This window comes from Podarcis muralis, chromosome 3, assembly GCF_964188315.1.
Source record: "Podarcis muralis chromosome 3, rPodMur119.hap1.1, whole genome shotgun sequence".
Lineage (NCBI taxonomy): Eukaryota > Metazoa > Chordata > Lepidosauria > Squamata > Lacertidae > Podarcis > Podarcis muralis.
Window position 1 is genome coordinate 25,825,447 of NC_135657.1, and position 70,797 is coordinate 25,896,243.

The 70,797-nt window shown below is 44.0% G+C and overlaps 3 protein-coding genes across 6 annotated transcripts; 1 reads left to right on the forward strand and 2 right to left on the reverse strand.

The window, feature by feature from the left end:
• Window positions 1-12,497: 12,497 nt before the first annotated feature.
• Window positions 12,498-25,540, reverse strand: BATF3 (basic leucine zipper ATF-like transcription factor 3). Its single transcript, XM_028724694.2, has 3 exons — window positions 25,171-25,540; window positions 20,326-20,430; window positions 12,498-13,287 (listed from the first exon to the last, which is right to left on the reverse strand). Exons 1-3 carry the CDS (start codon window positions 25,234-25,236, stop codon window positions 13,102-13,104), a joined length of 357 nt encoding a protein of 118 aa, XP_028580527.2. The 5' UTR covers window positions 25,237-25,540; the 3' UTR covers window positions 12,498-13,101.
• Window positions 25,541-30,626: 5,086 nt separating this feature from the next.
• Window positions 30,627-49,731, reverse strand: NSL1 (NSL1 component of MIS12 kinetochore complex). The gene is made up of 6 exons (XM_028724693.2): window positions 49,469-49,731; window positions 46,423-46,501; window positions 43,896-44,026; window positions 41,937-41,991; window positions 34,154-34,221; window positions 30,627-33,012 (listed from the first exon to the last, which is right to left on the reverse strand). The coding sequence occupies exons 1-6, from the start codon at window positions 49,649-49,651 to the stop codon at window positions 32,737-32,739; spliced, it is 792 nt and encodes a 263-aa protein (XP_028580526.2). The 5' UTR covers window positions 49,652-49,731; the 3' UTR covers window positions 30,627-32,736.
• Window positions 49,732-49,743: 12 nt separating this feature from the next.
• On the forward strand, window positions 49,744-59,890 carry TATDN3 (TatD DNase domain containing 3). Of its 4 annotated transcripts, none has more exons than XM_028724687.2 (10): window positions 49,745-49,886; window positions 51,278-51,310; window positions 51,916-51,989; window positions 53,125-53,209; window positions 54,860-54,922; window positions 55,372-55,481; window positions 56,017-56,072; window positions 57,742-57,854; window positions 58,284-58,364; window positions 59,480-59,890. In XM_028724687.2, the coding sequence occupies exons 1-10, from the start codon at window positions 49,836-49,838 to the stop codon at window positions 59,615-59,617; spliced, it is 804 nt and encodes a 267-aa protein (XP_028580520.2). In that variant the 5' UTR covers window positions 49,745-49,835; the 3' UTR covers window positions 59,618-59,890. The 4 variants fall into 4 exon arrangements, with proteins under 4 accessions (XP_028580525.2, XP_028580520.2, XP_028580521.2 ...); XM_028724688.2 differs by having other exon boundaries at window positions 58,287-58,364; XM_028724690.2 differs by lacking the exon at window positions 49,745-49,886 and adding an exon at window positions 50,711-50,733 and having other exon boundaries at window positions 51,278-51,309; window positions 51,914-51,989.
• Window positions 59,891-70,797: the final 10,907 nt, after the last annotated feature.

Sequence of the window (70,797 nt, forward strand, 5' to 3'; positions counted from 1 at the left end):
GCAAGCCCTAGGCTCTGTGGTTTAACCCACATCGCCACCCGTGTCCCTTAAACTGCTCTAACCCACTTTGCTGGTATGTGACTGAATCACTCCTGCAAAATACTTGATCACCATTACGTTCGAATGGCGCATCTATCATATTAAATATTCGTATTGATTTTTATTTTCTATTTTGGCTGTGTTTATTTCTTTTGCTTAATTTTACTGCATTGCAATTTGAATTCTGTGGAATGCTTATGTGAGAGTGAGCACAATGCTGAGGCTGAATCATCATGCTAGGTTAAAAAAAAAATGAAGTTGGAGAACTCCCATAGATATGTAATAAAAAAATCTCATGAGAAGACTCAAAACAGGTCAAGTTAGATCTTCATTGGATACAATTCTGTAGGCAGAGCATTCCACCTTTCGAGTGAGGTGGGACTTTGTGGGGCAAGGCAAACGTGTGAATTTTATATTTTCACAGGCCCAGTAACCACAGTGTGAAAACTTGAAATCCAAGTGTGAGTGTTAAGGGTATCTTTATTGTGGACATTTCTAGTAAATAGAAAGCGAAAGGATGTTAAACTCTAGAGTCACGTTACCCTTGGAAATTACTGGACACCATTTCCCAAAGAGTTGATACGCCAACTTGAAAGTTGCAAGACTAAAGTGAGACCACTTTGGTTTTTACATTAGAAAGAACACCACAAATGGTAAAGCTTTGTGCCGCTCACCGACAAAAAGTGAACTGGACGTACGAGAAGGACAAAATGAAGAAAATATTTTGCTCTATTTCATGGGTATTTTATATCTCCCCATAAACTGGGGTGCGGAGGGGCAATAGGGAAAAGGTTGTAGGCTTTGGTGGAATTTAGTGGAAGAATTTGAAAGAAAACTTCATGAAGATGCATCATAGATGGTATATGTCACCAGATAGGTTGGCAAAAATGAAAAAAATAAATAAATTGGGTGATAACAAGTGCTGGAGGTGTAATAGAATGATTGGAACCTTACACCATATGTGGTGGTCCTGTCCGGAAATTAAGAATTATTGGAATATGATACATGAGGAAATTAAAAAAGCTAATAAAAACATCACATAATAAAAGAGCAGAATCATATTTATTAGGAATTTTGAACGGAGACATCCCGAATGACAAAATTAATATTTTCTTATACGTGACAACAGCAGCGAGAATGTTGATAGCCAATAATTGGGAAGGAAATTATTTTCCAACCAAAGAAGAATGGTTGAATAAAATATGCGAATACTTGGAATTATCAAAGTTGACTGATTTGATAAAACAAAAACCAAAAAATATAATCCAGAAACAATGGAAATGTTTAAATGAGTATTTATGTAGACAAGGATTAAATGTAAGGTATTGGTTGTGTTTATAATAGATTTATGAGAGATTGAGAAAACTTATTGTTTAGAATATTTGTGTGAGATTGTATGGGAAAAATACAGAATAACAGACATAATCTTGCTTAAAATGCATATAGGAAGTGCAGTGTAAGCGATGGAAGTCAATCAATGAAATTTTATTATTATTTTCATATTAAGATATTTGTAGAATAAACTTGGGAGAAATTCTTCCAACTTTTCTTCTTTCCCCCCTCTTTATTATTTTTCTTCTTTTTTTCTTTTGTTCCTTTTTTAATGTATATGTGCTTATTTGAAATATATTTGTATGTATGTATGTATGTATTTAGGGACGCGGGTGGCGCTGTGGGTAAAAGCCTCAGCGCCTAGGGCTTGCCGATCGAAAGGTCGGCGGTTCGAATCCCTGTGGCGGGGTGCGCTCCCGCTGCTCGGTCCCAGCGCCTGCCAACCTAGCAGTTCGAAAGCACCCCCGGGTGCAAGTAGATAAATAGGGACCGCTTACTGGCGGGAAGGTAAACGGCGTTTCCGTGTGCTGCACTGGCTTGCCAGATGCAGCTTTGTCACGCTGGCCACGTGACCCGGAAGTGTCTTCGGACAGCGCTGGCCCCCGGCCTCTTAAGTGAGATGGGCGCACAACCCTAGAGTCTGTCAAGACTGGCCCGTACGGGCAGGGGTACCTTTACCTTTTTATGTATGTATTTGCAATATTTTGTAACAATTATGTTAAATAAACAATAAAATTATTAATTAAAAAAATAGAGGAAGGATTTGAAATGCTTCCAAAACTCTTCAGCTTCCTTTCCATCCATTTGCTATGATATTCAGGAAAGCACGTCACACAACATACAAAACTATGGCAAATTATTGTCCCCTCCAGATGTTGCTGAACTCTAGCTCCCATCAGTTCCTGCCAGTTTGGCCAATAGTCAGGGATGATGGGAGTTGTAGTCCACCATATCTGAAGAGCACCAGGTTGTGGAAAGCTGGATGGTGGAAATCAGTGTTACAAGAACATGTTGGAGGCTACTGGTAGTCTGGTGTGGCTTTTGAAAAGGAGCAGACAATTAACGGAGGCTTAGTCCCATGGACTGCAAGAAGATCAAACCTCTCCATTCTTAAGGAAATCAGCCCTGAGTGCTCACTGGAAGGACAGATCGTGAAGCTGAGGCTCCAGTACTTTGGCCACCTCATGAGAAGAGAAGACTCCCTGGAAAAGACCCTGATGTTGGGAAAGATTGAGGGCACAAGGAGAAGGGGATGACAGAGGACGAGATGGTTGGATAGTGTTCTCAAAGCTACCAGTATGATTTTGACCAAACTGCGGGAGGCAGTGGAAGACAGGAGTGCCTGGCATGCTCTGGTCCATGGGGTCACGAAGAGTCGGACCCAACTAAACGACTAAACAACAACAACAAATTACTAGGGACACATAGAGCCTCCAAGTTTGGGGGCAGTATATATTTGAGGCACAGCTGACGAGGGCAAAGAGCAGGGGAGGGAAATTGCCTTTATGTTCTGCTTGTGTACTTCCCAGAAATGTATGGCTGGAATCAGTCCTTTATCTATTTACCTATCCTTTTGGATTCAATATTGTGTACTTCTAAGGCAGTCCCATTCCAATACTGCAGATCAGTGTTTCCCAAAGTTGGGTCTCCAGCTGTTTTTTAGACTACAACTCCCATCATCCCTAACTTGCAAGATCCAGTGGTCAAGGATGATGGGAGTTGTAGTCCAAAAACAGCTGGAGACCAAAATTTGGGGAACACTGCTGTAGATGAACTTTGGACTGATCTAGCAAGGCATAGGGCATGAGAAATTGTCTTGTACCAAGTCAGATCACTGCTCTATTTAGCTCTGTACAGCTTACACACTGACTGGCAGTGACTTTTCATATAGAAGACTTTTCCAGCTCTACCAGTGAATGCTGGATACAGAACCTGCCACCCTCTGCATGGAAAAAAAAAAGTCATATCATACTCAGCTATGGCTTATCCTGTTAGCATTTGGAGTTAAATACATGGTGGAGACAGGCAGTCCTTTGTAAACTGCTTAGAGTGTCTTTTTACTGTTGGAAGTGGCATACAAATTTGTTAAATAAATAAAGAAAACCACAATTTGTCAGAGTTCTGTGGACAGTTTCTCCTAAATCCCAGGCATTAAAAGAAAAAGTTGCGCATCATCTTAATTTCCCTCAAGACCGTAACAGCTTCGTAAATCTTCTTTCCTACTTCTTCCTGTGAGAGAAATGACGCCTCAAGACTGATGGGAAGAAGAGAGGAGGGTAGTTTTTGGTGTGTTTTTTTTTTTAAGTTTCAAAGTACTAGTGCTTTCTGCACTAGTTTTCCTTTGGTACTTCAATCTACTCTAGGCTGATTCACCAGCGGAAACCCCAGACACGGTATGCCACAGCGGTTGCCTGAAGAGACCAGAAGTCTTGTGGTTTTTAAAAGAAGAGAGTTCCATGCAGAAATCAATTCCTCACTAGATGGTGATACACTGCTCACAGGCTTTGGCTTGTGCACACATTACTGGCTTGAAACACATCTGGCTTCTTCTTTTTCTCTGTTCAGATCAATGCTGGTTTGGGGGGGAATGCATCAAAACACAGTACAGTGGTGCCCTGCAAGACGAATGCCTCGCAAGACGAAAAACCCGCTAGACGAAAGGGTTTTCCGTTTTTGAGTTGCTTCGCAAGACGAATTTCCCTATGGGCTTGCTTTGCAAGACGAAAACGTCTTGCGAGTCTTGCGATTTTTTTCCGCTCCCCCCCCTTTTTCTAAGCCGCTAAGCCGCTAATAGCCTTTTAGCCGCTAAGCCGCTAAGCCTTTAATAGCCACTAAGCCGCTAAACCGCTAATAGCGCTAAGCCGCTAAGCCGCTAATAGGGTTGCTTCGCAAGACGAAAAAACCGCTAGACGAAGAGACTCACGGAACGGATTATTTTCGTCTTGCGAGGCACCACTGTAGTTCCTCAGAAATTACAGGATATATATGGACTGTGGGAGAGTGCACTAGATGCAAAGACGTGTGTGTACACAGCCTTGTTTATTTACGTGACCATTACTCCAACAGGCCAGAAGTGTAATATGAGGGGCTGGGGGGGGCATCGCCCCACGGCACATGTTTTTTTTGGGGGGGGGGAAGGGCAGGGCTTCATGAACTGTTGCGTCCTTCTAGGCCGCCCCCTGCCTGAGAAGGATGCAGCAGCTCAGGTGCTCTGCAAGTTGAGCGCCGTTTCTGCAAGTCTCCCAAGTGACAATGGGCTCGCAGGGTGCCGTGAACGCGCCCCTCAAAGCCAGCTGTCCAGTGGGCGGGGCTTGCTCCCAGATCAGTGGGGTAAGGATTGATGCCTTAGACAAACTCAATAATAGTCCTTTTGAAGCTTTTACATGAAAAATTCACTCCCTACCACTGACCTATGACCCTTCGCCAACGTGATGAAATGTTGTTGTTGTTATTTAGTCGTTTAGTCGTGTCCAACTCTTCGTGACCCCATGGACCAGAGCACGCCAGGCACTTAACCAATTAAAACTACTCATTTCAGTGGGTTTAATCTGAATATGACTTTGTCATCTACAACATTTATTGCCTTCATAACTGTTGCGAGCAGTCTTTAAAGCTTCTGGGGGGGGAAAGGTTGAATAAAAATGTTTTGCATAAGTTGTTGGCATCCAATCTGTCTCAGGAGACAATGGAAGAGTGTGCCTTCAGGTTAAAGCAGGCTTCCTCAACCTTGGCCCTCCAGATGTTTTTGGCCTACAACTCCCATGATCCCTAGCTAGTAGGACCACTGGTCAGGGATGATGGGAACTGTAGTCTCAAAACATCTGGAAGGCCAAAGCTGAGGAAGCCTGGGTTAAAGACAAACTGCTGGAGAGTTACAGTGCCTGCTGTGGCTGTAGAGACTGATACAGGAGAGACATGTTTTGTTACAGCTGGGGCAGATGAAGGCATCCTGTTTTGCTGCTACAGGCACACCATGGCATTTCTACTCTCTGCACTCCTTCCAGCGGCCATTCCTCCTCTGTTCTCTGCTGTGGATACATGACCTGTCTGCTTCCAGGCACTGCAATTGTCTGCAAGGGATTCCCACACAGTGGGAATGTTAATGTTACCAGTCTTCTCATCATATTCACAGACATCTTTGTAACGCAGAGTTGGTTGCTCAAGGGCCTAGTGCCTGAAGCCCACTCTCTGCCATCTTCCATTCTGTGGACATGACCAAGCCAGCATAGACGTCATTGAGACAGAAGTGTGAACATGCTGGGAATGTGGGCTTCGGAGAGCACATCTCTGTTTGAGACTCTGTCTGCCATGTGATGCCCAAGATCTTCTTGATGCAACGCATGTGGAAGGCATTGAGATGTCGCTCTTGGCCACTATAAGTTGGTCACGACTCACTTCTGTAAAGTTTCATGCTCAACACACAGGCCTAGTAGACCTTCATATTCCTCATTACATAAGTAAATACATTTTAAAAGGTGATGATTTGGGGATCATCTAGTGCTGTCGATACTTTTATACTTCTAATTTTTTTGTTTTTGTTTTTTAGAAAAAGACTATGAATACCATGATGCAGTGCTACACAAGGCAAGCTCTATGTGTCTGAGAACCGCTGCTTATGGAGGTCTGAGGCTTTAAAAACCCATGCTGCTGTGTGACTGACCATGATTGGACCTGTTAAGAGCACAGCAGCGGCTGAGACCTAGATTACATCCACCTATTCAGAAGAAAATTAATTTGAAAAGAAGTGCATGTTGATTATGTACGGGCAGAAATTTGCCTTTTGGGGTCTGAAACGACAGGAATGATTCTTGCAGGTTTCGCATGTAAGTAATCCAGGATGTGGAGAATAATGACTATGAGATGTGTCAGAGTTAGGGCATCAGCATGCATTTTGGACCACAGTAGGCACAGTCCGTGATGCACAGGAGAGTCAACTTTTTTTTTTTTTAAGTGCTTCCTCCACTAGTATTTTCCATTGTGCAAACCCATGAGATGTTCACTTTAGGAGGCAGGCAAACATGCAGGAAGTAGTGTTAGATATTCCCGAAATTGTTTCTTACAAAGAAGCACCTTTTTTTTTTTTTTTTTTTGCACAGTCTTGCTGTCCAGGAGAAGAATCTTTTAAAAGATATAAGGTGTGAGATTCTTCTGTAGTAAAGCCATGAAACTCTTTTCTTGAGGTGGAGAGCTCCTTCATTTCTGCACAAGGGATTGCAATTGCAATGACTCTAAAAAATTCTCCACAGGTTTCAGTGAACAAGAAGGAAAGAAGGGGAACTTGGGGAAGTTGTAGATGAGACGTACTTTAGACTCATATCCTGGGAGCATGCCAATTCCCTTTGGGGGTGGGGGAATGTGGGTATCTGAAGGGCACCCCTAGACAATGAGGACCAATTGGCAGGCTGTAGGGGGCATATGTTTTGAACCGTGTGTTAAAACATATACGATGGAGAACCTCAGGCCCGGGGGCCAAATGCAGCCCTCCAAGTTTCTCTGCCTGGCCCTTGGGACTCTCCCCAGGGCACACAGCTTACCACCTTATGCTCCTTGAGTGTTTATGCCTGGCTGCAATGTATCCCTGAACTCTGATCATTCTTCTTGCTCTCCTGCAAGGATACAGGGGTCTGTGTGAGTGCATGAGGACACTAGCCTACTTTCCAGTTAAAATCTACACCCATTGCTGCGCCCACTTTTGCTTCTGGTCCTGACCAGCATTGGCAGGTGGCGCCTGGGAGGCTACCCAGAAGGGAATGAAGCCCTCAGCCTAAAAAAAAGGTTCCCCGTCCTGGTTCACATCCTGTTGATGGTGCCATATCTAGTTCATCGCACAAGAGGAAATCACAGGAAGGGCTGTGTGTCTTGGCCTTCTATTCTAACCAGGCAGCTGAAGTGGGAACACACAACCGCTCCCTACTCAAGTGAAGTGAGGTGACTTCGGTTTACTTTGCTTGCTTGCCATTCTGGCTTTGAGGGAGTGTTCACATCATACAACCTCTCCCTTGGACATTGAGATATACGAGGTACATGTTAAGGACAGCAGAGCTAAATTTGCTTACTGCAGTATGTGGATGTGGCCACAAAACTGGGTGGCTTTAAGCAGTGCTATTGAGGGAATGAACACCTCCCTCTTGGAATGGTAATGGTGCCCACCTGAGAGGTGCCAGAACCGAGTTCCTGTGAGTTCCTCCTGAAAAAGCCCTGGCTTTAAGAGGGGATAAGATAAATTCATGGAGGATACAGACCATCAATGGCTACTAGTCATGGTGACTATATCACTGAATACCAGCTCCTGAGAGCAGTAGCTGGAAAGGGTGACTCTACCTGTGAGCATCTGGTTAGTTACTGTGGGAACATAGGAGACCTGCTGGATATTGTTATATTTGGGGGGGGGGATCCTCCCCTAAACCCTAGAAATTATTAAATGTCAGGGTTTTGATTATTTGGATTATTGAGGGGAAGACTGGAGGTCAGTGGAAAATAACAGGCTAAGCTTTCTTTCCAAGCCAGGGACTCAGCTGGAATAGAGGCATTAACATGAGAAAAGCCAAAGTTACAGGGAACCAGGCAGAGGGCCTTCTCGGTAGTGGCGCCTTCCCTGTGGAACGCCCTCCCACCAGATGTCAAAGAGAACAACAACTACCAGACTTTTAGAAGATATCTGAAGGCAGCCCTGTTTAGGGAAGCTTTTAATGTTTGATGTATTATAGTATTTTAATATTTTTTTGGAAGCCGCTCAGAGTGGCTGAGGAAGCCCAGCCAGATGGACGGGGTATTAATAATAATAATAATAATAATAATAATAATAATAATAATTATTATTATTATATAAAAGGGTCCAGTGACTCCTCTGAGAGCCTGGGCCTGGGCAGAGAGCGGTTGCCATGGTGATGAAGTGAGGTGTGGGTTCAAAGTGGGGGGGGGAGTCTTTAGCAAGGTGTGCTGGGAAGAAGAAGCGGACAATCTCTGTTTTCCAGGTGGAAGGGAAAGATGGAAAAATACATTGTAATAATGCAATATTTGAAGTACCATCTCTTGAAAATCATGCTTTACTTACTATTACTCACATTTGGACCCCATCCTTCCTCCAAGGAACAGTGGCAGGTGCATCTAAAAGGACTACCCCACATTTCCCTCACAACAACCCTGTGAAGTAGGTTATGCTGGCTGACAGCAGTGATCTTGGATTTGAATCTGGGTCCCACCACTTGTCAACACATGGGATCTGAATGTTCATGAGAGCCTTGGGCTTAGAGCAGAAGGACAAGACAGATGCATTTATGGTTTCCCTGAAACCGGTCAACAGAAAATGACAAGGCATGTTTACCCTCACAACTGTCTTCTCCTCTCCTTTAAAAGCTACAAAAGCAAGAGATTCTGAAATGGTCTAGCTCAAAGATGAGGGATCTGTAACCCTCCAAATGTCGCTGGACACTACCTGTGGCTTATAGCTTGTGATTTAAAAGCTGTTCAACCTGCCCTGGGACCTTAGGGTGAAGGGTGGGTAATCAATTGCAATATTAACCGTCCCAGCCACTGTGGCCAATTGTCAGGGCTGATGGGAGTTGTGGTCCAGCAATACCTGGGGAGGGGCACAGGTTCCCCATACTTGTTATAATACCAGAGGACCAGTACTGCCTTGGCCCCAAGCCCAGGAAGTTGTTATCATTATTCTTAGCTGAAAGCCGACACCCTGCATTTCGTGATTTGTACTATATGCTTATATAGGCCCCGTTCCAATGATGTAACAGCTCCCAAACAATTGAGCACCCTTCAGAGACTGAGTGTCCCTCAGGCCTCCCTTCCTCTTCTTTCTCACTTGACTTCCCCCAGAAGTGCTGCGGGGACACAGCTTTTTGTTTGTTTATTTTATTTATTAAATTTATATTCCTCCCTTCCTAGGGTAGCAAATAACAAATGATAAAACAATTTAACAAAAAAATATTTAAAACATATCCAGTACAAGTGCATACCAGGGAAGATCTCTACTTAAATGGCTTGCTGGAAGAGGGAGAGTTTCCAGTAGACACCGCCAAGGAAACAGAGATGGCGCCTGTCTAATATTCAAGGCGACGGAATTCCAAAGGGCTGGTGCCACCACAACTAAAGGCCCAATTCCTATATTGTAAGGTATGAACAAGGACGCGGGTGGCGCTGTGGGTTAAAGCCTCAACGCCTAGGACTTGCCGATCAAAAGGTCGGCGGTTTGAATCCCCGCGGCAGGGTGCGCTCCCGTCGTTCGGTCCCAGCGCCTGCCAACCTAGCAGTTCGAAAGCACCTTCAGGTGCAAGTAGATAAATAGGGACCGCTTACCAGCGGGAAGGTAAACGGCGTTCCGTGTGCTGCGCTGGCTCGCCAGATGCAGCTTGTCACGCTGGCCACGTGACCCGGAAGTGTCTGCGGACAGCGCTGGCTCCCGGCCTATAGAGTGAGATGAGCGCACAACCCTAGAGTCTGGCAAGACTGGCCCGTATGGGCAGGGGTACCTTTACCTTTACCTTTAAGGTATGAACCTCCTTATCAGATGGCATCTGTCGGAGGCCTCACTGGCAGAGCACAGCAATTGGGTAGGTATATAAGGGGTGAGACAATGTTTTGCGCTTAGGTCTGGTGCCTACTCAGCTGAATGAGCATCAGGGTCCCCAAAAACACAAGGCTTGGCTCAAAAGTATCTCATAGGGTGGACTGGAGCCGCTATGCTACTTTTGTAGCAGGTGAGTTGTTGTTGCTTACTGGGAGAGAGAGTGGTGAGGTGGCAGAGAGGCTGGTGCAGTGCAAACACGCAAGCAGGAACACTGGGTTGGCTCTGCTGGTGCATTTGCTCCCCACTAACCCCCCCCCCCGTCTGTCTTCCTTCCAATAAGCAACAGTAAAGATGTCAAAGAATTCTGACAAAAATGAGAAAGGAATAGTTTGCCTCTCCTTCTGTGGTCAGGAACAGAAATCCATTCATGTTGTTGTTGTTGCTGCTGCTGCCAATCCACAAACGATATGTAATTAATGACATGGGACCCTCCGCCCTCCACATTGTTTTGACGTTTTCTTTGCATTGAAATGAATGTAAGTTCAGAGTTTCATAAGCTGTGCAAGTCATGCTAAATGGCAGGTGGAGAGGTGAATAATGTCGCATTTCATGGAAACGGAACTGCAGAAGAACAGAACCAGCACCGATTGCGACAAATACATGTTAGAACGGAAATCACCGCCATTCTACAACCCCAAGGAATGGTGGTCCACATGCCAGGAAGCTAAAATAGCAGATCCACCCCACCCAGCAAGCTGTTTCTGGATTGACTTGTCATATTTTGAAGTGAAGTAACACAATCATAGTACCATAGAGTTGTAGGGTTGGAAGGGACACAAAGGTCTAAAGAGGCGGGGGTGGGGGAGGGGATATGTGCTTCAGTCCACAATCTAATATTACCTAAGTGCCCCCCCAAATCCCCCTTCCCTTTTCAGCAGTAACAGCAATGCAGGAGGGTGAGTCGAGAAAGTAACTGTCAGAGTTGAAAACCAGCAGCATTCTTAAAATGCTCTCTCTTAGTTCATCCAGTCAGGACATGCCATTCGCAGAAGTACAGAATGGCTATTTAAGTATCCTCACTTCAGAACCAAAAGTGTACTTTAGAAAAGGGGGTTAAAAGTATCCTGTTGCATAAGTGATGAGAAACCAAAAGGTCCTCTTTGAAAAAGTCATGAACTTCCCTTTTTGGAGAATCCCAGATCCTCATTGCTGTAAGCGTTGAAAAATGTGGCTATGTGGTAAACGCATATTTCCCTGGCTCAAGGACTTGAAAATGGAAGCAAAACCATATAAATCAGAACTTTGTTTTCAGATGTCCTTGAGTTTCCTTTAGTCATCTCGCAGAAGTTCTGCCTCCCTCCATGCACTGTGAACGAATATGGCCTTTCTACTATTTTAACCCACAGCTATGTAAGGCACCAAAGAGAGGAGGCATGTGGGGAAGATGCCTCCCTCCTGATGTTGTGACTCCAGCTTTCATCTGCCTGACCAATGGTCAGGGATGATGCAAGATGGATTCTCAAAAGTTCTGGAGATGTTTCCCATCTCTGTTTTAGAGTGTAAGCTCCAATGAACACTGAGCTTGAACGTTCATTAGATCACAGGGTCAGCTTTTCCTGCTCTGAAAACAGCAGAGAAATCCCAGAGGAAGCGGTATGGCTCCATGGTAGGACATCTGCTTTGATTGCAGAAGGTCCCAGGTTGAATCTGCAGCATCTCCAGGTAGGGCTGGCTGTGTCTGAAACGCTGGAGCGCCCATGCGGGTCAGTGCAGAGGATGGTGAGCTAGATGGCTCAGTGGTCCATCTCAGTACAAGACAGCTTCGCATGTTCCCAGTCCTATGAACATGGGCAGAAAATGGTGAAACTGTGTTCCTGAAACGAAACTCAGCAAGGATTTGTGGTTTTCATGAGTGGTGATGCACATTCACCCTCCACAAAGGAAGGGGAAACAGATATTTTCATGCAGGTCTCGGAGTCATTCAGCAAACATGCCGAAAATGTGATTAGCTTTAAACTTTGGCTCTGATCCATAATAAAGCAGGAAATTCGCCATCCAGATAAATGATTTTTCCCCCTTATGGGGTGGGGGTGGCATGGAAGGGGCTCATGAAGATGAAGAACAGTGCAAATAAAAGGGGGGCGTCAATATGTTCTCTGTAGAATGGGGTTCAAAAGAAGGAGGAAATAAAAGGGTATCAATGCTGGAGGCACAGTTCAACAACGTAGCCAAACTATAGGCTCATTATTTGGTACTTTCTAAAGGAATGAAAGAACATACATGCCATACATTTAAAGCATGTGGCTTTCCCCGGAGCATCCTAGGAGCCATAGTTAGCCCCTCATGGAGCTACAGTAAACTAGAGTTCCTAGGAATCTTTGGAGGAGCTCATGTGCTTTAAATTCATGGTGTGCTTCACAGTCAAGAAAGCCCAGGGTACTGCTCAAGAGAGGGGAATCTTCCTCTCTTCTTCCCTCTGCCATCCTCTGCATGCTTTCCTCAGGCCTCTCCTGAAAGCTGGGAACCTCCGCTGCCCCCACCGCCTCCAAAAAGAAGGAGAAAAAAGGCCTAGGATGTGGGCTACCCAATCACCAGGGAAGATGGCTGCATTTGTATCACTGAATTTATGTATGACTACAACAAGCCCAAAAAGTATACATGCAATGTTTGGATTTTCACAGAACTTGACAGAGAGTAGAAGAGGAGAAGCCCAAGGCACAGAGGGAACAAAGAATCTGGTAGGTAGGCAAGAGATGCAGAAGTGGCAATCCTTGGCTCCAGGATGTGCCCACTATCCCTTTTGGTTTCAAGCTCCAGAACAGGCTCTTCCCCTTTCCTCATCATCGCCAGCACATTTCTTAGCAACAATGAGGACAAGAAAGTTGTGTCTTTAAAAATAAATGTGATGACGTTATTTGCATTCAAGGCCACATTTCAGATTCCTTGCTGGACAAACAGCACACAGTGGAATCACGCACACACACACACACAGACCACTTTGTCCAAAGATTTTCCCACAAGGCTGCAGCCCATCCATGTTTTCCATCCTCAAGACAGTATCCTGATTATTTACTAGACTTTCGCGGTGGGAAACCAGTCGCAAGTTGCAAGAGTGCTTGTCACGTCCATGAAGCATGGTGGAAAAGAAAGAGTCTCTCAAAAACTCTCTCATATCAGTAGAACTTGCAGATCCTCTGAAGGTGGCCTCCTCATCTTGGCAAGGGGCCACTGAGGACATCGTGTCTCGGAATCAAGCCAAAGTTTAAAGAGCAGTGTAACAGAGGGCAGACTTTTTCGTGGTTCCTCAAGACTTCGCTCAAGTGTTTCATTTCGTCGGTCAGCTTTCCAATTTCTTTTTTCAGGGAGATATTCTCTTGCTCAAGGCACTCGTATTCCTGAAACGGATTATCACATGAGTTAAGCATGCAACCCAGCCAGCCACTGCCAGGCACATTTCCCCCACTTCGCTATTTCCTCATTGCAAAGTAAATAAAAACAGGGCAAGGGGAAGAAATCAGATAAAAGCAAACTTGGTATCACTATCAGCTATCAGCTTTGTTAGTTTAAGAACATTTTTAAAGTCTGCTGGATCAGGTCAATGGCCAATCTAGTCCAGCATCCTATTCCCAGTGGCCAATTACATGCCTATGAGAAGCATGTAAGCAGCATCTGAACACAACAGCACTTTTCCCTCCTATGGTTTCCAACAACTTGCAGTCAGAAGCATACTGGTAAGTAGCCACTGACAGTAATTTATGGGGTAAGGCAAGTTTGATATGTAAATGACTGCACCTTGAGGCAACAGAGTAAGCTTCACGACATCTGGGTCCAGACCTCAGATTCTGGCTGCACACATATTATGACATTTTATGCAGCAACCAATGGAGAATGAGTTCTTGCTTTCCCTACAAAGTCCACACATAACCTAGTGCATATTTTTGGCCCTACAAAAAGTGCTTCTTGAGAAACCTGTTCTGAAAATAAAGCCCATTTTGGAACGATTGCTATGTACAGTGGTACCTCGGGTTACATACGCTTCAGGTTACAGACTCCACTAACCCAGAAATTGTACCTCGGGTTAAGAACTTTGCTTCAGGATGAGAACACAAATCGCGCAGCAGCAGTGGGAGGCCCCATTAGCTCAAGTGGTACCTCAGGTTAAGGACAGTTTTAGGTTAAGAACAGACCTCCGGAACAAATTAAGTTCTTAACCCGATGTACCACTGTACCTATTTAAAAACAGATGTAGACGATAATGACAATAAATGAGTGGGTGGGCAGTCACAATGACCATTTCCTTCTTCGTTCCCCTGGGATACGGTATATGTAAACAGGAAAAGTTGTGGAAATGGCAGGATTTAGAATCAATCTTGACAGAAGCCACCATGTTGAGGATGAGCATGAATAATTCCCGACTGAGAAAAACTACATTTTTTTGTGCTATGAACAAGATTAGTGTGTACGCAGCCCTCAATTACTGCGGCCTTCACCAATGCAAATCTACTGTTTGCATATCAGAGGCGTTGGCCCTTTGTGGTAGCTCAGAGGGGATAGACACATTCATGGCAGGCAGACCTATCCCCAAACTATTAGCCATGACAGAGAAATGACGATACAGTGGGAATCTACCACCCAAGCAAGAGAAGACGCATGAAGGCACTGATTTGCATTAAAATGTACATGTGCTAATTTATACATGTAGATGAGCCTGCACAATCTGCGGCCCAGATGCCGCTAACTGTTGACGTGCAACTTCAAGGTCCTTCCTGCTCTCCCTTCTTCTCTTGAAACTGGACTAGGACCAGGCAGCAGCCCTTTAAGACAGAGGACACCTTCAAACGGAGGCCTGTCCTCTGCAAGCAAGAAACACAGCCCCCCTAAATCTGTCCATATTACAATAGTCTTGTGAAAATAGCTGTGAACACACTGTATTTCCAGTGCCGGGTTTTTAATTCACATCCACACATGAGAGCCATCAAAACACATATGGATCCTGTCCTCTCTTATTTTTATTTTTATAGATTTTCTTGGTTTACAAAAGTACACGCCTTGCCTCTTTTTTCAAGTTGTACAGTCTTTTCTACAGATCAGTTGCATTTGTTATGAGACATTAGTGTTGAGTTCCTGTCCCCTCTTATAAAATAATACTGCTTGATGCACTGTTTCTCAAATTAGCCGCACACCAATTAAGATGTTTCTACTTCACCTCTAGACAAGGTATGAACACCTCTGCATGGGGAGAAGACATTCCTCCCCCCCCCAGTCAATGACCCCGGTACATTCACAAATAGAAACGAATCTGACACTGATGAAGCTGTGCTGATGTGAACAGCCAGGGGAAGAGCTGTGAAACAAACACAGACGCACAACGCAAAATACAACTTCGTTGTGCACTAAGTAATGGGAACACCCCCCCAAATCAAACCACTGGCTCATCTAGTTCAGTGTTCCCTACACTGGTGGACAGCAGCACTCCAGGTGTTCAGAACATGCCCTACAGTACCTAGTGATAGCTGGGACCTTCTGTATGCAAAAGCAGATGTTCTCTCACTGAGCTATGACCCTTCCCTTTCAGCTGCTGGCGGGGGAAAGGCAACAATTGCTGTCCTCCCATGTTCTGAAAACCTAGCAGTTACTTGCATCTGCTGCCATCAGAAACTGACGCACACAAACATGTCTATTATGAGGAGAGGAACCAACTGGAAATAAAGAAACACTCGTAACACAACCAAATATCCATATCTTGTGATCTGTCAGTTTTTGTGTTGTTGTTTTTTAAAAGAACAGGTGAAAATCAGGAGGCAGGAAAGTTTATTAAGCCCCCTGGTGAGCTCTGCACATATCACTCTCCTCTTTCAAATCCTTCCACAAAACCCACATCATTTGCAAACCCTTTCCTGGATCATCACAGCTTCCATTTTTAAAATGAAACAATCTTAATAATCTGCACTTCCTGTAGTCTCCCATCCTCTCTGCTCCTTTATCAAACATTATCTGCTTTCTTTATCGGTGTGATTGTCAAATGAAACATAGACGCAAAGCTGCTTTTAAAATTATTATTTTTTAAGTGCAGGTGGGGAAAAGAGAGGTGGCTTAGGCACCAATGCAAAATGTACAGCAGGTTGCTGGTTCCCCCCCTGATTTGAATGTGGCTAGGAGAAATTATAGCAATACACCTTAAAAAAGAAAAGTAGATAGAAGCAGTTGCCCGGAACAGCTGCTATGGTCACTAAGTTCATTACCTGCTTGAAGCGTGCCACGTACCACACATGGAGGGGATGAATAATTTGCTCTCTTCTATGGAAATGTCACATTAATCTCTCTGCTTCTCCCCCCTAATTTCCTAAAATGCATTCAGGACTGCTCATAAGAAAGCTTTGAAGCACCAAATGATAAAACTCACAGTAGTTGTTATGACCTCATTGTGCACAGTCTTGGCCAACACCCTTCTTATTCCAGTTTTGAGCCTCTCTTCTAAAGAAAATCAGCTTTACAGTAATTAGTTACAGGAGTGAAAGGGAAAGGAGAGTTAAAAGGAATGCAGAAATGTATTCCAGGGGAATGCGAGACTAAAGAAACTACTACTTTAAAGTTGCAACATGGTCCTAGCCAGGGGCTCTCAAACGACAGACCATTCAGGTAGTCTGCAGGAAGTTTGTAGAACAATGAAGAATATATGTTCTTGGCCTGACATTTGATTGATTGATTTTTTCTGATAAAGGAGATTGGGACCGCTTTGATCAGGGACAGCTTATTGACTAGTCTCTGTGATTTTCATAATATAGTGGTACCTCGGGTTACAGACACTTCAGGTTACAGAGGCTTCAGGTTACAGACTCCACCAACCCAGAAACAGTACCTCAGGTTAAGAACTTTGCTTCAGGATAAGAACAGAAATCGCACAGCAGCAGTGAGGCAGCCCCCATTAGCTAAAGTGGTGCTTCAGGTTAAGAACAGTTTCAGGTTAAGAACAGACCTCCAGCACAAATTAAGTTCTTAACCCGAGGTACCACTGTACAGTACTGATGCAGCCTTAAACTGATGATGACCGCAGTACCTCAAGGACCACCTCTTCCCATATAAACCATCCCAGACTCTGCGTTCATCATCTGAGGCCCTTTTCTGCGTGCCTCCTCCACGTGAAGTCCAAAGGGTAGCATCTAGGGCTGGGCAATATCAGCTTTTCAACATCGCGGTATATCACCAGTCAAACATCGTGGTCTGGCGATATACTGTGATGTTGAAAAAACAAGCTGCATTGGCCTCAGCCTGCGAGGCGCCGGGAGAATTTGTCGCAGCTCTCACTGCGGAAGCTGAGGCGGTTTCACCCCAGTGCCTAGCAGGCTGGGACAACGCAGCTTGTTTGTCTGGCTCAGCTGGGGTGTGGGAGGGCTCCCCAATCGCAGAACAGCCATCCCTGGTCCTCCCCTCCAACTTGCGCAGGAGCCAGCGCTGGGCTGGGGGATCCTTCAACTGCTCGGCTGAGGGGAGTGGCAACCACACACTCTTCAGCCAAGCAATTTAAAGATGCAGAGAGAGGCGCAAGCTGCATTGGCGCCTCACCGATGCAGCTGTTTTCTTCCTCTGCGCAGTATGAGGGCAGAGTGGGATGGCGGTTTCACTCAGTGATATATCGCTGGTGAAACCGCCACTGCTCCTGAGTCCCTCTGCTAGTAACGCTCACCGGAGGAAGTCACAGCAGAGGGACTCAGGAGCGGTGGCGGTTTCACCAGCGATATATCACTGAGTGAAGCGGACATTGCAGTCTGCTCCACATACCGGTCCTGGGCGATATATTGATATATCACCCAGGCCTAGTGGCAACACAAGACTGGGCCTTTTCTGCAGTGGCTCCCCGTCTGTGGAATGCTCTCCCCAGAGAGGTTCACTTGGCACCTTCATTATATATTTTTAGGCCCCAGGCAAAAACATTCCTCTTCAACCAGGCCATTGGCTGATTTATATCCTACAGCCTTTTAAATGTTGTCTGTGAGAAGGGGGGTGGTTATTGTTTTGCTGCTTTGTTTAATTATTTACATGTTTCTATCCTGTATTTTATTCTGTGAACTGCTCTGAGATCTTATGATAAAGTGTGGGATTATTATTATTATTATTATTATTCCCCTTTATGTTACTAGATAAAGGGATATTTTCATACCAAAGCAATAATTTTGACAACAATACCAACACTGAAGGAGAAATGTTATTAAAATCTGAAATCTATGTTTTGATTTGTAGAATAACAAAGGATTTACTAAATGGTCTCCTGAGGGGCCACTCTCACGCCAGTTAGTGGCCTGCAAAAAAAAATTTATGTTGGAGAACTGCCATGACTCTGGTAAAAAATAGTTTCCACACAAGCTACACCTGTTGAAAGCTCCTTTTCTGTACACCAGTTAAAGTGTAGGAGCCCTGTCTTCTTCTGCTATACTTGTTACATAGAAGACACATAGAAAAGAGCAAAGGAAAAGCCTTTGGCAATTGGGGCTTTATAGCCCTGAAAGACAAGCAACAGCAAGAAGGGCTGTGGCACAGACTTCTAATATCATGAACATTGCAGAGAGAGTGAATAGTGAAAAACCCACCGATTCTGACTCAAAACATGACATGCTCCAGGATCTTCTGAACCTGGCAGGGTGTGTAAGATGCAGGCCAGTCAAAACTGTACTTCATGTGGTTTGTAATTATTATGCAGAATTCACTGCCCCAGGCTGCATTGAGAACCATGAGGTTAAGCATCCTTGAAAATGTGTTTGCAGAGGAAAGAACCACCTAGGAGCCTCAAGGGTGAAGCATGGAACAGCTGTGATCAGAGGCAGTCTACCACTGATCACCAATGCCCTCTTCAAACAACTGGGGTTGTTCAGCTCCACTGCACCTTGCCTTCTCAGCATCCTGCTAGCCTCCCTGTCAGAAACAGAATGCAGAAATAGATGGGCCTGAGGTTTTCTGACACACCAAAGCTGAGCTCCTTCAGGAAAACTGGCAACGGCTAAATGCTACCTCCAAGATGAGAGGCAGCTTGCCTCTGAATGCCAGCTGCTGGGGAACAAAAATGGAAGAGGGTTTCTGCACTCATGCCCTGCATCTGGGTTTCCCATAGGCACCTGGTTGGCCACTCTGGGATAACATATGACAGACATTGCACATCACATCATGGACTGCCTGGTCACAGGATTGACTGACTGACTCCAGCTGCAGAAGCTGAAGCTGCTGAAGAGACCAGAGACCATCTTGGCTGTGAGTCGTGGAAGACCTGCTCCCTGCCTTGCAGGCCTTTTCCCACCTGGCTGGGATGCTGGGGCCCTGACTGACTCCAGCTACAAAAGCTGAGGCTGCTGAACAGACTCTTGGGCTAGGGTATTGTTTTGTTGCGGGGAGAAGAGTGAGAGGTTGTTGCTGCTACTGATATTAATTTTTGTATCTTTACTCTTCAATCTTGTTGTGATTTAATGTGGAAGTTGTTCAGTTTAGTTCTGTACTTTTAATGTGTTTCATTTACAGTATTGTTTATGACCATTTTGATTATATTTGCAATTATGTAATGGTTTGAACACTAGAAATATGGCATACAAATAAAATGATGTATTTATGTATGATCATTTATAATAATTTAAAAACGTCATCCACTCCAGTCACGCAAGGCAGTGTTTGCCACATCACCAAACTGCTAACAGGGTAGTGAATGAACAGATGCAAAATGGCAGAAGGAGACCATTAATTCCACAGGCGTTTGCATGTGAACATCATAGAATCATAGAACTGGAAGGAACCTTGTAGGTCATCCAATCTGTTGCTCAAAGCAGGATCTATAGTGCAGGATGCAATTGCTGCCTCCCTGACAGATGGTTGTCTACAACCTCTGCTACACTACCACCAGCAAAGGAGAACCCAACCCCTCCCAAGGCCAGCTGTTCCACTGTCAAACAACCCGTAACCATTTGGATGTCTCACCTAAATGTTGAAGCCAAAATCCGCTTCCCTGCAATTTCCACCCATCAGTTCTAGTGCCACCCTTGCAAGTAACAGAGAACACATCGGCTCTCTCTTCAGATTGACAGCCCTTCAGATACTGCAAGGCAAGTGATTCCCCTGCCTGTTCCTTCTCCATACAACACCTCCCCCCAGCTGCTTCTCTTCCAGACTCATGTTTGCTGCATCCAAGGAAAAAGCAGCAGCGTGGGGTGGGAGGACTGTAGTACCAGTAGGCAGAGAAAGGGTTAAGTACCCCCTCCCACCAGCTGCTTTTCCGCTACAAAACACACACTCCCCTTTGCTACTTTACAGCTGCTCAACAACAAGCCAAGTTCCCCAGCCCTGACAAATGCTGCCATTTTGTTCAGCCCTTAAACAAGTATGAAGAGGGCCTTCATTTGCACTCGGGAGTGATATTACTGCTCTTCCCTCCCTCAGGGATCCACAGCAATGTTCACCTCGTGGAGTTTATCTGCTTTCTGTGTTTGTTTCTTTCTGCTCCTCTGGGCCGCAACTCTGTTCTTCTCTCTCCGTCGTACTTTCCTTTCATCGTCTTCATGACCCTGGCCAACAAAATCAGATGTCTTAGTTAGGGTTCACCTACAAAGGAGTTTAATGTGGATTTGAAGCTCCTTGTGTCTCCATTCCCCACCCCCACCCTGCAGCGTCCACATCATTCATCCAACCAACCAACCAACCAACCAACCAACCAACCGGCAGCCAGTTAATTTGCCCCCCCCCCTGAGTTAATTAAGATTTTTCCAATCCATGGCTAATCCAGTTTGTAGAAGTATCCAGTATAAAATCACATGCACTGACTGTGGATGCAATGAAGCACATTGTGTAGGTGTGTGGGTTTGTGTGTAGTGAAGTTTTGCAGTGTGGTGCTGGAGGAGACTCTTGAGAGTCCCATGGACTGCAAGAAGATCAAACCTCTCCATTCTTAGGGAAATCAGCCCTGAGTGCTCCCTGGAAGGACAGATCGTGAAGCTGAGGCTCCAATACTTTGGCCACCTCATGAGAAGAGAAGACTCCCTGGAAAAGACACTGATGTTGGGAAAGATGGAGGGCACAAGGAGAAGGGGACGACAGAGGACGAGAATGCTGGACAGTGTTCTCGAAGCTACCAGCATGAGTTTGACCAAACTGCAGGAGGCAGTGGAAGACAGGAGTGCCTGGTGTGCTCTGGTCCATGGGGTCACGAAGAGTCGGACACGACTAAACGACAACAACATGCAATCTATTGTTGCACCCTCTGCTGTCATTTGCTCCTTGCCTGAGCACAGCCTAGCCATTCTGTTTCCATCAGCCAAAAGGAAAGGATGTATCATGCCTATTTCGACCAACTGTGACTGAAGGTAGAGAAATCATATTATTATTATTTTTAAACTGCTCTTCTGCAAAACAGCAGTATTAAGAATAAAATTAAAACTGCGCTTCAGTTGCCGACACATTTCCAAACATGCCTACTTCCAACTTCTGAATGCTGGGGGTATGTTTGCCGAACATAACTAAACCTTTATATTTCTTAAATTTTAATACAGAGGCTTGTGTAAGAGGAGTCTTGTGCAAAACCTACACACACACACACACACACACACACACACACACACACACACTCAACTACAACATGTAAACATTAATTGGGAGTGGAGGGAGATGGGAATGTGGACACAAAAAGGTGAAGGACTAACCTAAGAACACGAAAAGAAGGAAGAATCACCGGAGCATTGGGGGCTAGATGGACTAGAACCTTGTTTATTTCTTAATTCAAATCCCTTTCCCAATTCACAACTCTTCATTTTGACCATTGTGAAATACGCCACTAACCTTTGTTCTTGCACACTTCCTGGTGTGTGCGCTATTTTTTAAATTTTTTTAAAAGGTGCACTGGTAAAGAAACACCTGCTGTTTGCAAAAATGGGAATGGAGGGTAGATTGGCTGCTGCTGTAGCATCTGCAGCTTAACATAAGAGGAGCCAGTGGCCCATTGAGTCCAGCATCCTGTTCTCACAGTGGCCAACCAGAGAGCTGTTGGAAACCCACAAGTGCAACCCGAGCACAAGAGCACTCTCCCCTCTGGTGGTTTCCAGCAGCTGGTATTCAGATGCATGGCATGGCCCCTTCGCTCTGCTTAATGGGCCCTGGAAGGCTTTGGTGTGCTTAAAAAATGTAAAGGGACCCCTGACTGTTAGGTCCAGTCACGGACAACTCTCGGGTTGTGGTGCTCATCTCGCTTTACTGGCCGAGGGAGCTGGCACACAGCTTCTGGGTCATGTGGCCAGCATGACTAAGCCGCTTCTGGCGAAGCAGAGCAGCGCACGGTAACGCTGTTCACCTTCCTGCCAGAGCGGTACCTATTTATCTACTTGCACGACGTGCTTTCGAACTGCTAGGTTGGCAGGAGCAGGGACCGAGCAATGGGAGCTCACCCCGTCATGGGGATTCGAACCGCCGACCTTCTGATCGGCAAGCCCTAGCTTAATGGGTCCTGAAGGCTTTGGTGTGCTTGGGTCGCAGCAAAATCACTGAAGCGGACCTGGGTCTTCTCTCTGCTTTTCCCTTAGGGGTATGATCTGCTCGCTGAGGCTTCCCACTGTCTTCTGTGATGGTAAGCACTTTGCATGTGCGCGGGAGTTCCCCCACTGAGAATGCATCGAATTTCCAATCTAACTCACTCCTTCTCCCCCCATTGCCCCCCACCCCCACTCCTTCTCCTTCTCTTTGAAAAGCAATTTTTAAAAAACACACAAGACAGTGCAGCTGACGGTACCCACTGCCTTCCGGCAAGACATGACCAACGAGTCGCTTATGACCACTGGTGGGTTTTGATTTAGAGAATTATGCAGTGGGTACTGCAACAAAATTTTGCAGTATGAAGTGCAATTTTGTTCTGGGTTCCAGTCACTCCCCATGCCATCCCCCTACCCCAAGATCCACTCCTAATAGATGGAAATCCATGCCCACCGAGAATAGGGTTGCCATATTTCAAAAAGCGAAAATCTAGACAGAAAAGTTCTTTTAGTTTTTTTAATTGCAAAATTGCAGGGAAATTGGATGTTTTCGAGCTACCGTATTTCTGAGGGAAATCTACAAAAACGACACTCCTGTCATGGGCTGCCATACGTCCGGATTTTCCCGGACATTTTTGACGATTTCCGCACAGACACTGCTTGTGGCCGTATGCCAACCCTAACTGAGGATGCTCCACTCCAATGTGGTTTTCTACTCCCTGCTTTGGGAAGGGCGAAATGGACATGCTTGTGCCCGATCCTAGTTATATCAGATTGTTTAATTTCCCCATTGATGTCTATGGGTAATTCTCGCCTCCTTCCCTGGAGACTTTTAAAAATCAGCATTTCAGGGTGAACAAGGATGTGGCCTATCTATATAAAGAGATTGTCCTTTCTGCCCTTCCCTGTTCCTTTCTCTTTCCATCCACTCTGATTCATTCCCTCCTTCCACCTAACAGTCAGTTTCTTTCTTCTCACTCTCTCAGTCACTGATCTGTTAGTTATTGTTACGCAATTTAAATTCAGGCCCATCTAAGCTTAGCATCCTCTTCTCACAGTGGCCAACCAGATGCCTGTGCGAAGAGCCCTCCCCCCCCCTCTGGTGGTTTCCATCAACTGGCATTGAGAAGCTCTGCTGCCTCCAAGCTGTGGAGGCAGAGCAGGGCAATCATGGCTTGTAGCCACAGAAGGATAGGGCTGTTGTTCAATGGGGAAATTCAAGCTGCGTGCCTTTGCTCTGTTAGTGTCAAATGGACAAACAGAGCAGCTTGTTCTAAGTTTGTTCTGAAATGTATAGTCCCATAGGAGATCCCTGGCAGGCACAGTCCACCAGGGTTCCTTTCAGTGGTGCCAAGTGGGGTGGGGTGGGTGGGGTCCCAGTCGCATAAAGATTGAGAATATCCAAGTTGGCAACCTGTAACTTATAAGTCATAGACCTTAGAATCATAGAATTGCAGAGTTGGAATGGTCGTGAGCGTCATCTGCCATGCAGGAAACTTTCACCCAGAATTATTTCTGTGCACACCTGTTCCTCAAACCTTACCTGCTTCACAGATTTCTTCTAAAACATACCCCATGAGATTTTGTTTATTTATTAAATTCGTAAACTGCCCTTTGCCTGAAGATCTCAGGGCAGTTCACAGCCGAAAAATACAAGATTAAAAACACAAAATATGTAATAAAAACAAGGAAAAGACAAAACCCCATAGCCTTTCCTGGTAAGTAAACCGTTCCACACACACCTCTGTCATTTTGGCTGCCCTGCTCCTCCACCCCCATATATTTTTTATTTGATCTGATTTTGGTTTTTGAGACTGCACAGCAGCACCAAACCTCTGCAGCCCTGCTCGGTGGTTTTATTTCTGATCCCTCAGAAGCATGGGGAAGATTTACTATGAAACTAAATGAAGCTCAAGCTTTAGGGTCTTGAATTCCAGAGGAGCCCCAGAAGTGACTTCAGTCCACTTTGCTTAAAATTTTTGCGTCTAGTAGCACAAATCAAATAGATATTTTTTTTGCTGCATACATTTCAACGACGTTTGAGAGTAAGTAGCACAGTAAGCTGGCTGTTCGGCTGTGGCTAATATAACCCCTTCCCTTTTTTGGAAAAAAACAGACCCTAGAGAGGAAACTAAGCTAAGGGTCTGGAAACTAAGTCTTATGAGGAGCTGGGTATGTTTAGCCTGGAAAAGAGGAGACTGAGAGGAGATATGATAGCCACCTCCAAATATCTTAACGGTTGTCACATGGAAGAGGGAACATGCTCGCTTTCTCTGGAGGGTGGGACTCGAGGCAATGGCTTAAAGTTACCAGAAAGGCCATTCCGACTAAACATTCGGAAAAACTTTCTGACAGTCAGAGCTGTTTGTCAGTGGAACAGACACCCACGAGAGGTGATGGACTCTCCTTCCTTGGAGGTTTTGAAGCAGAGGTTAGATGACCATCCTGTCATGGGTGCTTTCAGCTGAGATTCCTGCACTAGATGATCCTCGAGGTCTTTCCCAACTCTTAAGATTCTGATGATTCTATGAATTTTGGATACCCAAAAAACGCAAATTGTGGTGATCTGCCGTGGAGCAACCCCATGGAAGAAGAAGAGATCCGTGGTTGGACCTCGTTGCTGGTTGTGAAGGGGCCCCCATAGCAGCTCAAGCTTCAAGCCCCCCCACCCCATGTAGGTCCGCCACTGCTGGGAAGGAGCGCGCAAGGGCGACTCGGCGCAACCCTTTTCTCCCCCCCGCGTCCCCTTTCCAGCCCACTTCCTGGCCTCGGTCCCTCTCCCTGGCTTACCTGCTGCGTCCCCTCCGAAGAGGAGCTCCTTCGCAAAGTGCTCGCCGCCGGCGCGCCCTGAGACATCCCGCCGAGGCGGCGCTGGCGCTCCTCCTTGTGCGCGCAGCCGGCAGGAGGCGGCGGCCAAAGCGCATCGGGGGAGCCCCGGAGAGGTGGAGCGTCGTCGTCGCCGCGCTGCGCCGGACGAATGCCTGCCTGCCTGCCTGGCTTGCTTTGCCTCTCAGCCTAGGCGGAAAGCCCAGCCAGGGACATCCCGGCAGCTGCCGGCAACCGCGAGGCGCGCGTGGTTCCCCGGCCGCTCGCCGCCTTGCTGGGGCAGAACCCGGCCGGGAAGAGAGCAGAGGCAGGCAGGCAGGCTCCCGCTCCCGCGCTCGCCTGACTGGGGCGCCCGGGCTGCTGCGGCGGCGGCGGCGCCTTCCGAGGCGGGCTTCGTGGAAATCACGTGGCGCCCCGGATGAAACTTCGGAGGGAACTGGCTGCGCGACCACAGGCCGGGGGGCGGCGAGGGAGCCGCCCGAGGGGGAAGCGAGGCCACGGGGGCTTTTCCCTCGCCCTTTCCCCACCGCCGCGTCTCGGCCAGAGCAGCGGCCCCAGCCAGAACCGCTCCCCGCCTGCCCGCCCGCCTGCCATCCCGGGCCGGATCAGCGCGGAGGGGTCGTGTGAAACCAGAAGTTCCTCAGCTCGCCACCACACGCCGCCCACGCGCCGCTTGAAAAAAGAATCGCCTTGTTATTAATTTCACGCTTCCAGTACTTATAGACTTATATTTCGTATTGCATTACAAATTCAAGTTTTTTTAAAAAAAAATTCTTTTTGTGATTATATTTTTTCCTTTCACTTTGTATTGGCACCGAAAATTTTCAACAAAGAATCGTATTTTATGCAAACAGCAGATGGAAAATTGGAAGTTCCTCTTCTGTATTTTCTGCTAATGTCTTCCATATATATATCTCTTATTAAGTTTCAACTTTTTAAACATATGCAGTTAAAACAAAAACACACTTCTGTCTTTTCTCATATTTTTGTCGCCTTCCCACCCCTTTCCCCATGGAGTTGTTGCTTCTCCTCTTCTGCTGCACCCTGTCTTTTATCTATCAAATCATAACCACAATATTACCATCTAGTTACTTTTGTTGCTCATAGCTCGAATCCTGCTAGCGAGTTCATCATACTATTTCTTTAAATAGTCAGAAAAAGGCATCCATTCATTTATCTTTTTCATCCCCTCCTTCTTTTTCATCCCTCTAATATATTCCCCCCCCCTGCTTTGCTTTTGCTTTTATCCTCTACTCTGGGTTAAAGTGGAGATGAAGCGGATGAATGGTTGGTGCAGGACCCTGTGTGAGAGGCAGCGAAAGGAAGATTTCCAAGGGTGAGAGGCTGGGGTAAGAAAGGGAAGCTCCCAGGTGAGAGCCAGGAGAGGCCACCTCTCTGTGTGGGATAAGAGTCCTATCAGAGAGGACTTTGTATTTTCCTTTTTTCTATTTGTTTAGATTAGTTGGATTTTTATTGCAATGTATTCTGAAAAGTGTCCACAAAACTTTCCAAAAAAAGGAAAACTTCCCAATAAAACATAAATATTAAAAAATAAAAATTGCCAAGGGTCTTGGCAGACCCCTGAATAGTTAACACCCCCTTCCCTTTGTTTGTTCAGTTTATATATATGCCTCCCTTCATCCAAAGATCACAGGTTGCCTTACAGCAGAGACAGATCTAGATGACCCTCAAGGTCGCCTCCAACTCTACAACTGATGCAAAGATGCAACACAGGAACCCATCTTATACCAAGATAGAGCATTTGTCCATCTAGCTAAGTGTTGTGTACACTTACCCAGCTTGGGGATGCCAGGGATTGAACTGGGAAACTTTTACATTAAAAATTCACTCCCTACCACTGACCTATGACCCTTCGCCAAAGTGATGAAATAGTGTCACCTATTCTGGTTTCCCCATCTAGCCATAACTTGGTAATTCCAGAATGCCATACTGTGTGCATGAAATGAAGGCATAATTTTCTATTCTGTACTATATTTATTGCATGCAACACTGTTTTCTTTCTGCTGCAGTTCATTAGTCTTTCCAAAGCACAGTCCTCCTGCCTATTTCAGTCTCAGCAATGTACCACACTATCAAGCCCAGATGCACACAAGGATCACGCAGCCGTCTTTTTATTAGGTGTCCCTCGGAGAACTTGATGAGCTATATTAAGAAAACAGCCAGACGCCTTCTGATGCAACACCAGTTTATGCCCAAGTTAAAAATAAAAATGTTGAATGTTGTAATGTTTCAAGTAAAAGGAGATTTTAGATTTCCCTTTTACAACAATCAGATTTCCTGTAAGTTAGAAGGCAAAATAATTACACATAGCTAAGAGATAGAATTTACTTAATATAATTCACTTCAAAAACGCAACAATTATACCACTGGATCAATCCACCACGAATGCTTCTAGGAAAAACTACTGTCACCTTGCCTTCTTTACAAGATCCTTAAATGTAAAGGACTGACTGGCTGAAGAGCATCAGCTGGAAGGAAATGCCACCCCTATCAAAACTGGGTCTCCTAGAGTGATAGCTTAAAAAACCCCACACCTGAGCACAATCCTTTTCCCAAAGCAAACATTGCATTACTTCACCTGTCAGCTTTATATATTGTTCTCCAGAAAACAAAAAAGGTCACTCTATTCTAAGAGTCAGGTCAGAAAGAATGCCCATGCCTCAGTTTACAAAAACATGTCTTAAAATGCCACCCTGTTTACTCAGCATCGTAAATCGGACTGCTGCAGTTTTGAAGGATAGGCTGCAATAAAGAAGAAATATTGTGTTTAAAGAAAGTGGAAAGAACTTCGTGAAATGGATTCCACCTCAAAACATGCTCATTCTGAAATATATCTTCCATATTTCATGCATTACATGCAGCTTCTCCAGCATTTAGGTGAGGTTCCTGGGTGCATCAGTGCTAGCTTCCATGGTGTTAAAGGTAAAGGTACCCCTGCCCGAAGGCCAGTGATGTCCGACTCTAGGGTTGTGCGCCCATCTCACTTAAGAGGCCGGGGGCCAGCGCTGTCTGGAGACACTTCCGGGTCACGTGGCCAGCGTGACAAAGCTACTCTGGCGAGCCGGCACCAGCGCAGCACACGGAAACACCGTTTACCTTCCCGCTATAAAGCGGTACCTATTTATCTACTTGCACTTAATTGTGCTTTCGAACTGCTAGGTGGGCAGGAGCTGGGACGGAAGACGGGAGCTCACCCCACCGCGGGGATTCGAACCGCCGACCATGCGAGCGGCAAGCCCTAGGCGCTGAGGATTTACCCACAGCGCCACCCACATCCCACTCCATGGTGTTTTTGTTGTTGTTTAGTCGTTTAGTCGTGTCCGACTCTTCGTGACCCCATGGACCAGAGCACGCCAGGCACCTGTCCTCCACTACCTCCCGCAGTTTGGTCAAACTCATGCTGGTAGCTTCAAGAACACCATCCAACCATCTCGTCCTCTGTCACCCCCTTCTCCTTGTGCCCTCCATCTTTCCCAGCATCAGTGTCTTCTCCAGGGAGTCTTCTCTTCTCAGGAGGTGGCCAAAGTATTGGAGCCTCAGCTTCACGATCTGTCCTTCCAGTGAGCACTCAGGGCTGATTTTAACCATGGTGTTAGGTACCACCTATTGTAGATACCATTCCTTTGCTGTATCCCTCTGCTGTCAAGAGGAGCTTTCCAAAGTTAGTCAGTGGCCTAGTGGCTGCTGCCAGGTTGTTTAAGGTGGTGATGGATGAGCCAAGGCATTAGGGTGTCCTCTAACTTATCTTGTTTCTCCCTTACTGGTATGAGGTTGCCATTCTTGTAGAAGTCTGTTAGGTGGTGTAGGACTTTGGTCTGCCCAATTCTTACTTGGATGCTTTGGGATGCATGGCAGAATAGTGCATTGTAAGCCAGGGTTATCAGTGAGGATGGGGACTGTTTTCCTGTTTTTCCTTTCCATGCTTTAAGCATAGACTGTGTCAGGGCTTCTTTTCCCCAGAGGGAACTCACAGGAACTCATTTCCAGCACCTCTCAGCTGGGGACCATTGCCATTCTAAGAGAACGAGGGAGGTGTTCATGGTGAGTTCTGCCACCTGTTTTTCTAGAAAAATAGCGCTGGACTGCCTGAACATGTTTAAGCATTGTGGAGGTTTCCATTACTTTGTTTTGAAGATATGGGTACACTGAGGTGGGGGTGTTTCTGATTGTCTCCATGTACTGGAAACAACCTACATGTAGCTTGTTTCCCGCTGGAAAACCTACATGTAATTCAACCAATTCTTGTTCACTGTGCTGACATTTGAAAGGAACTCAATATTATTAGTACAATTATTCTCAATGGCATTTGACACCTATAGAGACTACGGCTGAGATCTAAGATTAATCCAAGTGAGTGTCTGCTTGTGCAATAGGGCTTTTCCTTTCTCTCCTCTACAGCCCCTCACATATCCCACATCTGTTCTGGGGGGACTCTTTAGAGCTGATTTTGAATACTTGCAGTGGGCTAGAGCATGGGTAGGCAAACTAAGGCCCAGGGGCCAGATCTGGCCCAATCGCTTTCTCAATCTGGCCTGCAGACGGTCCAGGAATCAGCGTAGTTTTACATGAGTAGAATGTGTCCTTTTATTTAAAATGCATCTCTGGGTTATTTGTGGGACATAGGAATTCGCTTACCCCCCCAAAAAAAATACAGTCCGGCCCCCCCAAAAGGTCTGAGGGACAGTGGACCAGCCCCCTGCTGAAAAAGTTTGCTGCCCCCTGGGCTAGAGGGAAGAGAAACCAAAAGTCTTGTGCTGTGCAGATGGTATCATGAGATGGAACTGTTCAGGTCATACAGTAATACTAATTTTATGCACAGATGAGGGGCATCTCCATCATGTCAGAAATACTGACAAGTCATACTGCTCGTTTTCAAAATGAATGGGCACACAACTACTATTGGACCCCAAGTTGTTTTGTTTTAGGCATTTTGAAAACAGAATAAGTAATTATTTCTCCTAATTGCAGAAAGACAAGAACAAAGAAAAGCACCTAGATTACCAAATACAGGTCCCAAAGCAAAGCACAAAAAACAATGTATTATTAATAAAATTATGGACAAGAGAAATTACTACAAGGAGGGAAATTACTACTCTTATCTGTGTAATGAGAGGACTGGTTGGTACTGAAAGTATGTTTTAAACACTCATCCAAATGTAAAATGTAAAACTTCATCATGGGCGGATTTGAAACATGACTGGGTTTTTAATATCTACTTTAAGGGATGCTTGGTAACTTTTGCTTTGATCAGCAAACCCCTATTCTCTAAAAATGTTTCAGACGCACTTGAATTGCAACTGTTTTGAAAACATGACTCAGAACTGCTTTGCAAAAAAAACAAAACTGGTAAAGCAAGCAAAAAATGGAGCATAAATCCAGAAATCTCAATTTGATGAATGTGGTGTACAAAAAATGTATTTTATATACAAATATACATTTTACAAAGGAGACAAGGCAAGTGTACATGTTCACTGTGCAAGGCCTATTCCACAAGCACAATCTTTAAAAATAGAATTTCAAGAGCAGAGTTAAATATGTTTATAGGGTGATGTTAAGTATGTTAGACATACTTAAGAGGAGACCTATTGACATTAATGAGCATGTCTAATGACTACCAACCATTCAGATACCACTCCTAGTATTTTGGCCAGACTGTTTAATGAATATTTTTAAAAAGAAACAGGATGGATTCCAACTAGGTCATATTTAGAGTAAACCCATTGAAATAAACATGATTAGCTTGAATCCATTGATTTTAATGAGTCTACTCCAAATATGATTTAGATGGATTCACCCCACAATAATTAACATTGAGGCAAGCATTTCCCCCCCATTTTCAGGGGGGGAAATGCAATTCTCAGTAAATTTCAACTAGGAAAAAAAGAAAACAATACCTGATAATAACATTGATTTAGGTACTTCATAAATAAGCCTCACCAATGTAGTCTTGTTTTAAACTGTACATATATTGTTTCTGAAATGGTGGGAATTTCACAGGCGGGGGAAGCTAAGTAAGTGTAGTAATGTATTTACTAATGTACACACTGACCAAGCATTCTGTGGCAAAGCAAGCGTGCATACAAGTCCTGCACCCCCAAATTCAAAATAGCTTTTTTACAAGCTCTCCTTGAATATACGCTGCCAGGTTCAGAACAAACAATTCTGTTTCAGCTCACTCCACTCCTTTCAGCAGGCAGATGCAACTCAAAAGTACATTCCCCTCTGGCTTTAGGTGATCAGCAGTCAAACTGCCCGTCAAGCAAGCGCCATCTATGATCAGGCACTGTGTTTTAAAGAGACCCCTAAAAGAAGCCATCTCTTCCACTTTTTGTGAGAACGGCAAACATAGATGTACTGGCAAGTTTGACAGAAAAGCAGCATGGCTCAAAATTAATTTATGAGAATTCTAGATTTATACTGTGATCTAAACACTTTCAATCTACTACATGGATTAGTAATCCTAAACCTTGTACGCTTGAGGTACAGATGAGGGCAGTACTCAAGAGACCATAAGAAGGTTAACGCCAGACGTATATACACACCATACTGAACACTGTCTCAAGATGTCACAACACATGCAAGCCAAGAATTCCCTTACAATTCCAAATGTTGCATATATTCCAGGTTACTTTTCAGGACAAAACAAGACATCTGGTGGCAGACCTATGTTTTGGTACCTGCGTCGCCATTCAACATTTAAACAGTTTTGGAAGGAAGAAATGGTGGGCATGCAACAGATCCTTAGTCGTTTCCTCACTTGCTATTTGTCCCCTACATAACCTTTGCCCAGCAGGAATCCTCAATGCATTAGTTCTGCAACTAAGAGAAAAGCAGTTGGGAAAGGGAATGCAGAGGAGAAGAAGCAAGTGTGGAATGGCTTAAACACTCCTGCCAACCTCCAAACTGGATCCTTCCTCCATCATTTCCTAGATGTTTAGTGGAGACTGATTCTGCAACCAAACATCCAGTTCTGCCTGCACCTATCTCCTGATGTTCGCAACAAACCTGTGCAAATAAACTATATGCTGAAGCAATACTGACACACAATTGCAAACTGTTGCTGTGATCCACCAGCCCTTCTATGTCAAAAGACTTGGACGTTTGAAGCGGGGTTTTGTTTTTTTAGCTTTCTTCTTTGCTCCCCATAGCATGGAGTCTTCTGCTTGAACTGAGCTTTACTAGAGCACAGCTTCCTGCACGTACGCCCTGGAGATCCCTGGCCATTCAGAAGTTGTAAGCAGCTCAAGACGTTGTAGCTGGATCAGTCTGCTATAATACAGCAAAAGTATAGCAGCCTCAGGTTTCAAAGAACAATGCTCAAAATTAGTAAGAAATGGTCCAGCGAAGTATTCAGAGCTATATGAGAGGACCCAACTTCCAGATAAGATCGGTTTGGTGGTATGGATTCCAGGAGACATCACTATTGATGCTTTTGCGAACCAGTCTAAGTTTATGTGGAGAGATTTGGGGGCAGGGGAGGCTACACAGTAGTCCCCCACAAAAAAGTTTTCATGTATCAAGATTAATGACCCCTGCTCGAAGTGGGTAGTGTTTCTGTGGGGAATAAGATCGTCTCCTTTTTTTCAGTAGAATGGAATTACTGGTACCACTTTCTGGGGGTGTGACTTCCACTTGCAACAAAAGATCTTTGACTTCAATGTTATCCGCCTTTTTCACTTCTGAGCCAGAGCAGATTTCTTGATGGAGTTTGCATAATCCCAAAGTTGGTTGCATAGACAATGCTTCTGAGAAACCCTCTGCTTTTTCTACAAGGGATGACAGAGACTGGGGTGGGGAGAACAGAACAGGTTTTAAGTTAGTGAAAAAGGAACAAGTATGAATTGCAGTACTGCAAACTCAACAACAGTCGGATTCAAAGATTAACGCGCCCACCATGGATGCCAAAACCTTCACTGATACTGATTCACAATTTCAGCATTCCTTTACAAGGCTCAAAAGAATATTTCACATCTCCTAGAGTTGCAAAAACGATTGCCTACTTTTATCTTTGACCCCATTACCTTAATAATGTATCTTAATTCCCACACTGCACTATACCATGGTCAAACAACAAGAACACAGAGGCCCTGCTATAAAACTCTACTCAAAACATTCAAATGTTTAAAGACAAAGGGCTTGTATCCAATGTTATTCCTACTCCAAGTAGACTCAATGACATTAATGATATCTGTTAATTTAGGCTCATTCATTTCAATGTGTCTACTTTGAAAAAGCCTTAGTTGGATACAACCCAAAACATGTAAGTTCCATTTCGCCTCCTACAAATTCCATTTCACCTACTGTTTAGTGGCAAAGAGCTAAGCCAAAAGGGAGTTAATTTAGCTTCTATTTGTTATCCAATCTGTTATCAGTACTAAATGTCCAATACATAAGAGCATACGTGATTATTATTTTAGATTTAGAAGACTGAAGCTGAAAGAACATACTTTTAAATTTATCCCATGTAAAAATATAGTACTAGTGGCTTACTAATGATAGAGGGGACCCACAGGAGGACATAATTACCATGCAAATAAACTCACTCATAAACTTACCAGGCCAGCAATGAACATGGGGACAGTAAATCCTAAGGAGCTAAGACACCTTTAGTGTCTAAGCTGAAATGCTAAATGCAGCAGGGAGAACAGGGCCATTTTGGAGAACTAGAAACTACTGCAGAAAATTAATAAAATAAAGTTGTCTCCCTGAAACGCAGAGAATTTGGAAGCCTTCCACCTTAGCTCAGTTGTGTCCAAATGAACAATCTTATCTTACCTAATACAATGACAGATTTGTATATAATAATTAAAGAGGTCAGTCTTATTTCCTAGGTTTCTGCTTCAGCACTGTTCTATGGCAGTGTCTGAAAATAAGTATAAATGCTCCTAGCTGATTGTGTAGTCTTGCTTCCCCTTCCAGATCTCACCTTAAACAACTCTCCAATGTCCCTGGATGCAGTTTTTGTTGAAAGCCTCAAGTCGGCCATATGAGAATCTGCAAAGAAACAAAATGATTTCATATCCTATACAAGGGAGAGAAAATTCATTTGCCCACAACCAAGTACAAAAAAAGGATTGCAAGAGCACTATTACAGGTAGTCTCCACTATTTCACATCATTTTAAAATACTTTATTTCACTGAGAAAGCATCAAAAGTTTTCAGCATGAAGGAATGGTACCGAATAGGTTTCGGCAGTGATCTTTCTACATTGGCCAGATTACTGAACAATTTAAGAGGAAAAAAATCCATGAACATGTACAGGATGCATCTCTTGAAATTGAGCAAACTTCTATTCACTCAGCATATAAGTAAAGAAACAATGTGATATAGAGTTCAAGAGTTGTACTAGACCAGGGAGATTTGAGTTGAGCCATGAAGTTGACTATGTATCCTTTAGCTGGTCACAGTATCTCGCCTGATTGCTGTGTGGATACAATGGACAGAGAGAGAGCCTGGGCTCCTTGGATAAAGAGCTGGCTTAAAATGTAAGATATAAAGTATACTGTATATAAAAAAATGAAAGCATGCTTGTACATGGCTATCTGTGATAAGTAACTATCATTTCCTGTTGACCAGACAGGGAAACATTACAGACTGCTCACGGTCACAAATCACAAATGACCAGCATAAGTACAATGTGGACAGGTGGGTTGATTCAAGTTTTTATGGGTTAGTAAATTATGTGGGTTTATTTACAAGATTAGGCATAATAACAAGTTTAGGTTTGTTTGTTTGTTTGCTTGCTTGCTATTTGCAAACCCTCCGCAAAGATTCTCTGAGTCAAGCCTGTGATATTAAACTGTCATGTTATAAATCTAGGTTGCTTACTTCCTGCCTGAAATCATACTTTCTTTGCCATAAACACAAAGCTGCTTAATCCAACTCTAGTATAACCTTTATTTATCTAGTACAACCCTAACTCTTCCCACCGGCTCATATAAGATCAGCACAAATAGCTAAGACTCACACAAATAACACAAATGGAAGAGTTGGGGCCTGGTGCACACTTAATATTCCCAACCCCTATAGTTATAATTCGTGGGTTGCCATTCTGATCTTAATTTGATTTTAAGCTGTATTTTAATCAATTGTTTGATTTTTGTGATTTTAATGTATTGTGTGTTTTGATGTTAGCCTTCCTGAGCCCGGTCCTGGCCGGCGAGGGCGTGGTATTAATAATAAAATAATAAAATAATAATAATAATAATAAATTAATATTATTATTTATTTAAAGCTTTTAAAACTGAAAATGGGTAAATGTTAATTGAGTTCCACTAAATGTCTACCTGCGATGGAACAGAATTGTAAAGACTGCTTCACAATTATGGTTGTGGGTTTTTTTAATTACTAGAGATAATTTAAAGGTGAAGGTAAAGGGACCCCTGACCATTAGGTCCAGTCGTGGCTGACTCTGGGGTTGCGGCGCTCATCTGACTTTACTGGCCGCAGGAGCCAGCATACAGCTTCCGGGTCATATGGCCAGCATGACTAAGCCGCTTCTGGCGAACCAGAGCAGTGCACGGAAACGCCGTTTACCTTCCCGCTGGAGTGGTACCTATTTATCTACTTGCACTTTGATATGCTTTCGAACTGCTAGGTTGGTAGGAGCAGGGACTGAGCAACGGGAGCTCACCCCGTCGCGGGGATTCGAACCACCGACCTTCTTATCAGCAAGCCCTAGGCTCAATGGTTTAAACCACAGAGCCCCCCATGTACCAAAGATCATTTATAAGTGCATAATTACTACATGTACAACACATAACAGGCACAGAGGACCTAAACTCAAAACATGTACATAAGAGAAAACTGAGTAAAGCATAAAATAACTTGTGCTCCAGAGAGCATTCGATCCAACCAACGTTTCAAATTCCCCTGTGAAGTGGCCTGTTACTACTGTGCAGGTAAAGTTAACATATGAACAAGGCAAATACAATTCTTGCAAAAGGCCCCCTCACATGATTTCACTCAGGCAGAGAGAACTCATGTAATCAGGCCCCTGGGGAAATAGGTATTGGTTCCTAAAGATATGAGCCAGGGCTAAGAGACTTATTTCTACTAGCAATGCAATTTATGCAAATCAGATTGCCCCATTTGCAATATTGGGTCAGCTTGCCTTTTATGTGGAAAGTGTGTTTGCATCAGGAAGCCTCCTAAAGCACAGACGCATGTTTGTAAGCTCGCTGACTTGAGGTGAACAGGTGCTGGGAACTCTGATCTACAGAGGTTCCTCAGCACATGTCCGCTGAGTGTTTACAAATGCACACTTCACACTTAATGTTGTTAAACACGTTTGCTGCACAAAATGTGAATCCGCTCTGACTCATGAATACCCTTTCCCAATTCGCAGAGTAACTTGCGAGAGCAGTTCTGTGAGCAAATGCTGGGCGAGGCATCCTCAAGTGGCAGAGATTGTAAAGAGAAGGGGCAAGCGTCACAAAACAACCCCCGAAATACAGCCATCGGCTGCAGCCCAGGACACTAAGCAACGACATTTGCATTGTCAACTGGTAGACAAATGGATTTCGCACAACCCCCTTGAGAAGGCAAACCTTTGCAGTTTTCTTTGCAGGCAAATGTAAGCCTGGGCGCTTGCTGTTTTTTGGGATAACAGCTGCCCTGTTCAACAGAAATCAAGATGATTGCCATAATTGCAACGGGATGTTTTCTTAAAGGCCCTCAGCTGCGTTTTGTGGATTTGGTGCATTATTGTGCTGAATCTTGCCCTTTCAACAGGGTGGACCATTTCTCCGAATCCATGAACAGGCTCATGAACAAAAAATGTTCGTGCCTCAAGACTCCCCAAGCGATTTGGCCGTTTCCCAGCTAGCTAGGGGACTGCACAACTCGCTCAGCTGACCTCAGCAAAAGCAAAAGCATGCAAGAAGTTCCAGCTCAGCCCTAGTTTTCACTTTGTGAAGTTGCAACTGCATGCTTTCCTGTCAACAGAAACCTAGCAAGTGAAAAAAAAAGCTAAGCCAGAAACAAAGAAGTGGAAATCCCACCTGCTGCAGAACAAGAACTTTCACTGTTGGGTCAAACTCAGTAAGAAATAAGAAATTATAAGAAATGTGATGATCACGTTAAAAGCATTTTTTAAAAAGTTGATATTGTAGTAATAATAAAATGAAAATGAAATTAGCTAGAAATGACTCCTTGAGTACTTTCCCATACATTAAAAGGGCAAACACACAAAGAATTGACACAAAGGTAACACTTCACTTGAGAAAGAATACTAGGAGTAGGGAACTTATAAAGACAGTCTGAAGTCCACTAGCAGTGGAGAAGGCAGACAGGACATAATCTATGAAGGATTAACATCGCAATGGTTTATTGACTAACTAAGAAATGCAATGTGATATTAGACGATCAGCACTTCGTGAAATTCAGAGCATGGGAAGTCACCCAAAGATATATAATTTGGCATTTATATTTGGCTTTCTTGATTGTACTGTAATTTGGAATGTTTTAATGTGGTTTTTATTGGATTATAAATATGGAAAACATAATAAATATTAATTCTTTTAAAAAAAGAACATCTATGTGGGAATAAAAGCCACCCTAAGGAGCGTTCGCCTGTGAACCCTTGCTCAAAGGTACAATGGTTTTCCAATAAGGAGCCTTGATAGGACAATACAACGTAGTGACCTTGTGGGCAAGTGTGTCACAATTCCCCCACAAGTTCTGAGCCAGAAAACAGCAACAGTTACTGGATAAGTTTGATGGACTGGCTCCATGTGTCTGGGAGGTTGCCACAGAGTTGGAGTACCCTACTTGGTCAGCTCACATCTTCTGATAGTCCTCTGTGAATTGGGCAGGAGGGCAAGAATTGCATGGTTTTTGCACCCCAGAATTTCTGTGGGAGACTACAATCCTGCCTATGATCTTTTTAAACAGGCCTTTGGTTGATTTGATTGACATCCTATGTCCTTTTAAAATGTGGGTTTTTTCGGGAGGGGATATTGGGTTGTTTTTATTTTGATTATGTATTTTGTGGTTTTATATTTTGATTTTATTCTGTGAACCGCCCTGAGACCTCCAGGTATAGGGCGGTATGTAAATTAAATTAAATTTAAAAAATTCCTTCTTCTCCTCAGTTTTCAATCTGAAAAGTGGGACCACTAATAACAGGAGCTGCAGCAAGCTAGAGCAGCAGTGGGCAGACTTCAGGCTTACAAGATCTACTAGGTATTTTACTAGCACCCCAAGATCCACATGCTTGAAGCTGCAGCAAAACTGAATAATGTAGAGCAAAACAATTTGTTGTCAGCACCAGAACTGAATAAATCTTCCACTGCTTCCAGACAGAAATCCACTCCTTGTTATCTCCAGCTTTCTTCATTTTAGAGTTAAAGCTATGGTTTTCCCAGTAGTGATGTATGGAAGTGAGAGCTAGACAATAAAGAAGGCTGATCACTGAAGAATTGATGCTTTTGAATTATGGTGCTGGAGGAGACTCTTGAGAGTCCCATGGACTGCAAGAAGATCAAACCGATCCATTCTTAAGGAAATGAGCCCTGAGTGCTCACTGGAAGGACAGATCCTGAAGCTGAGGCTCCAATACTTTGGCCACCTCATGAGAAGACTCGACTCCCTGGAAAAGACCCTGATGTTAGGAAAGATTGAGGGCACAAGGAGAAGGGGATGACAGAGGACGAGATGGTTGGACAGTGTTCTCGAAGCTACCAGAATGAGTTTGACCAAACTGCGGGAGGCAGTGGAAGATAGGAGTGCCTGGCGTGCTCTGGTCCATGGGGTCACGAAGAGTCGGACACGACTAAACAACAACAACTTAGGGTAGCAGCAGAGTGTGCAAGGGATCATTTTGATGCTACTATTGTTAAACAGTTGGGTGCTGGACATTCTTGCCCATCACTTCAGAGACCTGACTATCTCAGCTAGAAACTGGAGTACAAGTTTATTACAAACAACTAAAGGTTGTGAACCTCTCAGAGGCATCCGCCTGGCCTCTTCTGAACACAGAGAACTGCATCATCTGAACTGATCTAGCCCAACAGTTCCTATATGATATAATATGCTGGAGAGATTGTTACTTGGCAGTATATTAAAGGTGCTTGATATTTAGTAACAGAAATACGTTCATGGCTTTCAAAGCACAGGGAAATGAAAAAAGGAAATGAGAGGTAGTGAGTAATCTAAATATCTTTGGTTTCTGGCCACCAGTTACTAAACAGGGATGCATGAACATCCCAGAAACTATGCAAATAAACACTTTGAACACAGTGCATAATTCTGTTCGATATTTTTTGTTAGTAATTTGTATTTCTGCTCTGCTAAGACACAAAGTTAAGAAGCACTCACTGCTAGGCACTCTCTGTGATGTGCAAAAAAAGGACTCAAGCTTGTTACTAAAACATATTTATAATTCTTTTCATTTTTGAAAGTTATTTACAATTCTTCTAAATACTCATCCTTACAATACTTTGCAAGTTAAATAATTAATATTGACTTTTTACTGGTGAGAGACAAAGTGTCTTGCCTCAAGTCACCCAGTGAGTCCACAGGATTAATGCAGTTTGTTGGCAACCTCTGGAAACATGTGCAACTTGCTAGCACAAATGCACCCAAAGCCAGATATGGAGGTGGGGGGTGAGGATCCTTTGCTGCACAGGAAGCAGCAGCTCCTCTAAGCCAGAAAAAATGTCACCAGAATTCAGCCCAAATTTTATGGGGGGAAAACTTTATATTTGTCTAAATCAGAGGTTCTCAAAGGGCAGAGGATGGCAAGGGTGGCGAGAAGATTCAAGGACAATAAAAGAAGCATTTAAACATTTCAGTGTAGTATGCATACACAACCAGAAGCAGTATCTATGCCTTTATTCAACAGCATTGGCTATTCTTCTACAGTTCTCCACGACTTACTGTTCTGAACAGGGATTTTCAAATCTGACAAATATGAAAGATCAGAAAAGAGAAAGGCTTCTTTGTGTTGATGAGGAGATGAGAGTGAGTTTGTCTCAAATTAGACCTAATCTAAATGAGATTACCCGGAAAAAACAGCTCAAGCCTCTCATGGAGTTTGTGTACATACTTCAGGTGCATATGTGATAAGCTTGCTTATAATTATATATTGGGAATGATTCATGTTCTTATCTAGCTGCATTGTTCTATACTTTCTGGATGCCCCATGATCATGTTATAAAGTAGTTGTGTTCCATGCTACAAATAGAGCACTGCTAGGAGTTGTTTCTTTTTGTTTTCCAATGCATTTCTTATCAATAAAAAAAAATTGGTGTGGGGCGAGCAATTTTTTATTCTCTGGCCAGAGAAAAAAGTTTGAGAACCCCTGGTCTAAATTAAGGGTGTGTTTAACAAAGTGTTAATGATAACCACATGCTGGGGTGTCAGAATTCACACCGTCTACTAACCAGAAATCACACACAATCTACTAACCAAGGAGATAGATTGTAGCTCAGTGGTACCACAGTGCTTTGCATGCAATGTCTGGACAGCCCAGACTCAATGCTGAGAATCCCAGTACAAGTAGCTGGTGATGGGAAAGACCTCTGCCACAGATTCTGGACAGTTGCTGTCACTAAGTGGACCAAGTAAGTGGGCAAAGAATTTGGCCTGGCATAAGGCAGAGACTGCTATGCTCCTAGCCTGCGTTCCTGTTCAGTGCCCCACTTGAAGAGTTTTGAAATGAAAAGCCGTGCCTCTGAAGAACGGAACATGGGCTAGAAAAAAGGGGCAGAATGACTGCACTGGAACAGTAGTCAAAGTGCTCCGAAATGTCAATGGCTGCAGCCAAATTGCTGACTGGGGCTGGTTTTAGGTGTCAAACAACTCCCTTGTTACAATTGCTCCACTGGATACCAGTGTGTTTCTGGGCACAATTCAAAGTTGGTGTCCAGAAAGGGCTGGTGCTATGATGTTTTTATTGTAATGATCTGTATGTCATATATCTATATCTATGTATCCATATCCATCCATCCATCTATCTACACACACACAGATACACACAGATACACACACACACACACACACACACACACACACACACATATATATATTCTATTAATGTTTAGTTGTTTTTTAATGATTGCTTTTTATCTATGTTTTTAGCTGTTTCTATTTTAGCTATAAGCTGCCTTGAGTGCCTGTCAAGGAAAAAGGTGGGAAATAAATAAATATTATTAAAATACTAACAACAATTACCACAGCCTCTAAGGAGCTTAGCACAGTAAAAACCACAAAGAGATGGCTTCCCAAACATTTAAATAAATTAAAATATTTAAACAAAGCCACTACTGCCCACAGAGAATAAACAAGAGGCTCTAGTGACTTAAAGTATTTATTATGGCATAAGCTTCATGGACTAGAGTCCATGTCAGGTGTACCAGCTAAACTGGCAGGTGTACACACACACACATACCCACACACAGGCGAAGAGAAAAAAAGAAACCCCTACAGCTGTGTGTATATATGCCTGCCAGTTTAGGATAACACTTCTTGCAGCCAATGATATGGACTCTAGTCCATGAAGCTTATGCCATAATAAATGTTCTATTTGCACTGTTTTTTCATCAATAGATTAACATGGCTATCTGGAAAAGAGTGAACAGAGCAGTAAGTGTTTTAAATTGTAACTGTCGAGAATATGAAAAAGTGCAGCATTTTATTTTTATTTTTGCAATGGTGACATTTTCAGGCTAGCATTAAACTATGATTTCATCATTTCAAACCATTACCTTGAGAAGGTTCAGCTTTTATCTCTTGATGATTTGCAAGAGGTCGATAGCAGCCCTGTATGAACAAATATAATATTTAGAACCTCCATCGCTAAGTATTTGGTTTGCTTTAAGTTTTATTAAGCTTACAACAGGACGTCATTCACAACTGAGAGTGTCTGATTCTTTTGTATGGAAAACGGAGAATTGAATTCATTTGATAGGCATGCAGTAGGATTATCCAGTAGTATCCAGCATTCTTGTTCCAGTACAAAGAACTACCAAAAGCAGTTCCATTTTCCTCATTTATCTAGACTGCCTAAATACAGCGGTACCTCTGGTTACGTATTTAATTCATTCCAAAGGTCCGTTCTTAATCAGAAACTTAACCTGAAGCACCACTTTAGCTAACGGGGCCTCCTGCTGCCGCCGTGCCGCCGGAGCACAATTTCTGTTCCCATCTTGAAGCAAACTTCTTAACCCGAGGTATTATTTCTGGGTTAGTGGAGCCTGTAACCTGTAGCGTATGTAACCCGAGGTACCACTGTACTGCCATGATAATACACTTGAAATTTTAACCTGAGCTATCAAACAATTGCATTTTCAAATTCTAATGCAATTTAGAAGAATGACCAAACACTGCCCTCTGCTGCTAGGCTTAGGAAGTGGCACAAAAAACTAAGTGAATTTAAGAGCAGCCTGCTGAAACAGGCCAACAGTCCTTACAGTCCAGCATCCTGTTCTCACAGTGGCCAATCAGATGCCAGACAGAGGCCCCTAAGCAGGACCTGAGAGCACGGTCACTTTCCCCACTTGTGTTTCTTGGCAAGTGGTATTCACTCAGTGGCATTCTGCCTCCAACAGTGGAAGGTGAATAGTATAACTAGTAACCACTGACAGCTTCACTGTATGCCACCTCCTTCTCTCTTAAAATCAAAATCAAAGAACCAGTGCAGGCATCTTTTCTGTCCCACAGATCACTTCTTGGTCACCAAGATTTGATGACACAGTTGTGCACTATCTCATACACACTGTTTGTGCTTACAGTATAGCAGTATGATTACAAGCCTGGTGTAAGAGACACACAGAATCTGAGCTTACAACACGTGCTGATAAAATAAAATAAAAATACAGGGTGGAAATGAGGAAAGCTTTTCTTTACTGAAAAGTAGCTTGCACACAGCTGGCATCTGAGAGGTTAAAATAGTTGCAGCAGGGAAACAGTAAGGAACAGAAGACACAGTGCAGCTAGGAACTATCTATTCATTATTATGTCCATCTGGTAAACTTAAATTTGATGGCATTTCACTAGATACATTCTTGAGAGCAACATTTAGTCAAATATGCTCACCAGTGGAAAACCTGCAGGATGAGTGCAAGGAGCAGAATCAGATACTGTGATAGTTTATAACTCATCAATACCTTCAATTTAAGGATTCGACTCAGCACTCAATGGCAAAGTTGGAACTAATGTTTATACACTTTGCACTTGTAAAGATTAGACTCAGGATAGAAGGACTGATGTGCCCCAAGAAGATGCAGAGAAAGAGAAATTAATTGCAACCATATCCTGGACATGCTAAACCATATCTTTGGCCCTATGTGCACTACCAAAAGAAGTGTCACTTCACACTTGAGATCAGTAGAACATTTTCCCCCAAGAAGCATTTAATATATTCTGGTGGTACAAAAATAAACTTGCATTGAAAAACCAGTTTTAAAGGTATTATTCTAAAATACATTTGTAGGGCAAGTATGCACTCAGCACAAACTTCATCAATACTCACAGCAATTGTTGGCATGATCTCCCTAACTGGAGTACAGCAAAATTAAGGGAGAGGAATTCATGTCGTCTAAAAGCTAGAATTTACATTTTCTTTCTAACATTCAAAAGTATCTGCTGGCCTACTCATAAGCAACAGATGAACAACATTCTTCTTTTGAAATGCATCAAGTGAACTAAGAATTAAGGATACTCACCAATAACTCTTGCTTTCTTTTAAGTGCTTGGACCACATGCACTTGAATTTTTCTGGGATACTGATTGCGTTTGGATGCCACCTCCACTATTAACTCATCAAGCTGATCTTCAAGGAGTTTGATATCCGTATCTAATTCACAAGATAGATATGAATATATGGTATGTAAAATTATTTGGACAATCTATGTGAAAGTCTTGTTTGCAATATCTCTGCAAAAAATGTTTCCTCTTCCAAGCGCAGTGGTCTTAAAGATTCCCCAAGGAGCTTTGAGAAATTCATGGCTAAGGTATCACCCCACCCCATTCCCTGAGAAACACAAGCTTATCTTCAGTTACCGTAAGAACTGAAAATTGAAAGATGTATTATACCGTGGTACCTTGGTTTAAGAACAGCTAAGTTTATGAACAACTTGGATTAAGAACACAGCAAACCCGGAAGTAGGTGTTTTGGTTTGTGAACTTTGCCATGGAAACAGAACATGTTGAGTGTGTTCCATTTGTAAATTGAGTCCCCTGTTGCTATGGGAAAGCACGCCTTGGTTTAAGAATGCTTTGGTTTAAGAACGGACTTCCGGAACGGATTAAGTTCGTAAACCGAGGTACCACTGTACTTGACTCCATCTTGATCAGGGATATGTGGAACTATGAATCATAGAGTTGGAAGGGATGCAGGTCAAACCGTCCAACTACTTGCTCAATGCAGGAGGTATCCCTGACAGTTGGCTCTTTAGCCTCAGCTCAGATACCTCCAGAGTAGGATAATCCATCACCTCTCAAGGTGGCCTGTTTCACTATTGAACAGCTTTTGAACACTGTTGAGCTACTCTGAGAAAGGTTCTACTAATGAGCAGCAGAAATCTGCTTCCCTAAAATTTCCATCTATTGGTTCTAGTCCTGTGCCTTGGAGCAAAGATGCAATTCTGCTCCATCTAAAGAACATCAAAAGAGCCTGCTGGATCAGGCCAATGGTCCATTTAAAACAGCATACTATTCTAACTCTGGCTCACCAGATGCCTGTGGAAAGCACACAAGCTGGACCTGAACACAAGAGCACCCTTCCCTCCTGCTGCTTTCAGCAACTGGTATTCAGAAGCATTGCTACCTCCATCTGTGGAGGCAGAGCACAGCCTTCTGTATGACAACTTGTCAAATGTTTGAAAGACTGCTGTCATGCGTGTCTCCTCTGCACCCCTTCATCTTCTCCTCTTCAGGCTAAACATAATGAATCATTTCAACTGCTCCTCATAAGGATTTGGTTTGGTTTCCAGATCCTTCACCATCTTGATTGCCCTCCATTGAGAACACTCCAAATGGTCAATGCCCTCCTTGAAACTGTGGTACCCAGAACTAGAAACAGGACTCTAGGTTTGATCTGATCAGCACATTTTAAAGCAGAGAAGGACCAGAGAAGATGGATACACCAAGTTGTAGAACTGGGCAACTTTAGGTACAATTAAAGTTGCAGTTCACAACTACCACAATGCTGTAACTGCTAATTGGGGTGGTGAGGGAACTGGAACAGAAAGCTATCTACCTCATCTGACTAGAAAACAACAGCTTCAAAAGGGAGATGCCATCAAAGTAAGTTGCATTTAAAAAAACCACACACACCTAGTGACAGCAAAGTTTTTAGCCATAGTTATTTCACCTTTAGCCGTACTTCCATTCTAAAAACGAGGCATCTAATTTAGAAGATTTACTCAAAAACTAAAATTATTTGCAAAATTACTGCTGAAAGAAATGGCTAACAGATCAGCTTCTAGGTAAGGAAGATGCATAAAGCACAAAGAGCATTTATTATTATATAAGCCAGAATCTACTTCCTCTAGTTCACAAACCTGTGGCATAATAAGCTTGTTTGTCTTTTAGATGCCACAAGACTTTTTGTTGATTTTGCTGCAAAAGACTAACATGGCTATCCCTCTTAAATAGAGGTACCGCTACTGCCAAGGATGTATTTTGAGCATCCCCTGCTGGACAAACATGGTAACACCAAAAAAAAGAGAAAATCCTGGGAAAAGGAAGTTTGGGGGCTTTTTTAGTCCTACAAATAGTACAAATATAGTAATAACAAAACCTGACAATATTTTTTAAAAAACACAAACTTATTATTATTAACATTGTATTGTACAATTTGTGATAAAAGAATATCAAAAGATTCATCAATTGCACACAAAAAATTAATTCAACTTCCCTGCAGATGTTCCTATTGCTTCAGGTACACTTAAAAATTATAAAAAGTTATTTTTGAAGTCTGGCAGCTTACACATATCCTTTTGCCTCACCTAAAAATACGGTTCCCAACCACTGTTAGAAACTCAAGATATTTAAGCTAGGTGCCAAATGGCACCTTAAACCTGGGTTGCGGTTGCCACAACAAAATGTCTATTCGCCAGGGGACCAGTATATTAAAAGGCACCTGCAGATACCCTCTGTTCATACATTTGTTGGGGTTCATAGGCAGAAGACTAAAACATAAATAAGTCAGCACAGAAATAAGAAAAATATATTCAACAGTTCACATACCATTTTGAGGATCATCTGATGACTCCTGCCATGGGAGTCCGTTAACAGTAATATTCTCTTGTACAGCTGTTTCGAAGTTCTGTAGAAAATGTATACATCAGAACTCTTAAAAATGCTAATTAATCTACTGATGCAATATAACACTCAATAAACTACCTCATACTGTCATCTTTTTTTCTGTAGCATAAAGTAGCGAGCTATGGAGAAAAGCTGGCTCACATTACTCTGGAGACAGAGGCTGTGATGGACAGACCTTGGGTCTGCCTCCTGGTGACCCAACAACCAGTGGGAGATGGCTAGTAGTTCAGCCACTCAGGAGAGAGTGTGTGGAATAGATGCTTACACTTAACAGTCTGAAAGGGACAGGGACCTGGGTTTCAGGTTAGGGACTTTCTATTTAGGTAGCAGAAGGAATCTCTGGTTATTTGAGTGGACTTAGGTTTTATCTGTCAGTGGAAACAGATAAAGATTATCTGTGGGCACACAAAGATCTACCTGAGGGGAAGGTTTGGACTATAGGAAAAGCAGGAAGTGTTTTATGCATAATGTAAAACAATAACCATCCTAGAAAGAATTTCTCTGCCCAGTTACAGGATGGAAGTGTTAAGATAGTTATTAACCATCTCTGTTGAGAGTGTCTATTTGAAACAAAGTATTGTGCCTTGCAAAAGTAACCACTAAACTATAACTTCTTTATGTGTAGACAAATAAACTTCCTGTTTTGTTTCAAAAGTGCCTCATTCTTTCTTAGTTCTTCTGGGCAAGGACTGAGTGGTCACAGAGTCCCTTCACAAGCATGCTTCCACAAACAGTTAAATCAAAGCTCCTGCTGTGGGACTACAGAGGGATTAAACCAACAAACACACATAAACAGTAACCATGTTATCCAGCACCCATCCTAAGTAAGGATGTCTGTGACAGCGCCTCCCCCCCCCCCAATAATACGCCAACCGTACCATAGGAAAAGGCCTTCATAAACAGATAAGGCTGAACAGAGAATATATTTCACATCCTTTTTACAACCAATTCATGCAGACTCAGAAGAATGACCCAAAACATTTTGGAGCCAAAAAATGCAAACAGTGCCTTTATGTTGGTAAGGAAAACAAATTAGGGGAAACAGCAGAGAGAAGTGGAATATAACATACTTCAGTTCACTTTGAAGAGAAAGAATACAACCCTGTAATATGGGCGATAGTACTGGCCTAGTCAATACGTCTGCTGCAAGAATCACAAAGGCTGTACTCCTAAAGTAACCTACCTACTAAGCCAGGGATAAGCCTCACTTAACACAATTGGACTTCCAAATAAACATGTATACTTTCACTGTAATACGCTGTATGTGAACTACTTTAAACATTTAGAAAAAGCAATTTTTTAATAGAATTATACAATAGCCATCTATAATATCACTATTTTAACCAGATCCTGGAACCATGAAAATTTACAGGGGCTGTTTTTCCTAGCACTGAAAGGAGGACTCATGAAACTTCAACCACTGAATTATAACTTCATTCATTTCCAGAATTAATGTTATATATTGGGTTAACCTTAAAAGGCCACCTTCACCCATATGAGCCTTATGATCAGCATCAAAGGCCCTGGTCTCTGAAATGTTTGCCCTGGAAATCTATTTGACAGGTACCAAGGACAGCACCTCAGTCCCTTCTCAGTTGCAGCACCCTACCTGTGGAATATCCTCCCTGGGGAGGTCTGATGGGCTCCCTTTCTTGAGAACCTTGTTATTCAAACAAGCATTTTCTGTATGTTTTTCGGTTCCATCCATGTTCATACTGTTTCAATACTACTGGTTGTTTATTGTCAAAATTATATATTTAAATATATATACATTTATCTACTTCCTATCTATATCTTTGGCTGATTTTACAGAAAAGTGTGGGGAAATGAACTAAAAACAAATAAATACTTTAAAAAAGCAAAAAAACCTGTGATGCCATATTAAAGACAAAAGAACCTTGTCAGGGATTATTGCAAATACAAAGATAAACCCAACTCCTTTGTTAGTCTTGTTAGGAATAATGGGTGAATCAAATCAACATGTAACTCATCAGGAGATAATGACGTTTTTGTTGGTTGCTGCTCATTTAGAAATTGCTAAATGCTGGTGTTCTGCAGCAGGCCTGTCAATAAATTCCTGGTACTCGCAGGTATGGTCTTGCCAGAGTCAAGATGAGTCCTCTATACTTTTACACCTGGCATCCATTCATCTCCTTATGAGATGAGAAACAAGAAATCAAGACAACATGCTCAGACCAGGGCTTTTCTTTCAGCCAGAACTCACTGGAACTCAGTTCCGGCACCTCTCAGGTGGGCACCATTGCCATTATAGGAGAATAAGGGAGGCATTCATTGCGAGTGCCAGTACCTCTTTTTCTAGAAAAACAGCACTGCCTCAGAGGAAACATCTGGAGAGACTTATTGGATTGGAGCCTTTAACATGCATCTAAGTTATGGTTCTAATTTTAAGCAGCCAATACACTTCCCCTGTTCCTATTGCAAAAAATGACAAGGCTAGCTGCTGTTGTGGTTTACTGCATTTAAAATTATATTTAAGGAAACAGCTAGAGCTGTGATGTTTGTATTGCAAAGATCTGTTTCTCTTTTATCTTAAAGCCGTCTTGACCCCCTATCAGGACAAAAAGGCAGAATAAACAACAACAACAACAACAACAATAATAATACTTTATTATATATGGAAAAGTTAGTTTTTTTAAAAGAAATTATTGCACCAAACATCTTAGCACCACAGAACAAGGCTCCACAAGCAATTCAGTGACATGCAATTTGCCATAGCTGTCAACTTTTCCCTTTTCTTGCGAGGAATCCTATTCGGAATAAGGGAATTTCCCTTAAAAAAAGCGAAACGTTGACAGCTATGATGCAATGGAGATAAATGATTTTGGATCTGACACGCCCTAGAAACTGGGCAACCGGCGCTGCCCGAAAGCCAGAAAGCTGCGGTTGTTGAGGGGGGTCGTGTGGGCCTCCCCCTTCCCAGCCGCCCCTTCAGCTCGGCCGCCCTTACCCAGATCGCTTCGACCACGGCCTGCTCCAAGCTCTCGGCCTCCACCGGCTGGCCCTCCCCGAGCTTCCGCACGAAAGGCTGGCAGTAGTCCAACAACTCGGCCGTCTGGCGCCGCGAGCGGCACCGCACCCGGCAGTCCCGAGGGGAAGCAGCAGCAGCAGCCGGCGGCGGCGCCTTCTCCATCTCGGCCTGCCTTTTCCCCGCTCTCTCGGATAAACCGTTCGTTGATTTTTTTTATCTCCCTCCCTCACCCGGAAGCAGTGCTAAGCGGGTTGGCTGTGCGCGCGCGAGAGAGGGAGCTTCGGCAAAATAGGTCCGGCTGGAAAGCGAAGCCCCCTCGGCGTTCGGTTCCGCGCGCGTCGTCGGGATGGGGGTGGTGGACTGCCATTGCCACCTCGCCGCGCCCGAGTTCCGAGGGGTGAGTGGGCGGCGCGGTGCGGTTTGCACCCTGCGGTTGGCCTCCGCCGCCGCCGCTTATAATTCCTTCTCCCTCTCATCTCATAAGAGTTTCCCTAGGGGAGATCGAGGACCCATCTGGTCCAGCGACCCATTTCTTACGGTTTCCTACGGTGGCTAACCCCTATAATAATAATAATTTTATCATTTATACCCCGCCCCTCTGGCTTGGTTTCCCCAGCTACTCGGGGCGGCTTCCAGCAGAATATAAAAACATAATAAAATGTCAAAAACTTCCAGAATATCTTTGGCGATCACTCGTAGCCGAGTAAGATTGTCTTCCATAAACGCGGTTTTAACAATGAGTCCGTAAGTGACTGTGGAGGCCAATTCTGGATCCACACGTCCTTCCACAGTGGGGACATACCGGTAGGTTTCCCGATGGGAGTTGATCACGGTGTGGATTTGCCAAGCGTGCCTTCCTCTTAGCACGTTTCTCCCTTTCGTCCTGAGTTCGAGTGTCTTCAAAGTCCATGACACCTTTGGAAAACGCTGTTCTCCAACTGGAGCGCTCGCAGACCAGTGTTTCCCAGTTGTCAGTGTTTATACTACATTTTTTTAGATTTACCTTGAGACAGTCTTTAAACCTCTTTCGTTGACCAATATAAAAGCATAATAAAACACCAAACGTTACAAACTTCCCTATACACATGCATAAAGTCACATGCTATCTACTACTAGCTTCCTTCAGTATGAATTACTTAATGTCTGACATTAATAAAACATATTTCTTTTCCAGATTGAAAGCAGTATTTGTTTACCAAGTAAAGCTACAATTAACATGCCTCCTCCCCGGGGAGGATGTGCAGGTGAAATAGCTCAGTCGGTAGAGCACGAGACATTCAGGGTCGTGGTTTCGAGCCCCTTGGGGCCTTCCAGCTTTGATTCTATGAAAAGCCCCCTCTCCTTCCGCAGTTATTCATCCCAGCAAGAGCTTGCAATCGGGGACATCTGAATTTACTTCATTCCCCGTGTGAAAGGGGATAGAAGTCTCCAGCGCTGATCAGTAAAAATGTAAACTGCTCATCTATGGTCCCATATAACATAAAACCGGGGGGGGGGGGGGGGGGAGAATCATTTTACTTTTGCAAAATGCATGTGCATTTGTTTGCCTTTATCTGTACCTGAATATATGAATTGAAAAGGAAAAACACTTTAATGAGTAGTTGTAGTAGTAATAGCTTTCCTTCTGTTTGAAAGAAGGGACAGTGGTGGTTTAAATAAGTAACGTTTGACAACTTTTAGGTGCAAAGAGTTATTGAAAGAGAAAGGACACATTTGCCATTTCTACTGCTTTGTCCCCTTCTTTACAAATTATTCTGCTAGCATAATTATATTTTTAATATCTTCTAGGACATTGAAAGTGTATTGGAAGAAGCAAAAAAGGTTTGTAGTAATATCTATATATTTTTTGCAGTTAAAGTTTTATAGGTAGTAGATCTATAGATTTTGATAGCTCAAGGGCTTAGTTTGTATACTAAGGTAAATTAATTTAAGGAAGTTAATTGAAGGAAAGTTGTCTGTCCCCACCTCTCTTCTGCAATCCTCTGCACCCCCTGAAATCATCTCTGAATGATCAGGACCCCTCCTGAGCAACAGGGAATGAGTTGCTGGGGAAAGAAGATTCTACCAAAATCGAGTTTGGAGCCTAAGATAAGTAAGGAAGTTCATGGAGCCCCCCAGCAGCCCCCACACTCCATCCCACATTGTTCAGGAAGCTCCCCTCCCTTTCTGGAAAGGCTTTTTGAGGGGTTTCAGGTACCTGTAGCAGTTATGAGGGGGATGGAAAACTTTTCTTCCATGAACTTCCTTGAGTTAACTTCTCCTAAAGGCCAAGCAATTTTAAGGTAAACTAAGAAACAGAAATCACATTAATTTGGAAGGAAGATATGGCAAAATCAGTAATTTCAAACAGATGTGTTTATGATCAGATTGTAAGACTTCTCATTGTTATTGTCAACTCTAGCTAACCCTTTTCCATGTTGTTTCAGTGTAAAGTTTTGGCTCTGGTGGTAGTTGCTGAATACAGAGAAGATTTTGAAAAAATTATTCAACTTTCAGAAAGGTAACAAAGTTTCTAGTTCTTCAGTCTGTTTCACAAGGTAGAAAATAGTTACAGACTAGAATCCAAAAAGATGAACAGCTTGTTCAGCACATCCAGATACTTTGGATTTTGCTTCTCATATGGCAGTTCTGTCATGCTGCATGATAACTGTTTTTTGTTTAAGTCAAAATTGCATTGTGAGATGATTATAATTTTATTATTTGTACCCCACCCATCTGACTGGGTTTCTCCAGACACTCTGGGCAGCTTCCAACAGATATAAAAACATAGTACAGTGGTGCCTCGCAAGACGAAAATAATCCTTTCCGCGAGTCTCTTCGTCTAGCGGTTTTTTCGTCTTGCGAAGCAACCCTATTAGCGGATTAGCGCTATTAGTGGCTTAGCGGCTATTAAAGGCTTAGCGGCTTAGCGGCTAAAAGGCTATTAGCGGCTTAGTGGCTTAGAAAAAGGGGGGAAAGCGAAAAAAATCGCAAGACTCGCAAGACGTTTCCGTCTTGCGAAGCAAGCCCATAGGGAAAATCGTCTTGCGAAGTGCATCGAAAAACGGAAAACCCTTTAGTCTAGCGGGTTTTTCGTCTTGCGAGGCATTCGTCTTGCGGGGCACCACTGTAAAACATCAGCCATTAAAAACTTCCCTAAACAGGGCTGCCTTCTGATGTCTTCTAAAAGTCAGATAGTTGTTTATTTCCTTGACATCTGATGGGAGGGTGTTCCACAGGGTGGGCGCCACTACCGAGAAGGCCACCTGCCTGGTTCCCTGTAACTTCACTTCTTACAGTGAAAGAACTGCCAGAAGGCCCTCGGAGCTGGACCTCAGTGTCTGGGCTGAACAATGGGGGTGGAGACACTCCTTCAGAGCTTGTCACTATCTCATAAAATAAACATATTCCAGTATTGTTTTATGTGAAAAATGTTATGGTAAATAAAGCAATGGTGCTTTAAGAGACATTCATGGTCAGAGTGCAAAATTTGAAAATGCTGTTGTTCATAAGCAATCAGAATAGGAGCAATAAAATCTTAGTTGTAGTGTTGATTGGAATAGCAAAAGCTGTTACCTTTTCAGTCCTCTTTCTTTTTTATTTAACCATAATACATGTCTGCCCTTTCCCATCACTTAACACATGTTTGTATCCAGGTACCCAGGATTTGTCTTTCCATGTCTGGGCATCCATCCAGTTCAAAGTAGTCCAACGGGAAATGATCGCAGTGTTACGTTAAAGGTGAAATGGCAACCAGCTGTAATTGCAGCAGTTAACAATTTCTGTACTTTTTTTCAGTTTGCCAGGTAAACTTATCTGTTCCTATTGCATGTGGTCTTGCAGCAATAGAGTGGTCACTATTTTTGTATACTGAGCCCCTTCTTCCCTGTCTCCTGCTCTCCCAGAGCAAACTAGAGGTATCCTCAAAGGAGCATCAGAAAGAAAATAAAAATTGGTGCTAGGCAAAATAACTTCCCATTGTTTTTTAGGCGTCTAAGCAAGATCTACAACTTAGCTGTCATCAAAGGAGGTTCACATAATTCCAAGGAAGATGCATAACAAGCTTATTTCAGAGCAGGGATGTGTTCTCAGGAGGTGATTTTCAACAGTACCTCGGAGAGCAAACAGTTAAGACATGCTTTTTAAAAGTCTGGCTAGAGGTGATGGAGTGTAGTTCAGCAGCATCTGGAGAGGGGAGCACAGGTTCCCTATAATAATTTTCATCGAGGAAACTAGTGTAGGGTACGGTCCAGATAGGAAGCATGCTCCAGGTGGGGGCCTGTACCTGTGTCTTCGAAATAAAAGTAACCAGTCTGAAGCACACTGGTGTGATTAACGGTGCACATAGCCTGCCTCTTAATCATGAATGGGGAATCTGTAGTCTTTCAGGTATAACAAAATAAAAAAAATCCTTCCAGTAGCAGCTTAGAGACCAACTAAGTTTTTTATTGGTATAAGCTTTCGTGTGCATGCACACTTCTTCAGATATCACACGAAAGCTCATACCAATAACAAACTTAGTTGGTCCCTAAGGTGCTACTGGAAGGAATTTTTTAATTTGTTTCGACTATGGCAGACCAACACGGCTACCTACCTGTAACTCTTTCAGGTGTAGTTAGGCTCTAGCTCCCCACAGCCTCAGCCATCATAGTCTGTGGCCAAGGATGCTGAGCATTATAGTGCAGCCACATCTGTGGGTAGGTGTAGGGTACAGGTTCCTTGTCCCTGCTCTTAAGTAAACTTACAATGTGTTTAGCTTGGAATGCGCGGCTAAAAATCCCATTATCCCTCACCATTGACTATTTGGGCTGTGAGTCCAACAACAACCGGAGGGGGCCATGTTGACTATCCCTGCCTTAAGTTTATATGCCACAACCCAGAATACAGGGTTTGCCAGGCTGACGTCGCAGACCTAACTTAAACAGGACAAGGAAAAGTTACTGCGTACAGCAAAATGGCATTGCTTTAGCAATACAGAATTGCAATTAGCAAAGAACAAAACTATGATCCAAGAAAGATGTGTTAAAACATCTGTGGTGTCTTACTTAAATGCTGTAGATCCACAGATTGCGTGGGGGTTACGTTCCAGGCATCACGCATAAATCCCAAATCACGTATGGTCAAAAGCCCACTGGGTTCAATGGCAGGTGAGATTGCCAAAGTCATTTTCCCCAGAACCCTGCCCCCTTAAAAAATAATAATTAATTGCCACACACGTAAAGCTGAATGCACTCAAGTTAAATGTACGCAAGTTGCAGGAATCTATGAGGAAAAGTGGGTTATAAAATAGGAATAGGAGAGAGAATAGGGAGGTGAAGCAGACATCTTAGTCCAATGTAATTGTTTGAGGCCTAAGTGTTCATTTCACACTTACACAAGATCTTTGTGCAGGATCTGGATGAAGCATTGCCACTCATAGAACTCTATAAGGACCGCTTGTTGGCTATCGGAGAAGTAAGTAGAATCTTTATAGCCTTTGGTGTTCAGCTGCCAAAAGCACTGGGCAGCACAATCCTAAATGTTTTTACTTGCAGGTTCCTAGGATTACAGCCACACAGCACACAATCCTCCGCATGTTTACCCAAAAGGGAAATATTTTTGATGTAGAAATTGTGTCTTGTCAGAAGTAGCCCTTTAAACTTTAAGCAAGTTCTTGGCTTTTTCACAACAGTCAACATGTTGGACTGCTGATTAAATGCTTGATTAAGGACCTTGGGTGTTTCACAAAAATAGCAGGTCTCCAATAATACATTTCCTGTTAAGTGTAAACTGCTATAGGAGACTTTGGGGTCGAGTTTGCTTTTATTAGTGCTCCTAGCTGAGTGCATTTTGTGCTGATAGACAAAGTAAACCAACAATTTTTAGCAGTGTTTTTGAATTCCCGCCTCCCATTTTCCCTACAGGTTGGACTGGATTTCACTCCCAGATTTGCAAACACTGATGAGCAGAAGGAAGGGCAAAGACAAGTCTTGATCAAGCAGATTCAGCTGGCAAAACAACTCGATTTGCCTTTGTAGGTCTTGTGTATCTTGCAAGAGAGACAATTAGTTTTATTTTTGTGAATGAAAACGTCATTTGACGTGATTGGAATTCAGTTGCTAATTAAACCAGAGCATTGTCTAAAATGCAGTGGTCTAATTAAAATTATTACTGCAATTTATTGTATTATCTATTCCTCGTATTAATGGAGGAAGTGTTTTTGCTGTATTTTCAGGGTTACAGACTGTGTTGCTGTATAATCTTTGCATAGTTCTTTTGAGATGTTTCCAGGCACTCTGTGATAACTCTTCCTACCTATTTTGCTTTAAGCAGCAATTCAGTGGACCATCAAAGTGCAATTTATTTGTTTACATAATTTTTAATAGCCCTGTTCTGAAGGCTTGGGGTAGATAAAAACAGAGTTTAAAAATGTAACTTGATTCAAGCTTAATCGCATAAAAAATGCTAAAACTCCACCCAGGGAAGTGGTTTATCCGGCCATGAAAACCCAGCCCACAGTTTTGCTAACAACTCCTGCTGATATCTTTTGTTCTTCTTGTTTATCCTAGAAATGTCCATTCCCGCTCAGCTGGAAGGCCAACCATTAACCTCTTAAAGGAACAAGGTATAATGTTTTGTTTTATTTACATTCATTCGGTTTGTTTAGTTTTCTTGCCAAAATACACAGGGCCTATTCACTGTGGGGGACAGTCAGTCCCCCCCCCCCTTTGGATGTTAGACCAGAAACAAGAAGCAGACCTGAAATAGGGTCACAGAATTGTAGAGTTGGAAGTCCATGCAGGACTATGCAGATGTCTCCTACAGGGATCGAACCTGCAACCTTGACGTTATCAACACCACGCTCTAACCAACTGAGCTATCCAGGCTCAGCCAATCTTACACATCTGTTTTGGCATAAGATCCAGAGCCTTCTCAATTAGAGGCACAAGTGTAGGTTTTTGAAGGCCCTTGGCACTGTACTTTAGAAGGAAGTTATCTTTGGATGATGGTATTAATTATTATTATTATTATTATTATTATTATTATTATTATTATTATTATTATTATTATTATTACCATTATTTGACTTACTAGTTGCTTACTCCAAAAAGGTGTGTAAGCAATTGGCAAAGGCTGAAGAAATGAAGACATAGCATAAAACCAGGGGAAAATGCAATAAAGCCATCACAGTGACCCATAAAGCAACCCAAAAAATAGCAGAAACATCATCAGCGGAAAACATTTCATTAATAAGCAGCAGGACATAGTTGGTCAAATGCCTCGGAGAGGAGATACATTTTTACCACAGGCCGAAAGGGTCTTAATGATTGGCAACTTTAAGGGTCTTAAAGTTGGCAGGCAGACTTCGAAAGCATTCCTCAAACTGGGAGCCACAACCAAAAGTGTCCTCTCTCTTATTGCCACTTGTGGCATTTGCTCGTTCTTTTGAAAATGTCTGTACAGGGGGAGAGAAAGAGCTAATAGGTAGACCAATAGAAAAGCAGAGCCAGAGCCTACCTGTTTATAAAAGGGCTTAGCCCAAGGTTTAGACAGTTGGTTAGTAGTTAATTGGTTGGTTGGGAAAGCAGTTGGCAGACAGATGGAAATAGAGAGACAGCTAATGCAGTTGGTTCTTGTGTGAGGGGGGGTAGAAGAGTTAGAGACAGAATAAAATAAGACTAAGGGTAAAGGGTAACAGCGTTTCAAATGCATTTAAAGTTTATTTGTGTTTGCAATAAACTACAATCTTCATGGTTAACTTAAAAACCTGACTGAGACTAAGTGATTTACTGGGGAGGACCTGGTTGGTGGCAGCAGATTAGTGGTGTACGGGTCAGTAGCTCTGTACGAACGCCACACCACCCTCTGAAGGGGCATCTAGAGGAGGGCCTCAAATAAAGATAGAAGGGTTTGGATAGGTTTATATTGGGGGCAATGCCGTGAAAGATATCAGAGTCCTAGGCCGTACAGGGCTTTGCAGATCAACACCTGTTCTGCGAAAACGTACTGGCAGCCAGTGCAGCTGGGCCTGCCAGCAGTCCGCTGGCTGCATTTTGGGGTTTGGGTCAGAGTCATGCCAGCCAAGTCAGGAGATCACACAGCCAAATATGAAATATAACATTAATATATTGTAAAGGGATATAAACCCGTTCGTAGAGCCGCATTCCACAAGTGCGCCTCTAGCTTTTTCTAGAGCCCTGTGGATCTTTGGATCACATTCACTACCTGGTCTGCGCTTTGATGTTTCTACAGGAAGCAAAGGTTCTTTTCCTGATTTCTGTCGTTCTCCTTAGGTGCTGAAAGGGTGCTGCTCCATGCGTTTGATGGCAAGCCGTCGGTGGCAATGGAAGGGGTGAAGGCTGGGTATTTTTTCTCCATTCCTCCGTCTATTATAAGAAGTGAACAGGTGAGATTCAAGAAGTCCTGGCTTCTGGCTATAAGGTTCTTTGTTTATATCTCAAATCTGGTGCATAGCGCCAAAAGGATCCCCCACCTCTGCTTTAGCTGATTGATTTCTTTAATCAGTAGGAGATGAGGACACTCTTATTTTTGGAAGCTATTTTGGTTCTCCTGCCACTGAAATAAGGAATGGAAAAGAAGACATTAACAACTGCTTCCAATTTTTGGCAATATACAATTTAATAAACAAAAAAATTTTCACTGTCCTCAGAAAAAGCATTTGTATTCAAGATTTGGCAGTATTAATATTTAATTATTTGAGTAAAGGAGGCTCAACTAAACACTTATTTAATCTGTGGGCAGTTCAACTTTTTAAATGTTTATTTTGGCTGCTTGGAGAACGATGATGCTAATTGCTTTCCTTATTTTGTTCAAGAAGCAGAAACTTGTGAAACAGTTGCCCCTAGAAAACATTTGCTTAGAAACTGACTCTCCTGCGCTCGGCCCTGAGAAACAGGTAAAGTATCATAGAATCGTAGAATTGTAGAGTTGGAAGGGACCCTGAGGGTCATCTATTTCAGACCCCTACAACGCAGGGTGGTGCTGTGGGTAAAACCTCAGCGCCTAGGACTTGCCGATCACATGGTCGGCGGTTCGAATCCCCGCGGCGGGGTGCGCTCCCGTCGTTCAGTCCCAGCACCTGCCAACCTAGCAGTTCGAAAGCACCTCCGGGTGCAAGTAGATAAATAGGGACCGCTTACCAGCGGGAAGGTAAACGGCGTTCCGTGTGCTGCGCTGGCTCGCCAGATGCAGCTTGTCACGCTGGCCATGTGACCCAGAAGTGTCTGCGGACAGCGCTGGCTCCCGGCCTCTTGAGTGAGATGGGCGCACAACCCCAGAGTCTGGCAAGACTGGCCCGTACGGGCAGGGGTACCTTTACCTTTTACCTTACAACGCAGGAGTCCCAACTAAGCACCCATGACAGATGGCCAGCCAACTTCTGCAACACAGTTTATGAGCACAATCCCGTTTGGGAAGAAGTGGCTTGAGATGCCGAGTGATGGTGTGGCAAAACAACTACAGTTGGGAGGAGGAGATCTCAGGTGGTCTGGACAGTGTTGGGAAAGGGCTGAGTAGAGTAAATGGAGGCTTGAGTGCAATAGGCCAACCTACTGGGCCTCCACCTCTGTAAAGGGCTCAGTCATGAATATCATAAAATGGTCAGTTTCAAAGGTGGATAAAAAGAATGGTGCCATTAATAAGAGCCAGAGCACAACAAGGTAGCCCAGTCGGTAGAGCATGGGACTCTTAATATAAGAGTCATGGGTTCAAGCCCCACGTAGGGCATTTCAGGAGGCCCCTTTAATGCTGTATTGTTGTCTAGATGCCTAATGCCGTCTAGATGCCCCTTTAAGGCTGTATTGTTTTTAATACTCAATTGGGAGCCGCCCAGAGTGGCTGGGGAAACGCAGGCAGATGGGTGGGGTATAAATAAATTATTATTATTATTATTATTATTATTATTATTATTATCCCTTCCAACTCTACGATTCTACGAGGATTTGAACCTAAGCAGAAACTGAGTTGGCCATAGATGTCGCTGGAGACCAATGTCACTTATTTGCATTTCAGGTGAGAAATGAACCAAAGAATGTCTTCATTGCTGCAGAATACATTGCTAAAATAAAAGGGATTTCAGTGGAAGAAGTTATAGACATAACAACCCAGAATGCACAGAAACTGTTTCCCAGACTGAAGAACTTTCTCTGAATATAACTAATGTTCTGCTGTGCCTTAATATATTTGTGTGACCTGGCTTCAATATATTCATAACTTCACAATTTTTAAGAAGTTATGATGTTCCCTATTGATTGCGTCTGTAAATTGAGCCAAATATAGAATGATGCTATGTACAAACTCTCCTTAATTTGACATTGGCTCTTTCCTAATAAAAGGACCATAACCATTGCCTGTTTAAAAAAATGTAACATCTTTCAATTCATTTTCTTTGTGCTTAAAAAACAATAAAACAATAAAAATTAATTTATCTTGTTTTGTTTTTAAAATTTTTTAAATAGTCAGGCATTTATCTTACTTGTATGTCTTTCCTTTCTCCATGGAGTTCTCTGCGTCTTCGTTCTGGCTATATAAAGGGGGAATGTTGATGTCCTATATACCTCACAGGAATGCGTGAAGAACAAATTAGTAGAAGACTGTAGCACAGGAGGGATAAACGTTATGCTTGGGAGTGGAATATGGCCCTCGAGGCAGCTCTCTCTGGCCCTTGAGACACTCCCCTCACCGCCCTGCTTTGCGTCTTGGACCTTTTGTGCGTTTGCCTAGCTGGAATGTGTCCTTGAGCTCTCCTAATGCTTTTTCCTCGTCTTAACTCCTCGCGGAGTTAACCAGGGCTATTGACTGTCTGGCTCCGAAGCGCCCTCTCCGATTGCATGGAGCCCGGACAGCCCCGTGGTTTTCCCCGGAGCTGAGGGTGATGAAACAATCGTTGAGACGGCTAGAGCGCCGGTGGCGGAAAACTCATTCTGAATCAGACCGGACACGGGCTAGAGCTCAACGTCGAGCCTACCAAGTGGCAATGGCGACGGCGAAGAGGGCCTTCTTCGCTGCCTCCATAGCATCTGCAGAAAACAGCAGCAGGAGACTTTTTCAGGTGGTTCGCAATCTATCGGAACCACCTGTACCACCGGGGCCTGGTAGGGACCCCAAGATCTCCTGCAATGCTTTTGCAAAGTTTTTTGCAGATAAAATCGCTCAGATTCAGAAGGAGGTAGACTCCACCGTGGGAGCAGGGCCAGGGCGGGAGAGTGCTAGAGTTCTGTCTGGTCCTGTTACATGGGATCAATTCCAGTCTGTTACCTCCGAGGATGTGGACAGGCTGCTTGGAAAAGTGAAACCGACCACCTGTCTCCTTGATCCTTGCCCATCCTGGCTGATAAAAGCGAGCCGGGAAGGGCTGGGCGATGGGCTCTGCGGGGTGGTGAATGCTTCCCTCTGTGAGGGAGCCTTCCCAGACCCGCTGAAAGAGGCGGTCATTAAACCGCTTCTTAAAAAAACATCTTTAGACCCGGCCAATTTGGCCAACTATCGCCCAGTCTCAAATCTACCATTCTTGGGCAAGGTGATTGAGCGGGTGGTTGCTGAACAACTCCAAGCACGCCTGGAGGAAACGGACCATTTGGATCCCTTCCAATCGGGATTCAGGTCTCACCATGGGACTGAAACTGCCTTGGTCGCACTGGTTGATGATCTCCGGCGGGCTAGGGACAAAGGTGAGAGCTGTTTCCTAGTTCTGCTGGATCTCTCAGCGGCCTTTGACACCATCGACCATAACATCCTTCTGGACCGTCTAGAGGGGCTGGGAGCTGGGGGCACTGTCATACAGTGGTTCCGCTCCTTCCTCCTGGGTCGTGTCCAGAAAGTGGTGGTGGGGGATGAGTGCTCAGACCCCTGGGCTCTCACTTGTGGGGTGCCTCAGGGTTCTGTCCTCTCCCCCATGCTTTTTAATATCTATATGAAGCCGCTGGGAGAGATCATCAGGGGGTTTGGACTGGGTGTTCATCAGTACGCAGATGACACCCAGCTCTACCTCTCCTTTAAATCAGAACCAGTGAGGGCGGTGAAGGTCCTGTGTGAGTGCCTGGAGGCGGTTGGAGGATGGATGGCGGCTAACAGACTGAGGTTGAATCCTGACAAGACAGAAGTACTGTTTTTGGGGGACAGGGAGCGGGTTGGTGTGGGGGATTCCCTGGTCTTGAATGGGGTAACTGTGCCCCTAAAGGACCAGGTGCGTAGCCTGGGAGTCATTTTGGACTCACAGCTGTCCATGGAGGCGCAGGTTAACTCTGTGTCCAGGGCAGCTGTCTACCAGCTCCACCTGGTACGCAGGCTAAGACCCTACCTGCCCGCGAACTGTCTCGCCAGAGTGGTGCATGCTCTAGTTATCTCACGCTTGGACTACTGCAACGCGCTCTACGTGGGGCTACCTTTGAAGGTGACCCGGAAACTGCAATTAATCCAGAATGCGGCAGCTAGACTGGTGACTGGGAGTGGCCGCCGGGACCATATAACACCGGTTCTGAGAGACCTGCATTGGCTCCCAGTACGTTTCCGAGCACGATTCAAAGTGTTGGTGCTGACCTTTAAAGCCCTAAACGGCCTCGGTCCTGTATACCTGAAGGAGCGTCTCCACCCCCATCATTCAGCCCGGACACTGAGATCCAGCGCCGAGGGCCTTCTGGCGGTTCCCTCATTGCGAGAAGTGAGGCTACAGGGAACCAGACAGAGGGCCTTCTCGGTAGTGGCGCCCGCCCTGTGGAACGCCCTCCCATTAGATGTCAAAGAGATAAATAATTACCTGATATTCAGAAGACATCTTAAGGCAGCCCTGTTCAGGGAAGTTTTTAATATGTAATGCTGTACTGTTTTTAACACTGATTGGGAGCCGCCCAGAGTGGCTGGGGAAACTCAGCCAGATGGGCGGGGTATAAATAATAAATTATTATTATTATTATTATTATTTTTAATGGTGGTGACTCTTACACACGCCCTTCCACAGTGCTACCCCACTAAAAATGTGGGGGCTTTGCAGGTATCCAGTTGGAACCCCAAAATGATGGACATAGGAAGCTGCTTTAATACCCAATCAGACTAGGTAAAAGGTAAAAGACCCCTGGACGTTTATGTCCAGTCAAAGGCGACTATGGAGTTGCAGCGCTCATCTCACTTTCAGGCTGAGAGAGCCGGTGTTTGTCCACAGACAGCTTTCCAGGTCCTGTGGACAACATGACTAATCCACTTATGGTACAACAGAACACCGTGACGGAAACCAGAGCGCACGGAAACATTGTTTTCCTTCCCGCTGCAGCAGAACCTATTTCTCTACTTGCACTGGCATGCTTTCGAACTGCTAGGTTGTCAGGAGCTGGGACAGAGCAACGGGAGCTCTACCCGTCGTGGGGATTCGATCTGCCAACCTTCTGATCGGCAAGCCCAAGAGGCTCAGTGGTTTAGACCACAGCGCCACCCACGTTGCTTTCAGACTATTTGCCCATTTTGTCCAGATATTGTGTACTCTTCTGAGGAGAGGCCTGCTTGATCAGACCAAAGAGTGAGTCCCAGCTAGGTCTACACACTGTTCTCCCAGGAACCTGTCTATGCCTCCTACCCGATCCTTGGAGAAGACAGAAATTGGACATGAGCGCCTCTGCATGCAACACATTTGCTCTGCTACTGAGCAATGGACCGTCACCCAATGTGACTGCTAGATTATCCCTGTCTTTGGTTCAACCCAGGAACGGGGAGATTGTGGACCTCCCAAGGCTGTTGGCAGTCCAGTTCCCATCATCCCTCACCACTGTCCACACTGGTTCAGGGGGTGATGGGAGCTAGGAGTCCTGCAACATCGGGAGGGCCACAGATTCCGCATGCCTGTTGTGGAATTTGTGTGAGAGCCACATTCCTGTGATAACTGTCCTCTTGCTTGCAGCGCTGAAATTAAATAAGATGGGGAAGCAGAGACCGTTTTTCTAGCAACCTGGGGCTAAGCAGGAGTTGTTGCTGGCCAGGCATGAGGAGAGGAGAACGCTGCCAGATTCATGTTCCTTCCAGCAAACTCCCTGACCTCCCTTTACCTCAGCAGCTGCTGTGGGATCAAAGGGGTAAGGAAGCCAACTTCTTCCTGCTTCCCTGCTCTCCTGTGGGGAGGAAGAAAAGAGGGAAGCAGCATGTGTGTGTTTGTGTATGCGCAGGCGCGCGCACACACACAGATATTGGAGAGTAATTTGCTTCAGCCTGAAGCTGTGCCATTAGCCCTCTCCATTAATATAACAAGTTAAGGTAGTTTGGAAAGGATTTGAAGCACAGCTTGCTCTCAGACGGTGTGGGGCATCTGCCATAAAACATGGGAGCAGATGGTAAAAGGCAATCTGAGGTAAAAAAAATTAATGTGCACCTAATGCATATATTTTAGGGACGCGGGTGGCGCTGTGGGTAAAAGCCTCAGTGCCTAGGGCTTGCCGATCGAAAGGTTGGCGGTTCGAATCCCCGCGGCGGGGTGCGCTCCCGCTGCTCTGTCCCAGCGCCTGCCAACCTAGCAGTTCGAAAGCACCCCCAGGTGCAAGTAGATAAATAGGGACCGCTTACTGGCGGGAAGGTAAACGGCGTTTCCGTGTGCTGCGCTGGCTCGCCAGATGCAGCTTTGTCACGCTGGCCACGTGACCCGGAAGTGTCTCCGGACAGCGCTGGCCCCTGGCCTCTTAAGTGAGATGGGAGCACAACCCCAGAGTCTGTCAAGACTGGCCCGTACGGGCAGGGGTACCTTTACCTTTACCTTTAATGCATATATTTATATATATGATCTGCCACCCTGGGCTCCTTAGGGAGCAAGGGTGGGATATAAATTCAATAAATAAAATTTAAAAAGAATATATGTTAACTCATTTATTGAGTAGCCCCTCCTGATTTGTTTGCTGGGAGATAAGGCAATGTTGTTGGCTCTTCAGTTAGCGTGAGTAACATGCCTTACATACTTATTTTATAAAATCTATACACCCTCAAAGCAGTTTACAAAGACAATAAAACAACCAAATCATCAGGGTAAAACTGTTAAAAGCAACTATTTAAAGCATTTTAATATTTAAAAAAACCCAGCAATAAACTAAAAACAGATTAAAACATAAATCAACATTTTCCCTGTTTTGTTTTCTTAAACAAAAATGTGTTTTGTAGGCACCAGAAAGAGTACAGTGAAGGGTTTGTGTAGGCTTCTGGCGTCTGTATGGTGCCTGTCAAATTTTAGGCACTTTATAAATGATTAATAAAATGCACTTGCTTTCCACTGTATGGGCATGTATGAAATCAATATATATATTCCTTTAGAGGTTCTCAGAGGGGAATAGCAAGTCTAGCTCGTTTCCTTTCTAAGACAGAACTGGGTGCCCTGTGTATGCATCCCTAACAGTGCTTTAGAATACAAATAACCTCCAGGTTGTTTTTCAAATCAATCACAGTTCCAGAAAGACATAGCGGTCAAAGAAGCTAAAAGATGTCTGCTATGCTGAAAGAATGGACATGTTAAAGCAGAGACAAGCAGGGCTGGGTTGGCAAACAGCCAAAGCTGAAGTAGAAATACCGTATTTTTTGCTCTGTAAGACTCACTTTTTCCCTCCTAAAAAGTAAGGGGAAATGTGTGTGCGTCTTATGGAGCGAATGCAGGCTGCGCAGCTATCCCAGAAGCCAGAACAGCAAGAGGGATTGCTGCTTTCGCTGCGCAGCGATCCCTCTTGCTGTTCTGGCTTCTGAGATTCAGAATATTCTTTTTTCTTGTTTTCCTCCTCCAAAAACTAGGTGCGTCTTGTGGTCTGGTGTGTCTTATAGAGCGAAAAATACGGTAGTTTTTATTGTTCCAAGTACAGTAACCTGCTTTTCCGGCTCCTCCCCAGGGAAGTTTATTCTAATAATTAGGGGGAAATATTCTAATTACCATGTGAGAACATGTATTGCTACCCCTTTTGGGGGCAGTGGGCACATATATAATTTTGAAAAAGTGCAATGGGCACCAGCCACAAAATGGCTGTTATGGGGGTGAGGCCTAACACAATATGGCTGTTGTGGAAAATGTGGCCTCACACAAAATGGCAGTGGTAGTTGGCGACATTTGGGACTGGCAGAGGGCAGGGTGACCCAACACTTAGGGGAGCCAGAGCCAACTCATTCTAGTTTTGTTCATATCCTCCTCCCTACAAGGGCAACACTGTGGCTAAGAAACTAAAAACTGAGCCCTGGACTGGATGCAAGTATTTTATGTTGTTATGTTGACAGATTTAATATTAGTCTTTGTTCAATCTGATGGCAATTAGTTTTAGCTTCCATTGGGGGTCTTAGATTTAAAGGATTATGCAGGTGTTGTGGGGTTTTGTTTGCTTTTTACCGCCTGTGCTGTTTTGAATTGCTTGCATTTTGCTGGTATTTTGCATGCTTGAATGTTTGTTTTACATTCTGGAGGTTTGTTGCTTGTGGTGAGTGACAAGCAATACATAAATAATTGGCTATAAGGATCTCTGCCTGTTTCAGAAGCTTCACCATAGCCGTTTCAAAGGTCTTTTAAGGCTTTGAGGTCTAGTAAGGTTTTGCTTTCCTTGGCTGGAAGTTGCTGCTCCACACATGAGAAGCATGATAATAATTTGATCACTATTGCAAGTGAAGAATGTTTTGATTTCTTTGTTACTGTGATTTTTTTTGGCTTAACTGCCATGCTGTTAATCAAGGCACACATGCCATCTCTTTACTTTAAAGTCTTTGTGCATTTCAATAAAAAATATTTGTTGAGATGATATGCCATGAAATTAACCCTCTGAAACAACATCTCCTAAACTCTGAAGCCATCCCATTCTGAGGGAAACATTCTTTTCTCATACAAATATGGATTCTTCACCTCTCACCAAGTCTCTAGCAGATAATTTTCTAGAACTTCGCCCAATGTTTTAGGATTGGGGTTGACCTGAATGTCCTCAGGATCCCTGCTAGCCCAATAATTTTATCATTGTAAGAGAAGGGTCTGCAAAAGAGAGGGACTGTTAAAATGGTCAAACCAGTTTAGAAGCCCTGCACAAGTCTGTCAAGTGTCCTCCTTGTTTTTATAAATAAATACAATGCTTTGTTGTTGTTGTTGTTTAGTCATTTAGTTGTCTCTTCATGACCCCATGGACCAGAGCACGCCAGGCACTCCTGTCTTCCACGGCCCCCCAGTTTGGCCAAACTCATGTTGGTAGCTTCGAGAACACAGTCCAACCATCTTGTCCTCTGTCGTCCCCTTCTCCTTGTGCCCTCAGTCTTTCCCAACATCAGGGTCTTTTCCAGGGAGTCTTCTCTTCTCATGAGGTGGCCCAAGTATTGGAGCCTCAGCTTCAGGATCTGTCCTTCTAGTGAGCACTCAGGTTTTTGATTCACTCTGATTTCCTTAAGAATGGATGGTTTGATCTTCTTGCAGTCCATGGGACTCTCAAGACTCTCCTCTAGCACCATAATTCAAAAGCATCAATTATTCGGTGATAAGCCTTCTTTATGGTCCAGCAATGGTCCAATACAATGCTACTAAACACCAAAAACATTTCCAGTGACTCCTTCCAAAGGAAACCAAACCGGAATTAGTGCAGCACCCCTGGAGCATCTTAATGCTCTGAGAACTGAGGTGAGCATTAACAGCAGCATCGCAAGTGTTTCCAATGATCACTCCAAAATATGAATCAAATCCCACATTGCTGCATTTTAAGCCACATATTATTATCTCTCGCAGCACTCCTGGACAATCCCCTGCAGCCCCCCTGGGGAAACAGATGTTCTCTTGATCCTATAACAAATGCGTCGGGGAGGCTGATGGCCCAATTGGCCATGGAAAACGATCTCTGCATCGCGAATGGTAACATTACTCCCTTGTCCTCGCAGCAGTTAACGTGCATCACTTCCCGGGGAACCAGTGTTGTCGACTACATTTTATTGACGCCGGAGCTATTCTCAATTTCTACAAAAATGGAAGTGGCTGAATATTTTGGTGGTGACCACCTTCCATTGACTCTATTGTTAAACCTAATAGAGCCATTTTCAGCCCCCTCAAACCATAGTTCCACGGCACAAAGCCACCCTGTATACAAAACAAAGAAATGGACAAGCCTCAGTTCCTCTCTTGCCCTGGACATACAAAAATCATTTGATATGTCTGCAGTTCCCTCTGACCCAATTCTGCCTGCTGACCAATACCGGAAATTAATCGATGCTTTCTCAACAACCTACATAACCACCACCTCGCCTATCCACCAACGCCTCTTCTTTGAATCACCTTGGTTTGACAAGGAATGTAAAGCCCTAAGAAGGCGAATTAGGAAAATGGTCAGAATCATCAAATTTTCCAACGACCCCCAAACCCGTGCAAAGCTCATAGATATTAAAAGGACATACAGAAACATGATTCATTGCAAGAAACAGCAGCACATCCTTGAGGCTTGGTCCACTCTTCGTTCGGCTGTAGAGAGGCATGACTCCCGCTCCTTCTGGCGCTTAGTTAGACCTTCGGCACCACTCAACTCAGCTACCCAGATTTCCGCTGACGAATGGATTGCCTATTATTCAACCAGTTTCGCTTCTCCAAATCATCTTACAGATTTCCTTCAATCCCCGTCGGACCTCTGTTCCTGTTCTCTTAGTCCCACTTCCTCAATAAACTTTACCTCAACTCGCATCTTCAACATCATAATGTCCATGCGAAGGAATAAGGCCCCCGGCCCAGACATGGTCCCGTTGGACCTTTTCCTGACTGATCCTCTTTGGTGGAGCAAACAGCTGACTCCTGTATTCACCGCTATCTCCTCCGCCCTAGACATCCCCGACTCCTGGAGAGAAGCTATAATAGTTCCGATCTTCAAAGGCGGCCAGCCAAACATCCCTAGGAAATATCGCCCCATCAGTTTATTATCTATTCCGGGGAAAATATTTGCCGCTGTTTTACTGGAAGAACTTCTTTCATGGGTCCAGGAGAGGAACATTCTACCGCTAGAACAGATTGGCTTCCGAAAGTCAGCATCAACCATGGACCACTGTCTAACTCTCTATCACCTTGCCAGTAAATACACTGCACCAAGGCAAGGCCACCTATTTGCCGCTTTCATGGACCTGGAGGCCGCCTTTGATTCCATTCCTAGGCAGAGATTATGGTCCAAACTTGCCCATCTGGGAATTGATCCGCACCTCCTCTCCCTAATTATTTCCCTTTATTCAAACACCACAGCTTGTGTCCGAAGTGATCCAAACGGCTCCCTTACCACTCCATTCCCAACAGCCAAGGGCGTCCGACAAGGTTGTCTCTTGGCCCCTTTACTGTTTAATCTCTATCTTCATGATGCAATTACCCCTTTGAAGCTAGCATCTAAGTATCCTCCTCACTTAGCAGGCCACCCCATTGTTTCCCTTTTCTATGCAGATGACGCCGTCATCTTATCCAGAACAGCTGCGGACCTAGCAAATACAGTTAATGCATTTATCGCCTATTGTAAGGCGGAAGCTCTTAATATTAATTATAAAAAATCGAAAGTCCTCCACTTCACTCGTTCCTGCAAACTCAAGCTGGAGCCGCTTAAGATCACAGGTGGCTACTTAGAAAAGGTAAAAGCCTTTAAATATCTAGGCTTAATATTCACCTATAATCTCTCCTGGACCACCCATCTACAATCTGCCTTTCTCGCTGCAACCACGACCTCTAATGCCATTGTCCGATTTTACCACCAGAAGGGCGGCAAACACCTTCCAGCAGCAATTCAAATATTTAATGCCAAAATTGTCCCTAAATTATTATATGGCTGTGAAGTATGGACTACAGCAATATCAGGTAACTTGGATCGCCCACTTCATATGTTTCTGAGATCTCTTTCCGGCGTCCCGAGATGTGTCTCAGGTGCAGCCCTACGACTTGAGTTCGCCCAGCCCTCAATTGTAAAATGAGCACGGAGTCGAGCCATTTCCTATAGCTCCCACCTACTAGCATCGGATGCTCGAATTAGAGGTGGTTTTTCCAATCTGATCCTAAGAGATATTCATAATTCCCCCTGGAAAACTACAATTAACCTCAAACTCCGCTCTTTTCTCAATCTGAATTGCAAAACTGTTCTTAACTTAGAGTGTATCAGTCCGGCGGCCCTACCTCCAATTAAAAAGAAGCTACAGCAACTTGACTTCTCTAACTGCTTCACAATTTCTTCGGAGGCTAAGCGAAGGGCCTTTACCTGTGCCCGTCTCAACTGTTTTCCTACAGCAGTTCTGTCGGGTCGTTATTCCAGAGTTCCCATCGCAAATAGAACATGCACCTGTAATGACACGGCTCTGGAGACTATGGAACATGTAATGCTCTTCTGTCCCAACTGGACAGATGAAAGATCTCGGTTTTTAACTCCTCTCGTGAACAAGCTTCATCTCCCAATCCAGCCCTGGATAGTGTCCCTTTTTTTGCAGGATTCTGATTGTTGGATTACCGAGATGACAGCTAACTTCCTGCTCAGTGTGATGAAGAGGAAAGCGGCACTAACTTATTCTTTAACACCACAGCTGCAGTCGATATGCCGCACAACCGAACGAAGTTCCAAGTAGCCTTATTATACAAGGACAATGGAGCTAGGACAAATCTGAGGAGCCGAAGGACCCTTTAATGATCCTCCGCCAGCCTCAGCAGTTTTTTGTCTTTCTGTTTTTGTACTATCTGTCACTCGAAGTTTTAAATCCCCTGTCGCTTTTGTTATCCCCCCCCTTTTTTTTCTCTTTTCCCTTTCTTTAAGTACTCGCCCAGGACGATATCTACCTTTATCTCCCCACCCCCATTTTATGTTGTTATTTCTATGTATATCATGCTATGGCCACACGGCTAACGCAATAAAATCTATTGAATTGATCACTCCAAAATATGAATCAAATCCCACATTGCTGCATTTTAAGCCACATAACAGTTTGCATTCGTCTAGCGTTGACACCACCTATTCAGTGGAAAATCTCTGTGTGTGAATTAACTTTCTCCATCCTAAGTTACTCTGTTGGACCAGCTTTTAAGAGAAACAAAGGGAACTTTAACTAGCAACTTGATCTTCAAATTGCTTTATGGCAGGATATAAATGGGGCTTCTGTCAAGAAAAGCAATGACAGCTGGCACCTCTGAACTCCATTATTTTAACAAAACTCAACATTTTCTTGTGGCCGGGTTCCACACACACCTCTCAGTTCAGATCAAATGTGTTTTGTTTTTGGGAGCTGAAATCAGTGGTACTGTCAAGGCAGTACTTTAGGGCAGAAATCCAGGGCCCCACTCTGTAGGCTAAGCAGAAAGGCCTCAAACACAGCAGGCCTGTAACACATTTCCCCCTCAAAGAATCCTGGAAACTGGAAACGTGCTCAGAGTC

What these genes read in the sequence shown, in the direction of transcription:
- BATF3 (XM_028724694.2), bottom strand. Translation starts at nt 25,236, where the DNA reads ATGTCTCAGGGCGCGCCGGCGGCGAGCACTTTGCGAAGGAGCTCCTCT. An exon ending in CTTCGGAGGGGACGCAGCAG is followed by an intron (nt 20,431 to 25,170) that starts GTAAGCCAGGGA and finishes TTTGTTGGCCAG; the next exon opens with GGTCATGAAGACGATGAAAG. An exon ending in AAGCAGATAAACTCCACGAG is followed by an intron (nt 13,288 to 20,325) that starts GTGAACATTGCT and finishes AATCCGTTTCAG; the next exon opens with GAATACGAGTGCCTTGAGCA.
- NSL1 (XM_028724693.2), bottom strand. Translation starts at nt 49,651, where the DNA reads ATGGAGAAGGCGCCGCCGCCGGCTGCTGCTGCTGCTTCCCCTCGGGAC. An exon ending in AAAGAAAGCAAGAGTTATTG is followed by an intron (nt 41,992 to 43,895) that starts GTGAGTATCCTT and finishes TTGTTCATACAG; the next exon opens with GGCTGCTATCGACCTCTTGC. An exon ending in AAAAGCTGAACCTTCTCAAG is followed by an intron (nt 34,222 to 41,936) that starts GTAATGGTTTGA and finishes GTTTCTTTGCAG; the next exon opens with ATTCTCATATGGCCGACTTG.
- TATDN3 (XM_028724687.2), top strand. Translation starts at nt 49,836, where the DNA reads ATGGGGGTGGTGGACTGCCATTGCCACCTCGCCGCGCCCGAGTTCCGA. An exon ending in CCGCGCCCGAGTTCCGAGGG is followed by an intron (nt 49,887 to 51,277) that starts GTGAGTGGGCGG and finishes AATATCTTCTAG; the next exon opens with GACATTGAAAGTGTATTGGA. An exon ending in CGCTCGGCCCTGAGAAACAG is followed by an intron (nt 58,365 to 59,479) that starts GTAAAGTATCAT and finishes TTTGCATTTCAG; the next exon opens with GTGAGAAATGAACCAAAGAA.